Source organism: Marmota monax, unplaced genomic scaffold (assembly GCF_021218885.2).
Source record: "Marmota monax isolate L192 unplaced genomic scaffold, Marmota_monax_Labrador192_F-V1.1 WCK01_AAM20220418_F8-fsc00035, whole genome shotgun sequence".
In the NCBI taxonomy this organism is placed as follows: Eukaryota; Metazoa; Chordata; class Mammalia; order Rodentia; family Sciuridae; genus Marmota; species Marmota monax.
The window spans coordinates 14180092-14251714 of NW_026691961.1; the positions used below are offsets into that span (position 1 = coordinate 14180092).

At 49.4% G+C, this 71623-nt stretch overlaps 1 protein-coding gene across 2 annotated transcripts; it reads right to left on the reverse strand.

The window, feature by feature from the left end:
- Positions 1-1940: 1940 nt before the first annotated feature.
- On the reverse strand, positions 1941-57771 carry Usp7 (ubiquitin specific peptidase 7). 2 transcript variants are annotated; one of them, XM_046445281.2, is made up of 31 exons: positions 57619-57771; positions 32153-32257; positions 26645-26843; positions 24383-24521; positions 23603-23691; positions 22237-22345; positions 21258-21388; positions 20840-20894; positions 19816-19896; positions 19639-19729; positions 17069-17151; positions 15102-15211; positions 13686-13842; positions 12507-12651; positions 11858-11988; positions 11319-11453; positions 10759-10860; positions 10519-10624; positions 9225-9317; positions 9076-9143; positions 8376-8476; positions 7570-7723; positions 6779-6846; positions 6218-6326; positions 6047-6124; positions 5346-5446; positions 4450-4549; positions 3377-3496; positions 3169-3240; positions 2936-3026; positions 1941-2551 (listed from the first exon to the last, which is right to left on the reverse strand). In XM_046445281.2, the coding sequence occupies exons 1-31, from the start codon at positions 57710-57712 to the stop codon at positions 2445-2447; spliced, it is 3324 nt and encodes a 1107-aa protein (XP_046301237.1). In that variant the 5' UTR covers positions 57713-57771; the 3' UTR covers positions 1941-2444. The 2 variants fall into 2 exon arrangements, with proteins under 2 accessions (XP_046301237.1, XP_046301246.1); XM_046445290.2 differs by lacking the exon at positions 57619-57771 and adding an exon at positions 31284-31458.
- Between the last annotated feature and the right edge of the window lie 13852 nt (positions 57772-71623).

Here is a 71623-nt window from a genome sequence, read left to right on the forward strand (position 1 = left end):
CCATGCTCAAAGCCTCATCTCCACGTGCCAGACTCCTCTGATCCTTTTATGACACATTTATTGAATGTGTGATCAGCCCTAGACATGTGTGTCCCTCTCCTGGATGGCTGTGCTGATCCCCAAGACAGCTGGCTCAAAATTCTTCAAGGTTGGCAATTCCCGCCAAACACCTCCATCTCCAAGGTGGACGTGGGGACACTGCCTTAACGCTTAGGGGGAGCTCCTGCATGAGGAACTACTGCGGAAATGACCACACCTCCACGCACTTCTTAAAAATCATTTTTAGTTACAGACGGACACAGTACCTTCATTTTTACGTGGTGCTAAGGTATTTGAAATGGCAGGCGAGTGCTCTACCGCTGGGCCCAGCCCAGCCCAGCCCACCTCCATGCACTCTGCCACCCCAGCAGGCTGCTTCTGCAGGCAGGCCCCGTGGAAAGGGCCCCACGTGCCCAGAGCTTTCCAGGGTCATGCGCCAGCTTCAGCACGAGGCGGGTTGCCCTGCCATCCACGGAGGGACCTACACCCCACAGGGGGACAGGACCTGACAGCTTCAGAAGACTCGTGTGGGCCACCTGGAAGGCAGCTTGTCTCTACCCTTAAATTTTAAAACTTGCACTTCTGCCTCCCCAAAACCAGTTTAATAGACGCAAGCTCCCGATACCAGAACCGGGAAACCGCAAGCCTAAGGGTAGTACTCGGTGCGCGCGCGCCCACACACACACACACACACACACACACACACAGACAGTACCTCTGCGGGTTAGTTTCAGTTAACTGGGGGTCCTAGGACAAGGACAGGCCCGCTCGGGGACGCCTCTTCCGGAGAGAGGAAGCCAGGGAAGGACCGGGCTCTCCTGATGGGCCCCCAGGCTCGGATGGCGAGGCAGCCTGAGCAGGAGGGCAGCACTCACAGCAGAAACCGAGAAGAGATCCTCCAAGGCAACTGCCAAGAGACCAGGAAACTGATGCCACGGACACAGGGCGAAGGCCAGAGGCCAACCTTGCCAGCCCCTGCAGCCGGCGGACGCCACATCTCAGAGCCATTTCATTAAGTCTTTTATTTCTTAAACTTAACTGTGACCAGTCAGAGGCAAGTTTCCCCTCCCCACCCCAGCCCAGCCCCTGGAATCAGGAGGAAACCCATCTCCATGAAGCGTGTGCACAGCGAAAGGGCGTCCCCAGGCCAGCAGCGGGGAGAGCAGCAACCTTCCTCCACTTCCACGTCACTCACTGAATTTTTATAGAAAATTTTATTCAACATACAACATTTTCCAGCAAAAAGGCAATATACAGGAAGAGTTGGTGAACACTGCTGCTACAGAAACAAACAAAGATACTGGAAAAGGAGGAAAAGTAAGCGTGATCTGCCGATTCTATTTACTGCACTCAAACTAGACACGCAGCTGGCATTAGCTCCAAAAGAAAAGGAGACGAGGCGGGGGCCGAAATGAACCACACAGTGAGTATGACACCAGGGACATCCACCTGTAGACTCACCCAACAAAAAGTGACCTCTCCCCGTGGCAAATTGTACATGTCCATTCATTAAATATACAATTTCATTTTTCCTTTTTTATTTTACCCTTTGTACAAAGTCAGCAGCTTCCTAACCACCAGCAAGCGCGCCCTCTTGCTAAAGGCTCTCCTGTCGCTCTGGCCGCCCGTTTCCACGGGATTCTACTTGTGATCCTTTCACCTGCTCGTCCTGAGGAGCTGCGAGCTCACTAAGCTTGCTGAGAGGCAGCAGAGTGAAGCTTCATTGTATTTAACGTGTTCAATTTAATAAAAGACCCAAAACATCTGTCAGGATTGTATTCAGTGCACCCACCTGGCAAGTGGGCTGCAGAGCAGTGGCTGGCGGAGGTGAGATGAGCTTATTTAAAAGACCCCAGGCATCCGGAGGAGGGGAACCCGAGGAAGGGCCGACAATGCACACATGAAGGAAAGAGCGCTATTTATTAGGTTGTGAGTTTCTCTGTTTTGCCTTTACAGATGCACAAAAGGTCACTGAAAGTATAACTGAAGGAGTTAAGTCAGAGGAGCCTGCACAGACTGCCTGGCTGCAGGCTGTGGACAGGCCCCAGGCGGGCAGCCAGGCAGCCTGTGCCACCCAAACACAGCCTAGAGACCTTTTGCCAGTGACACGCCTCCTAGGAACCTCTTCTCCCCATCACGCTGACAGTTCCTTGCATTCTGGTTACCATAAAATAACTCTCATTGGCATCCAAGCTTTATAAAAACACCTTCATTTTGCTCAAAAAGGGCAGTCAATAGATACAGAGAAGCCAAACTGAACAGCCTCAACAAAATAAAATTAACATCAGCAGCAAATCCTCTTGCTGGAGACTTCGGCTAGAGTACACGTGTACCAAAGTTCTACGGCTGTTAAAAAGGGGCACACACCCACGCGCTGTCCCGCCTTGAACACACTGGTAAGGAAGTCAGTTATGGATTTTAATGGCCTTTTCAAGGTAAGTGTAGCGACTCCTCTTTGGGGCTTTGTTGAAGTGGTCGAGCCCTAGCCAAGGCCGAGGGTGAGACATGTTACCTGGTGGGGAGAGAGAACACGTGAGACCCCAGAGCCCCTGACTGGCCAACGTGGACCTCCTACCCACACGAGCCATCACCCCCACAGCTGCATGTGGGTGTCTCAGCGAAGCCGGGACCTTGAGGGCTTCACTTCCGCAAGGCAGCCCTGGGAACTACGGGTCAGGGCAACCAGCACCTGTCCCTCAGTCCTCAGCCAGCACTCAGCCGACGGGAAGGTCGGCTGTGATCCTTAAGAGAGTCCAGGGGGTACCGGTTGTCACTCCGTTTCACAAGGGGCCCCGACGTGGAGAGCGAAGAGCCGGCTGTCCACCTCCCCGCCCGTGCCCACTGCCTCTCAGGAGCGCCCCCCCTTGATGAATCCCTCCAGGGAGAGGGCTCTTACCAGGCTGTGGCTCAAAGTCTTTCAAATTCACTTCATACTCGTCTTCGTTAATGTACTGGTGTCGGCCCATCATTACAATTGCAAATTTAAACTAGAAGACAAAAATCAAGACTCCTCCATTATTTCTGCTCACTGGCAAAGTTCCTATCTCTGGCATTACTGATTAAGCAGCGCCACTGGTCGCGGGGCTGGAGTGGGCGGTCCCTGCGCTCTCGCCAGGGCCTGGAGCGCACCTTTTCAAACTCCTTTTCCTGGACGTCCAGCAGGCTCTGGATCCGCTTCATGACTTCTCGGAAGCGCTCGCCCTGGGAAGGCAAAGGACGGAGTGCTTCATGCTCACTCCCACCGCCTCGGTGCCGCGCTGCGCTCACTGAGGCAGGAGCCCAGGTGAACGACACCTGTTCAGAAGCTTCCAGTTCTGACCTTCCCTCAAACTCTTACCTGGTGTATCCTCAGCAAAAACGGAATTCCAAATGTCCCAAACACCTCTTTGTGGAAATGGGCCACTGTGATCAGCATCTCGTTTTCCTTATCTATGTCTACCTGGTCCAAAGGTATCTCCTGGGGACACATTTCAAACACAAAGAGTGTCCTAAGTGCAGTCGCTGCCGGCAGGTGTTGCACTTAAATTCTAATGTGGCACTCCACCGGGCAGGCTAGAGCGCGCTCCAGAGGGCCCCAAGGCCAGCGCGTCAGAGGTTGGCACTCCCGGGAGGTGACAGGACCTCTCAGTGTAGGGCCCACGTGGGAGGGCTCGTGTGTGCCTGTGGAGGGGACTGCAGAACCCTGGTCTCTTCCTTTCATTCCTCCACCTTGAGCTCCCTGCCAGATCCCAAAGCAACAGGGACCAGTTCATGATGGGTGGAAGCCTCCAAGACTGTGAGCCACGATACACTTTTAAGATGAGCGTTCCAGGTATTTTGTTAGAATGATGGAAAACTAAGTAGCGGAACCACATTTTTGCCAAAATACCACGATAAACCTTGCTAGAATGAGAGTGCCGAGTATTGTGGTTACCACAGGAAAACATTCAGCTTTCAATTCATGGCAACCCAACACTTTCCGCCTACATGCACTTGGGGTCCATATTAAACTTGGAGTCTAAGCATAAATTCTGTAGGCTTCCACCCAGAGTCCACGCGCAGATGGAGGCAGCATGGTGGACCCAAGGGAGAACACAAGGGCCGGTGTTTAATGGGGACAGCAGTTCTGCTGGGGAAGATGGAAAAGTTCTGGAGCTAGACGGTGACGAAGGCTTCACGACAGTAAATATACTCGACTACACACTTAAAAATGATGGAAATGGCGAACTCTGTGTTGTGAATATTTTCTCATAATGAATCACTTCTGTAGTCTGGAAGAACCAAATTATCTCAGAAAGCACTTCAACTATTGGTACATGAACCAAACTAAGGTCCCCTGTATGACTCACAGTGAGTATCACACGGGCACCCGCCCTGCCACACACCGTCCGAGGATCCATATGCACTCTGCTGCCAAAAGGGGACAGTTACCTCTATTCGAAATGTTCGACTCGTTGCAGGAGATAAACATTCTAATAATTCATCTTCTTGATGCACACCAATAATTTTGTAGCTTACAATTTCTAGCAGCCTAAATGAAGAAAAAATGGGGCAAATAAATATATATGCACACACATGTATTCATGTTTTCAAACAAACAAAAACAAATCTGGCTGCTACCACAAATTGAATCCATGAAGCTACTGGAACATGCCTATCTTCTTCCTCTAGATTTATTTACTTATTTGTAAAATAAAGGAACCGTACACATCAGAAGCAGGGCCTGGGAAGGGTTGAGGAGGTGGTTCCGAGTCCAGGCAATAAGCCTCTGGAGCTAGCCCAATGGCCACACTTGGGCCCAGAGACACAGGCTCATGAAGCCAACCTTCCCCACAAGGAGCTCTGGGCGGGGAGGACCAGATACTTTCTCACTCACTCTTCAGAGAGAGTGAGAACTTACAAAAGAAAGCATTGTGGAACTAAAGAGCTCTGAAGGTCAGTTGTCCTTCAAGCTGACCATAGGCAAAGTGGTAGGAGCAGGCCCGACTCTCAGAGAACACTGATGGCCAGACTCGGCATCAGCCGACAATCGGAACACAGATATGAGGTTGGGTCTCAAATACAATCAGGCGTCACCTTTTCCAGGGTCAGCTGATCATTCAACTCAAACCAGACCTTTCCTGTGGTGGCCTTTCCACCTGAGCTTACCTTTAATTACAGTCATTAACATCAGAAAACAAAGAGCGGGAAATAGTTTAATAAAATTATTCCAAACCTCCACACAGCACCAGCTTCAGGAGGACGTGGCAGTGAGTTTTAAGGGGTTCAACGTGCACTGTTTGGGCTGGGAGCAGCCCTGCCCGGCTCCAACCTGGGGAAACACTCACCTAAGCCTCCCTGATGCTTTCTCACCCAGCTCCACGGCTTTCTTACATTCTTCTAACAGGTCCCGGACACAGCCATGCTTGTCTGGATATAGTGTTATTTCCTACACGACCACAAGATGACACAGTCGCATTAGAGAAAACAGACTTTTGCTGCAGCAAATGAGAAGAGGAACCCTGGCCGACTGGCTCAAGCACTCCGTGGGCCACCACTGTTCCCCTTAAACCCAGGGCCCCTGCTTGTGAAACCACGCACTGTGGGACCATCTGCCCATACCCGGGACCAAGCCAGTACTGACAGGAGGTTAGGAAATGCCACCTAGATGCAGACAGCTTGCCATTTCCAGCACCACAGGAAGTGGCCCTGAGAAGGGCCCCAGGAGAGTGGGACATGGTTCAGAGGGAAAAGCCAGGCCAACACCGTGGCTCTGGCCACATCAGTTCTCCAAGGGCCAGCAATGGGGTCTCCCTCCCCAACCCTGGGGGGAGCTGAAGAGACGAGCCGGCAGAGACAAAGTGTCCAGAAAAGGCCCCGGGTGCGGCAGGCTCAGGGCTGAGAGACCTGTGTGGGCAGCGTGCAGGCTGCCTGAGTGGGGAGGACCGCGACCGCACCGAGGGCCTCTCACACAGGCTGGCACTGAGGGAGGGTGTTCCTTTAGGGACAAACAGACAATAGGCAAATGCCAATAAAAACCAAAACTCACCTCTTCCCTAAACTGGCTGTTTAACCATATACACTTAAAACTTCGTCTGTTCTCAAAGTCTGTGATTTTCATCTTAAGCTATGAAGAAAGAGACATGCATTTTAGATAGGCTTCCACAAAAGCCCACACCTTCTCCTCATCACCCAGAGGGACACTAATTTGGACTCATACCTGCTGATAGTAAAGTTTCTTAGGTTGTCTAGGCTTGAAGAATTGTAGAAGATCTCTTAAAGTACCTTCATAATTATGTCTAAGAGGATTGCCTGGGCCATCCCTATAACTACACAAGAAAACAGCACATAAATAAATGGTTTATTGGCCTAAAACACAGATCCTGAGTGAACACAGAAGCAAGCCCCTGGCCCCACACCTAGACATGAGGTCCGGAGCTGCCTCAAGGTTCAACTCAACACTCCCGTTTCCCAGACCTAAGTCCCTCTAGCTGTCACACTCAAATGTTGTCCTCAAAGGTGACAGCAATCAAAGCCTGACCACATGACCCCTGACGCAGCTGGACCAGTAGTGTACATGACACACTCTGGCTTTCAACGAAGCCGTCAACTGCTTTGTAATGTGGGTGTAACAGGAGTTGTGACAAGTGCAGACCTCAAGGGAGGTGAGAAATGGCATGTCAGGCAGAGTGGCCAACTACTAGCATGTCAGCTCCAAGATGCTTCGATGAGCTTTGGAAAGCACCAAAGAGAAATCCCCGCGTCGACGGGCATGGCTTACCCTTGAGACTTGAAAAACTGAAGCAGCATGGGGTCCGTGTTGAGCCTCTGTGCGACCGTCTTTGCAACCTGGAGACGGAGAGAGGCAGGCTTGTGTCTAGGGCACAGCTCCTGAGCCTCGTATCTTGTGGGGTTAACTAAAGCAATGTGATGTGGTATCCACACTCCATGGCACAGGATGTGACAATTCGAGGCACACACACAATGGCCTGGGCGGAATCAGCACAAGGGCCTCTCCATCTCAGGCGCTGGTCATGTCTCTGTCACTGGATCCTGCGACTCCCATCCCATGGTTCTTACCTTTTTTTTGGGGGGGGGGGTGCCAGGGATGGAACTCAGCCCCCCACCCCTTTTTAAGAGACAGGGTTTTCTCACTGAGTTGCTTGGTGCCTCGCTTTTGCTGAGGCTGGCTTTGAATCTGAGATACTCGTGCCTCAGCCTCCAAAGCCACTGAGATTACAGAGTGTACACCACCGTGCCTGGCTCACAGTTCTCACTGTTAATGGTAAGGCTTACGTTTACTTTCCCACGATTAAACACCTGCCAAGTCATATTAAGGCAAAGGGGCTACTGCAACTTCTCTCTCAAAACAAAATTATGCCAGAGAAGCTTTCCTGGGATAGACACGCAGACACGGTGGAGGACAGGGAAGCACAGGCCAGCTCCCAAGAGCATCGGCCTATGCCTAACATCAACGTGCCCAGACCACAGCCAGACAGCCTCCTCAACAGACTTTTGAAAAATAAACAGGCCTTTCGGGGTAGCACCTGGTGAAGAACAGCTTTCTGATACCTGAAAATAGTTCATTCTGTTGGACAAGGTGACCACGAAGCCAGGGTCGTTGGGGATCGTCTTGTCACAGAAGATGACGTCGACGCGGTGGTAGAGGTCTCTGAAGTATTCTTTAGCGGTGGGCAATTCACTGTTATCATTCTCAGGGTCATCCCTGGGGAAAGCAATGTTCAGAGTGAATGGAGGCCCACGCAGTGCCCCTGTTGAGGGGCCTCATCTGATGGGCAGCGGCGATGCCCACAGACCCTCTCTGTGCAGGGTCCTAGGAGTGCACCCGACTACATGTCACCAGTGCCACAGAAAAGGTGGCAGCCCGAGCAGGGTGCGGCTCAGGTTGCTCTGCACTCTTAGGTTCACAGCAGAACCACACTCACAGCGCTGTTCGAGAGCACAGCCCCACCCGACCAGGACTCGGCGGGGAGGCTTCTGTCTGATGGGAAGCTGTTCCTGACTTCAAGTACTGCAAACCAGACTGAGTCTGAGGCAGATGGGTCTGAATGAGTTACCTGAGCAGATACGGCCAAGGAATTCTGACTTCCAGTGCTGAGGGAAGAACAACTCTTCCCACCTGCTAACAGCTATCGACTCTCCACGCACATTTTTAGGAAACAAAAGAGCTTTAAATGATGGCAATGTTCACTGCCCCTAACTCCAAAACGCAGAGGTGGCTAGCTACTGCCAACACTCAGATACTTGCAACGACTCATGGCTCAGGTCCAAGTGCAAATGTGCCCTGGTTCTGGGACAAACCAGACTGCCGCTCCTGATGTTGGTGCAAAGGGATGGAACCATCAGGTGGTACGTACTTCTGAAACACTATGATATCACCATCCATTAGTTCATCAAGGGCTTTATCAAGAGACACGTCATAGTCCTGAATTCTCTCTGTTAAATTCGGTTTAACTTCCTATAGTAAAAGATATAAAAGTTTCATTACAAAATTTGTCTGCACATAATGTAAGTATTTTCTCTACACCCATTTCTGTTCACCACTTTTTTGTTTTTGTTTTTTTAAAGACATGGATTCTACTCATGTTGCCCAGGCTGGCCACAAACTTTTGGGTTTAGGTCATCCTCCTGCCTGTCTCCTAAGGAGCCAGAATGACTGTAGGCATGCACCACCACACCCAGCGCACCCACACTAAGTTGAAATGTCAATGGAAGCTGGGCACGGGTGGTGCCTGCCTGTAATCCCAGAAACTCTGGAATCATCCTGCCTCAGCCTCCCATTTTGAGACCAACCTAAGCAATCCAGCAAGACCCTGTTTCAAAATAAAACATAAAAAATGGGGATGTGGTTCAGTGACTCAGGGATCCTGGGGGTCAATTCCCAGAACAACAAAAAAATGTTAATGGGAAAAACAAACCTACAGGTACCTAATAATCACTGATCCTATAAGTTAAAACTCACAAATCTAAACAACAAACCAGGGGCTGGCAAAACACCCACCCTCCCACCTCCAACAACGACTGTTACACTGACTATGAAAAACAAGTCATCCAAACCTCATAGAGGATAAGGCTAGTATCTTGGACAAATCCTGCTCTGTCACACATAACTGGAAGCAAGTCACCTAGGATAGAGGAAAAGCTTTAATTCACAGTTGAGACACATTGAGCAAATCCATGCAGAGGGCAGGTGCAGCAGGACTTACGTATTTTACAGGATATGGGTGTGTAGATATGCCCACAGTAATTCAAGCTCCGTGTTTTAGGATCATACATCTTCAAAAATAACATTACGTCATCTATAAGTTGATGAACGGGTTTGTTAGAATCTTAACACTCATCACAATGTTAACAACAAGAAAACATGGGGCTGGGGATGTGGCTCAAGCGGTAGCGCGCTCGCCTGGCATGCGTGCGGCCCGGGTTCGATCCTCAGCACCACATACAGACAAAGATGTTGTGTCAGCCAAGAACTGAAAAAATAAATGTTAAAAAATTCTCTCTCTCTCCCTCTCTCTTTAAAAAAAAAAATACAACAACAAGAAAACAAAACAGGAGGGGAGGGGGGATAGTAGAGGATAGGAAAGGTAGCAAAATACAACAGTTACTAATAGGGCATTATGTAAAAATGTGGATGTGTAACCGATGTGATTCTGCAATCTGTATTTGGGGTAAAAATGGGAGTTCATAACCCACTTGAATCTAATGTATGAAATATGATATGTCAAGAGCTTTGTAATGTTTTGAACAACCAAAAAAAAAAAAGACAATAAAAAAAAGAAAACAAAGCAGCTGAGCTTAGGAGGTTGGTGACTGAAATGATAGCTTAATGTCACGAGGCTGCTGATCCTATGACAGCAGAGGGAGGCTCCAGATTTCAAACTCTGAACTACTACCCCAGGCAGTAAAGATGGTTCCAAGGATGGTAAACTTGAAATCCCAAGTTGGACGGATGGGGATGCAGCTCAGAGGCAGACCATGTGCCTCACACGTGACAGGCCCCAAGTTCAATCCCCAGCAACAACAAAAACAAAAAAGAGATCCTGGCACTAACTTGCTGGGAGTATGTTAGCTGGGTCTCTGCCAGAAGTGGATCCTCACAGCAATAAAAACCTGTAACTTTACTGTGAGGGTCAGTGTGCTCTTAGAGCTGAACGGAACACACCCACCTGTCTAGGTGCACACTCTGTGGTTGTTTCTACATGACAACAGGCCAGGTGGCCCAGAGAATGAAATTTTACTACCTGGCCCTGACAGACACCTGTGACCCCTGCCCGATGTGATCAGGCCAGAGATGTGCACGACTCAGGGGCCGGAGCAGGCATAGGGCAGGCCACCTCAGCATGGCTGCCCAAAGCCTTGAACACGGACTCAGTGAGCAGCTGTGGCACTGATCAGCAGGTCTCTCTGCAAGGGGAGGCTCGGCCCTCTGTGTTCAGCACGATCCAGGACCCCAACTCTCATGCGCTATGTGCAGCCGGGCACTGCATGGGCACTTACGATCTTTATCAAACTTGGGCAAGGTTGCTCCACTGGCAGCCAACTCAGGATCCACTGTTTCCAGGAATATTGTCCAAGGGTTTTCGTTATCACTCAGTTCAATCATCTATTTCCAAAAGAGATGCTGGTTTTAGAAGATGTTAATTGCTTAGACGACAGAGTGAAAACTACACGGTGCGCACCGCCCGCAGAGGGGATGCCTCCTGCAGTGCACAGACACCCAGCACCAACGATATTTACTGTTTTGTTGCCGTCTGCTTCATTATCTAACATTGCTGGTCGCTTTGTTCCATTACTCCTCGCTTGCATGGGCCACAATCGAATTTGATCTTGTGGAAATCCCTAGGGGAGAAAAATAAAAATAAATCAAAAGAACAACCATCACACACTTTTCAATTCTATACCAATTTAACGCTTCTGTGTTGGGGGGGGGGGGCTGATTATAACCCTTCCCCTGTCTGAGCTGGACAGCTACACCTCCTTCCTCGGGCTCTCTAGCACTCCAGGGCAGAGGGCCCATGGGTCCAAAGTGCTGCTGCAGCTGGGGAGGAACGCCCACCCGCTCTGCCCGACGGCCAATCCTCTGCAAGACCCGTTCAGGGTAGAAACATGCTCTGAAATGCTGTGGAATTCCCTGCACTGGAGCCAAGAGCTCAGCATCTCCTTCCCTGGCTCCAACAGAAGCAGTGCCCAGGATGCTCCCCTCACTTCCACAGGCAGCCAATCTATGCTAAGGGGTGGAGAAGGAGCGTGGGCAGAGCAGGAAGTGCCAATGGGGGCGGGGGAAGGGGGCCACGCACCATGGTTTGGGAGAGGCTCTGAACAAACTCTGCCAGGGAGGAGTTCTTCAGAACCTTGAACACAGTGTACTTCACTTTTTCTTCATCGTACATGTCGTTTCCTTGGTGGCCGCAGAACTGGTCCTCTGCAACTATCTGAAAACACACACACAGAACAGAGGTCACAGCTGACAGATAGCAGACGAGTCCGGCGAGGCACATTCACACCACACGGGCTGAAGGCCAGGCTCATCCTCTGAAGGGACTTCTTCAGGAGACCAGAGGGATGAGCACAAGAGAACAGCAGAGCCTCTAGTTAATGGGTTGCTGTGGTGCCTCCCTGAGCGCCTGCAGTGGGCCCTGCAGCCCTGCCTCCTCCCTGGGAGGTCCTGTCTGACACACACACACTGGCACTGCTGTATGTGGCCTCCCTCCGGCTCACACCTAAGCCCTTACTCCTACACTGGGTGGACATCCAATCCCTCAGTGCTGACCCCCACCTGTGTCCAAGTCCCCCAAGGCCAGCTGTCTGTGGCAGGGCTCAGGGGGCAGAGGCTGACCTGCACTTGCATGTAGAGATGGGCCTCCTGCCGCTCCTTCCGCTTCTGAGCCTCGATCCTCTTCTCTTCCTGTAATCGTTCCACCAACTGCTGAGGAATGTCATGGTCTGTGACAGCTTGTAAAACTTCACCTGCAGGACAAATGCATCCTCTTTCACCTTGGTGCCACGGCCACTAGTAAAATGATCTATTAAAGTGATATCACCGCTGGGCATGGTGGTTCACAACCGTAACACCAGCAACTCAGGAGTCTGAGGCAAGAGGGCTGCAAGTTCAATACCAGCCTCATCAACTTAGGCCCTAAGCAACTTTGCAAGATCCTGTCTTAAAATAAAAAGGGGCCTGGGGATGTGGCTCAGAGGTTAAGCACCCCTGGCTTCAACATAAATAAATTTTTTAAAAGTAAAACTGTTTGGCACCACAGTCCACTTTACAATCTGCAAGCCCATCCACTTGCTTTTGGATGGTCTGAGGAAGGCAGAGTAAGTAGAAAACAGGTTTGGACGGGCAACATAGCTCGGTCCACTGTATGTTGTTGACTTTTAATTGCATTCTGTTGGTGTAAAATACCAAGGCAGTGGGGGTACCCATGGCACGACTATGTGGGTTCATCGTGGCTAAGAGCAGGACAAAGCCCAGCTGCACTCACTCAGCTTCGACTCCCTGATATAGACCAGCATGTACGCGTTCGTGCAGTGTCGGACAGAGAGGTCATCATCGTGACCTCCATAGTTGTGCTCGATGGCTTCCTCTTTAGTGCACCTCGACACCACGTCGTCATCAAATTTACACCACTGGAAGGAAAGCAGCCAGACGTCAGCAGTGACAAGGCGCCAGGACCGGCCCTCGGCACAAGAGGCCCCACTGGGTCAGCGCAGGCGTGGCCTCCCCGAGGCTGCCACACAGAGCAGCAGCAGCGCTGCCATCTGCCTCTTTAATACCCCGTGGGAAGTGCTGCCATTTCACCAGCTCCACTTCCTACTCAGGTTCAATGACAGGTGCTAACAAATCTGGAGAATTAGACATACCTAATTCAGCTAGTTGACACTTGGTGCTATGTTTGTACAGTTCAATGGGATATTTTATATTATCCCACGACACACTGCAACAAATTGATGACTTAAAAACAAGAAAAAAGCCAGGTGTGAGGGTGCACACCTGTTATCCCAGAGGCTACAGAGGCTGAGGCACAAGGACTGAGAATTCAAAGCCAGCCTCAGCAACTTAGCAAGACTATCTCTAAGTAAAATACAAAAAAGGGCTGGGGGTGTGACTCAGTGGTTGAGTGCCCCGGGGTTCAATCCCGGTACAAAAGAAAAGAAAAAAGCCAGCACAGCTGTATATGATAGTCATCTTCCAATCTCTTGCCTCCAATAGAGCCACTTCAAAGTCAAAGGGACAGGAAAGGCACTCCACCCCTGATCCCTTGCTTCTGGCCCTGTGGTCTTGGAGCTCTGATTCTGAAACCCTCATTTGCCAAATGCTAACAGACCTTCTGCCCTCCTGAGTGTTATGAAGAGGGTGAGATGGAGGACAAGGGGCCCCCAAATACACAGGCAACCTGTGAACAGAACTAAGTAAGTGCGTCTTGGCTGTAAAGCCCTCTGCAAAGCCCAGTGTCTGTTACTAACAGAGGAGCACCACTTGTGACCTACCACTCTACCTCTGAAGTACTGGCAAAGCAAGGGACAGGAACACGGCACTTCACAACCAGAAAACTGGACAAAGGCAGGGCAGGGACCCTCGACGGACACGGCAAGGAGCAGAGTGGAAGGGAGCACGGCAGAGCTGGGTTTGCAGGGTCCTGTCGCCTGGGCCCCACACTTACTTTGCCATCCCCTTTGGGGTTCAGATAAACCACATAATGTCCACCATGATTATCTCCACTGTGAACCAGGACAGCATGAAGAATATAATTTGCAGGGTCTTTAGGATCATTTTTTTGCAAAAACTCATCAAGTGGTAATTGTTCCGGAAACTCAAATCTATTAAGAAAAATTTTTTAAAGAAATTAAACATTCGTTTATACATTTGAAGGGAAGGCACTTTTGAAGTACTTCTGAGATAGCTTCCACTAATTAGAAAATCTGTTCATTGTTCTGTCAATGTAAAGTTGTGGCTAGATTTGAGAAAAATGCCTAAAAAGCACTAGAATTTGAACTAGTTCAAATCCAAGGGCTCACCATAACATTCAGTGTAGGGATAGTCTACACTGAACTTTCTAGGGTGTGGACAACCCTTCGGCATCAATCAGCAAGGCCAAGACGCAGACCACAGAGGTTACTGCCACCTGAGAGATGGGCCAAGGCTGTGGCTGGGAGCGAAGACGGGAACAGACTCCTCACGGCTGCCTTCTGCAGAAGCCCTTGGCTCTTGCTGGCTTCACAGCATTAGATTCAGGTGGTCAAATCTTGTCACCAGTGGTGACAGACAAAGTGCAGAAGAGCTGCAGGGAACCCAGGGGCTCCAACCCTTGGCTCTCACCCCCACCGCTGGGGAGCGGCAGCCCTGTGTTGGCAAGTGCCGAGTTCCTAATGATGCCGAAAATGTGTGAAATCCCATAATTTTTAAAACACTAGACACGAATCTAATAAAAGTAAGGTGAGGATGGATTAAACCCCAATGTCTACAGCCCGACAGGCAGCCCTCATCATGAGGCCACAGCAGGGCGAGCAAGTCGGAGGCAAAGCCTGGCAGGGCAAAGGGTCTGCTCATGGTGCCCTCAAGCCTGAAAGGTGACTGACCATCCGCCAGCCTGTACACAGGTTGGTGCTCAGACCAACCAGGGTAAGAACATAGTATCCTAAAGCAAACCCAGGGGCGTGCATGAGCACTCTCGCATCTGAGATCTTAATCTGAAAACCCCCTACTTTAGCATTCTTGAAAATTCTAGTACATTCTAGAAGTTAACCACTGAGATCACAAAATATCGCAAAACATACGAATCTGAGGTAACATTGATATTATGGAAAAAATCCAATTTATTAGAAAAGCTGGTGAAGTCAAACTCTATCAAACAGAAATAATTCATAGACTGTCCTCATAGACTTCAACTTGCCCAACAGGGAACTGGGGTTAGGGGAGGTGTCCAGTTGGGAACCAGCAGCCCACAGCTTCTCCTACTGAGATCACCCTGACCCTTACAGCTCTCCGGGGACCTGAGGGAGGGGAGGAGAGGAGCAGAAGAGCCCTGGATGAGCTGCACACAGACCACAGCACCTCCACGCTGCGCCCTTGGCATTACCTGTCATTGATCTTGATGTTTTGGTCCGTCTGAGGGTCATACATGAATCTCATCAGCTGTAGGTGTAACACTGGTGGCAATGTCAGGAATTTCACACCTTTTTCTGCTTCCTGAACATTGAGAAGAAACACAAACTTAGTTCATCTCTTTTTCTTTTCAGTACCAGGACACTCAACCCCTGAGCCACACCTCCTGGTCCCTGATCTTCTTTATTTTGATAGAGGTCTCTCTCACTACGTTGCTGAGGCTGGCCTCAAGCTGTGATCCTCCTGTCTGAGCCTCCCAAGTCACCAAGATCATAGGTGTGTGCCACCGCACCTGCTCACCTCTCGTCTTTCATGAAGCAGTGAAAGTTAATACAATTTCAGCACAACTGAATGTGTCTGGGGACTCTGGATGGGCAAAGGCAGGAAAGTTACAGTGTCTCTGCCATTTAAATCACACCACACCAGCATCTGTGTGGGAGACTAAGTAAAGGGGAGGGGTTAAGTCAATGACATCATTTGCAGCCATATTTAACTGGCTTAAACTCGTCAGGAAAATCAAAGAAAAAACACTCCTTGGCAAATTACAAAGTTGGTGATTACAGTTGTGTCCGACTGGGCATGTAGTGGAAGCCGAGACGAGAACAAGCACAGATGAGCATGGCTGCCACCACCAGCAAACAGCCTGTGCGCCCCGGATCCCCTCACCAGGTCCTGTCAGAGCTCAGTCAGAGCCTACTGCTCAGTCCCACTAACCAGTACCCCTCTCCCCGGTGCCAGCCTCTGTGCTACTGGACACTTGCATGCACCCCCGTATTCTAGGTAGGGTCTCCTCTAAAGGGACATGTGACCTCTATGCTCTTGGCCTCCATCGGCCAGCTATCTGTCCCTCATCAAAATAAGGCCTCGAGAACCTCAGCCACCGTGAGCACTTATGTGCCTGATTCATGGGTGTACTTCCAATAAAGGCCAGAGACTTGGAAGAACTGGGGGAGCTCCACAAAACATACCTATTTGGCAACTTTCTTTAGTATGCCTGAGAATGCTTAGGAAGACATGGTTACCTCTGCAAAGAAAAACCCAAATACCCAGGAACCAGGGCCACACTACAGGACGACACTGAAGACAAAAACATCCTCTCCACCACTAGACAGGCCAAGCCTAGGACGCACTGCTCACCTAGACCCCAAACCCCCAAGAACCCAGAGAGCAATTCTTGTGAGTGAACAGAAATGTTTCCTAGCACACTTGAATGAGAAAGCTCTAATTAAGACCTGTAAAGAGACCTGATCTAACCCATGCCCTGATTCCTCTGACCTAGCAGAATAGTGGGCACACTGCCTACTAGAGAACAGGTACACTGGCACCATGAGCCGTGCATTGACAGCTTAGTCAGCACAGGCCAATCTGCAAAGCTGTAATAAGAAATTGCTTGAGTCAATGAGTCCAGGTTAGGAGGCTGCAAAATCAGAACCTGGGCCATCGGGTTGCTGGATCGAGTAGACCAGCAACCACTGCCCAGGTCACCTCGTTAGACCATAGAATGCAAGAGGCTCAGTGCTCTGCTAGATGCGCAGAGTGTCCCATGCTAGGGAATGCACTCCTGACCCTAGAAGTTGTAGCCCTCAAAACTAACTACACTTAAAAAAAAAAGTGTGAATAACTAAAAGGAGTCAAGTAACTAACTAAAGAAGCTTTATGCGTGACCACGAAAAACCGAAGAAAACCTCTAGCAACGAACACAATAGACAAGAGAAAACTTTTTCCAACCCCACGGCAATCCTCCAACCTGCAGGGCAGCTGAGCTCAGCTTGGACACTGCTGCGCTTGAGATCCCTGCTACTGCCCACCCCGACCCTAACCCTTCAACTCTGGCCTTTAAGCCCAGCACCGCACAGCAAGGCACAGGCAGACTCTTCACTGGTAACTGAGCAGAGGACACAAGGAAGGCTGCAACAGGACACAAGTGGACACCCACGTTACCTGCAGGCCGTGCTCCCCGGCATCGTATTTATTGTCACCGTCTAGTTGTTCTACTGCCACATAATCCACAAATGACTCAAATACTTTAAAGAGAGAGAGAAATAGGTCAACCCATGTGATCACTGAGACTATCTGTAACAGAACCAACCCAGCGCAGATTATAAACATGAGTGCATCTAGAACAATCTGGAAACCAACTGTAGTAACGAGCACCCTCTGCTACATCTGTGCTGAGCTTGCCACAATGCCAGCTTCGCTGGCTCAAAGGACACTGAGGGACTCCTCCAGAGTGGCTCAAGTGGCAGCATTGCAGGGTCAAGGCCTATTAAAGGTATAGTTGAGGTTGCACAGGGTGGAGGGGAGGGACAAAAATTGGGCGAGAGGCAGCACATCTAAAGGTGGTCAGTGGCTTGGAGACGCAGAAACCTAGGGCTCAGCTGGACCTGCAAAAGGTGGGGTCAGCCTGCTGGCCCAACACTCACCTGTTACAGGGGCTCACAGACAGAAAAGGCAACAGGACCAGGCAAGAGGACGTCAAGAAAAGTGACGACAGACACAATGGGTGTCACTAAAACCAAGAAGTTTTGTTGAAGAAATGGCAATAAGAGTGACAGGCCAGCAGCATGCTGGGGGAGGGCTTCTGCTCTGGTCTGAGGTCCACAGAGCTGGACCACAATGGCACCAGCAGTTCACACCTGCGGAGGACAGGCAGTGCTTCCCTCGGTGGAGGGACAGGAATCAGATCCCAGGACATCCAGCTCACTGTGGATGTCCCCCAGACTGCTGCGCAGAAGAGGAGGGAAGCTAGACAGAGGTCTGCATCCACTGGGCCCTGAGGACAGGCAAGAGAACAGGAGGAGCCAAGGCGGTGGAATCTGAGGCAGAGCACTGCAGAGATGGGCTGGGAGAACCATCGTCGAATCGGGTGAGGACATTATCAGGGGCCCCAGGGAAGACAAAGATCAGGGAGGACAGGCCTCTGAACTCATGATGAAGAAGTGCTCCCACCAGCTACAGTGGGGAACCTCCTGACCGTGGAGACTCAGCAGAAGATTCACAGATCAACCCTCAACAGCACCTGCGATGCTCCCACCTAATAAGGCTGGAAAACGGGGCTGGAGAGAAGGAGACCATTTACAAACGACCTCACTGTCCTCAGCATGCCCGTCACCCAGGAAGCGAAGCCCAAGTTTGCAGAAGCTGCAGCCGCAGTCCAGCTGAGAGCCAAAACCATCCTAGAGAAGGACAGCCAGAAACCAGGCGACAACAGCAGGTGAGGACCTCAGGACAGTTACATACTGCAGCCCCTACCTTAAGGGAAGCACAGAGGCAAGCACAGGTGGTGTGAAGAAGAGACTTGGAATATTCCTATAAAAGGATCCAAATAAAACCTCTTGGATATGAAAATAATAACAGGATGAGATCAATAGCAGAAGGAAGACTGGGGAGGTGGAGGACAAAGCAATGGAGCTGACCCATGGAGTGAGCTGGGCAACAGGAGGGTGGGGAGCACAGAACCTGTGACTAGCGGCCAAGATGCTTTCCAAATTTGATGAAAACTATAAACCCACAGATCCAAGACATTTAGTGAACACCAAGCTGCAGAACATGGAGAAACTACACCAGAGCTCAGTGTGATTCATACCCAGGCAGCTTAAAACCTACGATAAAGGGAAAACCAAAAGCACTGGGCTTTTTTGAGGGACACTCTGACAGAGGGACAAAGGGTGACATAAGCCCTCCTCGAAATGATGCACACAAGAAGACAGCAGAACACTGGAAGAAGGATGGTAGCCCAGCAGTCTGAGCCAGGGAGAGGAAGGCTCGGGACACCTGTAGGAGGAATGCCTGACAGGGAGCCAGAGTGCCCCACCAGAAGGGAAAGCCTCCGAAGCTGTGAATGAAGATCTAGTCAAAAGGACAGGAGTCAAAACAGAATAGGAACTGGGAAGCCACATGAAAATAGATAAAGTACCCCAAACAAGTCTCTTACCCCCCAAAAAACAAGTCTCCCCCCCCAAATCATTAAAAGGCATTTGAAAAAGACACCAATACAGACCTTCAAGGAAATACGAACCACATATGACCCCACAGATCCAAGAAGAAATCCCATACCTGCTGAGAAGGCAGGCAGGGGAAGTGTCTGTCCTGTACCTAGCACCTCAACCGGAGAAACAGATTCCGGAAAAGAGTTTGTGGTACAACCCTAAAATGTAACACTATAAACAATGAAAATGATCAAGCTATCACTATTTACAACATGACTATCTCATAAATATAATGTTGGACCAAAGAAATCAGAAAAGGTGACATTGTGCTACATGATTCCCTTTAAATCATCATCTAGAACATGCAAAGTTATCCTGAGCTATTGGAAGCCCAGATGTTGAGGGTACTGGAGAGGGGAGCTGGGGACTGGGCTGGTCTGGGGCAGAGTTCAGGGGGTGCGGGGGGGGGGGGTGCTATCCACCCATCGCACTGCACACTTAAAAAAACAAGGTGTGTAAACGAGACATTAAACCAAAATAGAAATAGTCAAAAGCACATGTCTTTTTGCACAGGACACTTACTGTTTTTCTTCCCTTTTATACTTAGCTGGATGTCATAATAATCCTCTCTTCTGTCAGACCGATAGTCCACCTCTTTGCACTGGATATACGACTGCAGTAAGCAAAAGGGGGCCTCGTTAACAGCCAAATCTGCACTGAAATTTTTAAAAACCATTCTTTAAGCTAAAGATCACATACCACCATTTTGCCTCGGAATAATTTTGGAATGGTGCCTTCCACACACGTGCCTTTCATCTTATTCTCCACATTATCAAGCAACTGAAAGAGAAGAGGTGAGCTTTTAAAATGGTGTTCTTACTTCAGTAAGATACAGTAATTTAATACTCGGAAATGTCAACGGTCAAGGAAATTCTAGACTATTACGACCTTTGGCATGCAATTATCAAAAACATACAAAATCTTCCTTCTTGGTTGGATTTTTACAAAAATATCTACATGCAACAGTTGAGGTTAACCTTTTATACAGCCTTTGGAATGAATTAGTAATCTGTAGTGCCTTTAAAAGCATTTTTAATATTCATTTTACCTCTGTGGAAAAGCATGTAAATTGATCACTAAACTTAACTCGTAATGGTCCACACCAAGAGATTAATGAGTTGAGCCTGTCAACAGGATTGACTGGTTTGTCCATGGATATTTAATGAACTGGATTCAATCCAGCTAGTGCTGCAAAAAAGAAAACACACCTTGCCCAGCCAATCACCTTGAACATCCATGTTGTGTGTGTGTGTGTGTGTGTGTATCTTTTATCACAACTGGAAGGATAAGGATTTGCTACTGCCTAATGAGGTTGGGGAGAAATGACAGTGCGTGGAGGTCTGCACCACTGAGAATGGGGTGCTCCAGGGTCTGGATGGCAGAGCAGCACCCAAGTCACCAAGCGGCAGCGGTTGAGGACCACTAACACCACCCCAGCATTCAGTCCGGCTCTCTGCTCGTGTGTGTACACCAGTCAGCCAAGTCAAAAGCCTGCGACTGTTTATACTCTAACTTCCCCTAACACCTTACCTCCAAAGAGCTAATCAAACAGCTCTCTCCAGCATTTAAAACTAGACAGATGCTTCCTTCTCGTTCTAGCCTGGGTTTGTCCTGAACAAAGATGGGTGTTGTCTGAATGCGGGCTGAGGTTGTACTGGGTCAACTGCTCCTGACAGTGCTTCACAGTTAATGTAGGACTGTACAATTAGTGCTGGACACTTACCACTCGACAGAGCTCTTGAACATCGTGTTGCATGAAGCTATCTAAAGTTTCCCACCTTTCAAAGACAAAACAGACATCTATATTTGAAATGAGCAAATTAAACAGCAACTTAGATTTTAAAACTCAACTGAATAATCAGCCGTTATTCTCCAGTTAATGTTTTATGAAGATTATTTTGCAGGTTCTATAATTCAAAGACAGGAACATCTACACATGTTTCAGCTTGGGCTTGGAAGCTGTGCTGCCAGGGAAGGTAGGTTACAAACAAGTGTACAGACATTTGAAAGCTACAGATGTTGAAGATGAGACAAAAATACAAAGATTAAAAGCACCAGCCTCCCTGGCTTAGCCCCCCCCCCCCCCCGCCTCACTCGCCCCTCACCAAGCAAGCAGACCCGGGGCAGGCTCTGGTACATACCCAAATGACTTTGTTAGCTTTTTTGTTCCTACGGGCTTATCACTGTGCTGTAATTCATAGAATACTCTTTGTAAAGCTAAAGGGACGCTTTTTGAGGAATCGTCACCCTCCGTTGGCATCATGTACACAGCCTGAAAGAATTGGTTCAGAATCAGAATTCTATTTCATGTAAAAGTATCAATTCTAATATCACAATGGGTGACTGCTAGGGTTTTTATCTATCCCCAAACAGGTGAGAGAGTCTGGAGTCATGAATGTCTTTAAGAGACAATCTAGGAAAACACAAGGTAAAAAAAAAAAAAGGTTTGTTAATTACTTATGGCAGACCACACAATAAGACCCACATTCACTCCATATTTCTTAAAGTGATGTTTTAAATTTACCATTACTCATGAATAAAAGATTTGAAAAACTTCAATAACACTGGAATTACCCCACTTAGCTCTCTCCCAACAGAACCCCCGCCCAGCAGCATGTGGAAGGCGCGTGCAGACAACGAGGAGGCTCATCAAACAGCCAACAACAGTGTCCGCTCGCAGCCGGACGGCTTCAGAGTTCCCAAGTCCTCAAAATTCACCTACCATGCATTAGATCCCGAGTGTGGACTCTTACAATGTTTACAAAAATAAGATGCATCCCTAAAAAGTGAATATCAGACTAGAGCCAATAATCAACTCAATTTTGAAACAAAAACTTCAATTGTTGCCACTAATGAATGGCTTTCCTGTTTAATTTTTATATTTGTTATTTCCAGCACAATTAAAGTTATAAAATTATGCTGCCAACCACCCAAGTTAGCTTAAGACAGCCGGTATCTAGGCACAAGGGAATGACAAGCCCCGGCCCAGCCAGGGCTCCCTGTGGAGAGTGCAGGGGCACGCAGCACGGTGAGGGACAGGAACGTCTGCTGGGGACTCTGACCCTTGACACACCTGACAGAGTAGGTGAAAGGTGGGAGAGAGAAATACTATTAATTTACCTTTCGTAGTTGATTTGTGAAAAATAAAGTCTGCAGAAGGCTGTTCATGTAACAAGTCGCTCCCTGATTCTTTAAACCGACATAGCCCGTGTGCTTCTTTGAGTCCCACCTGAAAGACCAGGCAAGCTTGAGGGTGGCTGCGTGGAGGTGGCTGCGCTCTGCGACGCGCGTGCGGCGGCTGGCTGGGTGTTGGGTGACAGGCCCCGGCTGCGTGCCACGGCCTCTTCTCTACCACCTGACGGAACAGGGTCCACACCTCTCCTCACCAGGCCCAGGGCACGAAGGACACTCTGGCCTCAGTCCTTACACAGCCCCCCTTCAAAGGCCACCAGTTCATTTCTGTGACTGTGTCAATTCGATCCCAGATTTCATATAGCACTGGTCACATCTGCTGACAGTTCATACACGGCTGTGTGTGTGCACCTGTGTCACTGGGGACTGTACCCAGGACACATGCTAGGCAGGTACACTGCCACTAAGCCATCTTCTGGCCCTTTAGAAATTTCTAGACAGGGTCTTGCTAAGTTGCCAAGGACGGCCTGAAACTCAAGAGCCTCTGAGCCCAAGGCAATGCTGTTATTGATCAAGATCAGTACTCAAAGATACTGAAAACACCCCACACACTCCTTTCAATGTGCCTGCCGCGCAGAGCAGTTGTATCCTGCACACCTTATACGTATCACATACAGACTCGGCAAGATGGGAACGGCCCCAACCCACCTTTCCTGTAATGGATCATGTAGGAAGGAAACAGACAGGGATTTACACAGAGCTGCTCCCCTCATTTTATTATTTTGGTGGCTGGCTAGGAAAGGTAGATTCTGAGGTGTCTCACTCCACCCCGATGTCTGACAGGGAGCCAGAGAATGCCACCTGAGAGCAGAGCAAGCCTCTCCCCTCCACCCCGATTCCCTCTGCACACACAGAAATCGCCAGGGAGCAGGACGGCTGTGGGACAGCAACGGCCCCAGCTGGAGCTTCCCACTCCCCACCACTTGAACTGTCAGCAGTGCCTGCTTCTCTCTGCCTTGCTCAAGGACCTCACGGCCAGTTATCATGTCCCTGCCACCCTCGAAATAAAAGGCACAGCTCCTCGACAGTGGGTGTTTACATGCAGCCTTGGACTCCTCTACTAGATCCGTCTGCAAAGGTCTTCCAGATCTAAAAACATGGCTGTCTTGCTGACCACAATTACATTCCTAGTGCCCAGCAGTGAATGATGGGAAGGAACTGCCCAGTGAATCTGCCAGGTGGTAAACGAGGCATCTCTGTCGTGTGCCGAGGTGCAGAGGGGAGAACAACACATGCTATTGCTTCCTTCAGTTCAGCACAAAGGTATTTTTAACAGCACCCATTCAAAACTTACGCAACTCCATGGGGAGCATCCGCCTGCACAAAGACTTCAAAAGTGACTTTGTCATCATCTATAAATCCTTTCTCAGGATCAGTCACTTCCTATAAAAGATAAATGAGAATATCCAACTTTCATAAGAACACACAAATCGTCACTTCATTCCAAAAGGACAATATTCCTTGTGTCCTGTACTTAACAGATTAAATATTACTTTTTTAACACCCCAATTTTGCTTCCAGTTTAAAAGTGCTTTGAGTTGGTTTTAAACAGTGGTCTGTGAACAAAACCTGCAACAGCTTGGCCCTTCAGGAGCCATCCCAGAGGTACTAGGTCTCAGTGGCACAGCATGGACGGAGCCACAGTGTCCACCCACTACAGCAGGACTTCAGAGGTTCTGGACTCAGGCTAGAGAGTAACATTCAGCAGTAATGAGTTACTTAGAAGCAAGAACATTCTAAAAAACATTACACTGGTCACCACCTCTACCAAAATGAACTAACTTGAAAAATCTAACAACTCTATACTAGCTTGACCCAAGACAGGCCCACAGAGCAACATGTCTGATGAAGGGACTTCTGCCCATCAGAAGGAGCCTCCAGGTGTGCTCAGAAGTGGAGACCTGAATGCAGATGGTGTGCCAGCAGCTAAGGCCAGATTTCACAGATACCTGCCCAACCCACAAAGCAAAAATTTCACTCGAAGATGCTATAGGAGGAAGTAAGAATTAATTAAAGCACTAGTGGAATAAGCAATAATGCTCAGAGAGTTCAGACTAAATACTCTGTTACTTACACTCCAGGCCATAAAATTGGAAAATCCCCAATCGTTTTCCTTGTGGAAGAACAAATGGCTAATGCGGCGACTGAAGGACTTTTCGTCATCTCTGTAATTGATGATCTTCAGCACTGCCTGGGCGTGGCAAGACCATGACCTGTTCAGAGAGACAACCTGCGCCTCAGCTGACGTCTATCATACTTAGACACTAACCCAGCACAGGGAATGCCTTCTCTCGTTTGGGTGGGGAAAGGCTCATTTACCTCTTAAAAGTGGGGAGGGCTTAAGGGTGTCCTTGTGGAGTCTGAAATGACTTAACTCATTTATTTTTTAGTTCCTAAAATACTTGAAGCCAGTATTTTTAAACTGCTTCTACAAAATACAAGTTTCTGAACTTTACACAGTGGTCTTGGATTTTGTTAAAGCCTGTGACTGGTCTGGGGCACAGCTCAGCAGTAGAGCACTGCTGCATGCCAGGCCCCGGGTTCCTTCAACTGACAAGATTAAAGAAACAAACAACAACAACAAAAAAGATAATGACCTCTTAGTAGAGAATGATTATATACAAAGAATAAAAATACACTGCACTGGAGTGGCTCAGTGAGGCTCAGTTCATATGAGTTCATGGGTTCAGTTCCCAGAAGTGAAAAATTGGGGGAAAAGAAAAGAGCGTATGCCCACGTGTACATCTGGACCCATCGACAGGAGGCATCCCCAGCACCACTCCTGCGCGCTGCCTCCCCGCCCGCTGTCCGACACACCTTCCCAGGTGCCAGGAAGGGCTGGTGCTCCGGCTGCCTGCTGGGCTGCACAGGGAGCTGCACCGGCTCCCAGTTGTACAGGCCTGCCCAGACAGCCAGGAACTCTGCGAGCAGGGACAGGGGTCACAGTGATGGCCCACACATGGACTGAGGTGTGGAGCAGACCACAAAGGGGCTCAGGATCCAACGTTTAGAAAACAAAACGGTTCACCACCTTACAGCCACTAAAGAAAGGGCTCACCACTGAGTGGGGCTTTCTCTGTGAAAACTGCCACTGATCTCTGAAATACGGACTTTTAAAAAATTTTATACTGGGGATTGAACGCAGGGGTACTTACCCACTGAGCCACATTCCCAATTCTTTAATTAAGATAGGTATCACTACTAAGTTACCTAGGGTCTTGCTGAGCTGCTTAGGTCCTTGCTAAGTTGCTGAGGCTGGCTTTGAACTTGCAAGCCTCATGCCTCAGCCTCCCCGGATACTGGGATTACAGGCATGCGCCACTGCACCCAGCTATGATACGCTTTTTAAAGCAAATGGAAGGACAGTGCTGTTCAGATGGGTATTTCTGCTTCCTCAGGTTGCTTATAAGATATGGAGAGCTTAGTTCTTGAAACTACCATATAGGCCAAAAACTACAGACAAGAACAAGTCCAGCCCAAATCTCATAGGATCATATCATCATGCCGAAGAGAAGAAAAGCTTTAACCTATACACAGGCTCTGGCTGGGATCAAATACCTGGCTTGCGCCTGCTAGGTAAGCACTCTAAGGAGCTGTGCTCCTGGGGACATGCATGTACAGCACAGCGAGAGTCAGTGCTCCCTGGGCCCAGGTCTGGGGGTGGAGCAAGACTCAGGCAGATGAGGGCCGAGGAAGCAGCTTCCAGAAGACCAACCCGCACTCCCTTCAACAGACTGTCAGCAGCCTTTTGCTAAAAGTTTAACAGTTGACAGTTATTGATACCAAGGGGAGATTCGTAAACTTCTGAGATCAAATTAATGGGTAGGCAGTTGAGAATACTCATAAAAATGTGAAGCCTCTTATCTTCATTTTCATGTAAACAGGACCACAAGATTCCTCTCAACCTAAGGCATTCTATAACATAACTACTTAAGGTTTTAATGTGTACTTTCTGAATAATCCACAGGATTAGCCTATCTATCTCTCAGCGAAGGGGACGCGTGGTCCTGAATGCAAGCTGCTCTCAGGCAGCTGCAGCAAGCACAGGGCGAAGCTGGGTGTCAGCTAGTCTGGATGGCCCCGATTCCACGGGCTGCAGATTTTAAACACACAAACCTCAGTTTTTATTTGCAAGTAAAAAATATACTTTTCTAGTTTGGAAAATACGTACCAGTGATTTTTAAAGAGAGAAGTGTTTATTCTAATTTAAAAGCAAAGGGCTGTGTGGAAGCAGCAAGGAAATTGGAAATGGAAATCGAGGAAGGTTGATTGAATTTGGCTTCCAATAATGTAATAACTATTTGTGGATTTGTAGTTGCATCATTTAAACTCTTACGTGGAATCAGATTCAGCATTGCACTGGAGAAAGAATCCTACGCTTTTTTGGTGTGGTCTGTCTGGATAAAAGCGTGGCATCACCATAATCTTCCATGGCAGATTTCGCACAAAACACGGAGGGCTAAGGACCGACTCACTCAGTCTGCTGAAGCGCTCGACAGTGAACTGAAAGGTTGCCTCGGAGCGCCAACTGGTGTCTGCAAGAAAACACGCCATCAATCACGGAGCCCGTGCATTAACTGCAAGCACTAGCACGCACTTGGCACGGACTGCTCTATGCAATCTCCATCTATCGACTAAACCCGAGAGCATGGTTTCCATTTATCAGACAGCTAGGACTGAAAGGCGACGGCCTCTGTTGAGTGAATCCTTGCTACCTCAGAGGGCTAACCACACTCGCCTTGCCTCTTACTCAACAGTTCAGTGTGGCACAACGTGGTCTCCTACATCTTCATTCCCAAGCATCCCGGTCACTGAACGGGTGGAAAGACCTCGGAGGGAAAGGGCAAGACGACTACATAACTGGCCAAGGACAGGGCTTATGGAGAGATGTGGGCCTCAGGTGGAGGGTGGAACGTGGCTGGACACTGGCAAGTAAGGACCCGGGAGGGGTCGCCAGCGCCCTGCTGCGCAGCCCTGCTCGAGGCAAGACCCGTCCAGTCAGCCTGACACTGCTCCGTTACCTCACAGTGCCAGTGAAATGCTACCCTGGATTCCTATGGGAATAACTGATAGGATAAGAAAGTAGTGCTCTCTCTTCAACATGAATGGAGGCCATCATTAAATGTTAACAAGACTGACGACTCATTTAAGGACTTAAAATTCTGTTGAACAGTCCACCTTTTACTGATCATCTGCATGCCACTGCAGGCCACAGGCCCATTCGCTGAGAAGAGTCTGGCAGTGTCTTACTGTTGGCTTCTCACACTACTCTGCGACCGTCATCCCATGGCCACTGCCAAGTCTGTTACTGACCAACACTCAGGAAATAGAGTAACTGCTGCAAAAGGCCGAATGGCTACAGATGGCTCTGAATGCTTTCATTTTCTGTGCCTCTCGTTGTAGAGAGCAAACAGGTGGCCAATTGACAAGAACTGAGGGCCCACGCACCACCAAAAACAGGCAGGCCGGAAGGTTCTTCCTGGCTCAGAACCAAATGCAACACCCCTGACCCCCAGGGGCACAAGGCACAAATAAGACTGTGGGCTTGGTGGGAAAGCATGTTACTAAGGCCCCACTGTCACCTGACCACCTCAGACCTCTGAAGGCCATCGTGATAACCCCATGACCCATCAATCTTCAAACTGTACTCACGCACTGAGTTCTCAGGATCGGCCACGTCTCTGTTCACAGAAATTGCTCAAAGTTTGCAACTAACTGCATTTGTTCTTAAGAAAACATGTCCATCAGCCCTCACGAGAGAGTATTCTTTACCAAAGAAATAAAAGCCCAAAGTCTTGGTGACAGTTAGTTAGTACTTTTACCTTCTTCCCGGGTTCTGTGGTGCTCTGCGTGTCCCTGCTCCAGGGCTTAGAGCAGGGGTACACTTCAGAAGAGCAGATCAAAGAGGGGGTTTCATCTAAGAGATGAATGACTGATTCCAGCCTGTGCAAGTGGGGTGCTCCCCCGCCTCCTTTAGGAATAAGTCAGCGAAAAGGAAGAAGCTGGCGGGAGACGCTGATATCTTAAATCGCAGAAGCCAATAAAATCAGACTGTCAGCAGGCCTGCTCTACAGACCCCTGGACCAACTGCCCCGAGAACCTGGAAACCACCACAGGACTTCTGGCCTCTCTGCTGGAAGGCTGTGCTGTTCTTCTAACTCATCTATTTTGTATAATTCAGCCTTGTAGGATTATATTCAATGCACACAAAATTTACACATGGTATAAATGCTTTTAAAAATTCTCCCACCCACACATTGAATTCCTGAATCATTTTATAATATTAAATAAACAGAGGTGAAACTCAACATGATGCCAAGTCTACTAGATGCTGGGTGCTCCTCTGTGTCCCTCAGCCCAGCACTGCCAGGCAAAGGTGCTGAGACCACTTTATTATGTGACACGCTAGATTTAACCCTCACACTCAAGGCACACTTCTAGAATAGACGTACTTTCACAAAACAGGCCAATGAGGGAAGTTTAGCATGAAACCATGTGAATTAAAATTTTCAGAGCTGGGGATACATTTTAATGGCAGAGCACTTGCTTAGCTTAGGAGTGGTCCTGGGCTCAACCTCTAATGCTAAAAAGAAAGAAATGAAAAAGAAAAAAATCACCTCCCCAGCTCTAAACTCTGTGCTAATAGAATTAAATTTCTATTAAATGCCAAACAAAAGAACTATGAAAATGAGACACACAGTCTTAAAACTCATCTGTACTGAAACAGTCAGCCAATTATTCCACGAAGAATTATGAGATGACTGACAAACACCTCTGCCTAACCAAACGCACCCTACAGGGCATGGGAGCCAACATGCTCTTTTTGCAACTTCCTGAGACTTTAAAGTTAAAAGATGAACACACTGGGGACTACGAAGGACACCCCATACTCTGGGACTTAGTACTTCACTGGATGAGACTATAATCTGCAGGACACCAATGACAGGTGTCCCCACCCTGGGCTCCTTTTCCTGTTGACAGAATGACAGACACCTGCTAACAGCTGTCATCGCACAAGCCTGGCCAGACTCCTGAAGGACCCACTCCCCTCAGTCCTGCTGCCATCAGACAGTCCAAAGTCCCCACACTGTGCCCGTTTCCACACTGCTCTCATCTTCTCCCAGCAGAGGCTGCGGGCCCAGCCCGGGCTCCACTGTGGGAAGCAGCGCACAGAAGACGGGACACTGCAGAGACACCCGAGCCAGACAGCTTCCCCCAAGTGGGCTCCCACAGTAATTGGGTCCAACTTCAATTCTTCACTTTAATACACGTTTTTATAAGTCTAGCTGAGCACCAAAAAATTACTTTTGTTTGTGAACCAATGATTAATCTAGATTCCTCTAGTCCTAGCAGGCTGCATTGGCTCTCAAACACCTCCTGGTCATCTGAGGAAAACTGCTGCAAGGGGTGCTAAGGAGTGGAGCAGATAGGAGTAGAAGTCAATTCTGATCATTGCCAGGTGCTCTGTGAACAGGATTTAAGTGATCTTTTTCTTCCTCAACTCTACTTGTCCCCCAGCTACCTGGGCCATCAACAATCTCCCCAACCCCATAATGAGGACTGGATGCAGGGCTGTTTGCCCCTGACCTGCATCCCCAGCCCCAGCCATCCATCCATCCATCCATCCATCCTCCACTCTCCCTCTGGGGGGGTGGGGTAGTACTAGGGATCGAGCTCAGGGTTCCATGCATGCCGGGCAAGCACTTCTACCACAGAGAAACACGCCCAGCCCTTTAAAAAAATATGTTATTGTGAGACAGGTCTTGCTAGGTCGGCCTTGTGATCCTCCTGCGTGGCTGAGATAACAGGTGTGTAAAACCACACCTGGCTAGCTACTGAACTTCTTATATAAAAAAATGCCCCTTAACAAGAGGGATCCTCTGCAAATCACTGAAAAGGTGGCTGCAAAAAAAAATTTTTTTACAAATCCCTCTAGGGGCTGGGGATGTGGCTCAGCAGTAGGACATTTGCCTAGTAAGCACAAGGCCCCGTCTTAATCCCAAGCACCACAGAAGACAATAACCAAAACCCCTCTGGTCTAGTGTTTCCTAGAGTGTGGTTCCTAGTTTCACGTTTAAAGGCGTTTTGGGGAGAGAGTTTCTGGAGTCTAGAGAGTCTAGGGGATCACTAACAGAACACTCTTGTAAGGGCAGCGGTAGGGCACGGACACCTGAGTGGAGCTGCTGCAGAGACCCAAGTTCCTCTCCCAGGTTCTGAACACTCTCCACATCACACCTACACCCTGCAGAAGAGTGTTTCACAACACACATCGTGGCTAGAAAAATGTCGCCTCAACCAAGAGCTCTGCGCCTAGGGCCAGAGCCCTCTCCCTCCCACACCGTGGCCTTTGGTGGACAGATCTTTCACCCCTGGGCCTTGAGAAAGCAACTGAAGTTCCAAACCAAGAAGATACCACTGAAGACCACTCTCCTTGCCCCCAACAGGAGCTTTTCCCCTTTCAGGTCCTATAATTTACATTACTTACTATTACGAATTCAGCAAAATCTGCCTTGAAATTCAGGAGATTCTGCTACTCTAAGCACCGATCGCAGTGATCCTCCACGGGGGGCGCTAGGCCCAGAGATGTCGGGCAATGCCTAGACACTGTTGGTCATGGTGGCTGCAGGCGGGGAGATAGTGGCACCCTGCGGTGCACAGGACACCCTTCTACCTGTGGCCTCCCAAACCCTCCCCCTAAAGGGGGAAGTGCTGTCACAAACTGCACTGAGTCCTGATGGGGCGGGGCCAGTTATGGCTCCACAAGTGACCCAGACTGCTCCCAAATGCACACCTGGCACCTCTGACCTGGCCACCTTCCCAAACGCGCTCTGAATCACTCCTGGCATCTCTGGTGTCTGAGGTAAAACCACCAAAAGCCCAACAACCGAAGAGACCACACCCACACCGGCGCCCCTGTCTAGGTGGAAAGCGCACTCCACGGAACAAAGCAGCGGGTTCGGACCACGCCTCTTTACCTTCCTCAGATATTGCCTCAGCCAGCTGCCAGGGGGAAACCGCACTGTGAGAGAACTCTCAACTGCGGCTGCAGTTTCACATGGAGGCTGAACTTTTGGCAGGAGGTCTGAACGGCAGTCCTTCTGGTGGTGCAGCCCGTGCCTGATGGTTTCTTTCAACTGCCCCGTTACTCCCCTGGGAAGGACACAACCCTCATGAGGATTGATGGACACGCTTGTACAGAACATGGTTTCATATTACACTGCACGACTCCAGGGGCTGCATAAAGCACTGACTGGCTGCTTTCCTTCTCAGGATTTTGACCTCGCACATGTATAGGTCACACAATCTGATAAATTATAAGGATGAAGCAGTCCCGAAAGAAAAGGTGACTCCCTAGACACAACTGTCCATGCATGGACACATGCGTATGCCTTTCTGCGCGGGGCAGCAGGCGGCCCAGTGCCTGGCTCTGACCTCACACCTCACAGGAGTGGGGAGGGCCCTGCCACAAACCCTAACAGTCACACTCCAGTGAGGATGCGGGAGGCCAATCCCAGTGGCTGGAAATGCCCTGCTGCAGATGAAAAGGAGAGGAGAGGAGAGCAACTCGCCCTGAACACGGAGCGCTGGAGAACTGCAGGCACGGAGGCGCCCACGCACACGCCTCGGCAGCTGGGCCTCCTGCCTGGGCTGGGGAGACCCGACTCACCTTGAGGTTTCGTAGGCAATCTTGAAATTCAAAACAAATACAGGATTCTACATTTCCCTCAGATCTAACCTCCTGAAAACTAGCTCCTCTTAAGAAACTCACAAGTGCTCAAGGAAAAAACAAGGAGTCTGTTTGACAGTGTCCACCGCTGCAAGTAAGCAAGGCACGTGCACTTACCATCCTCCATGTCCTCCTCGGCATTGCTGTGCCCGTCACTCAGGGCCACATTCCCATTGATGACAGGGTTTTGAGTAATTCTTGGCGGGTCATCCGTATCTCCAGCTTTAACAAAAACAAAAAGTCCATGGGTTTTACCTTCACAGATTACATTAAACAAATACATTTACACTTTTGGTAACACCTAAAAACTAAGTCTTAATGTACCATAATTAAAATCCATTCAGATTTAAATGACAATTATAAGTAACATGAATTTTGTTTTCAAATGCTAAGTAAAATTTGAACATATGACACCCTGCAAAATAACCTGCTCCATTTACAATTATATTTATGCAATGACTTCGTATGCACAAAATGTGTATGTAAATTTATTTAACTCTTATTCTATAATGGCTAATTGGGTTCGATTTAAGAATCTGCGTGTAAGGTGGGAAGTCATGTGCAACAGGTTTCACACTAATAAAACTTCATCCTGCACACAGAAGCAGTGTGCAGCTCGGACTCTGAACCTGTGGACACATGCCAGTCCTGCGTCACCACACTGTCAGCCTCAAAGGGCCACTGGACAATCTCTGTATAATTATGTAGAGTCTGGAAAGTACTCAGGTGCTGACAAAGTGTATTTGTTACTCTAAATTCTGGCTAAAACCTGACTTTAAAAACAAATGAAATTTTAGTAATGATTGGCAGACACGGTGAGCACACTCTACAGTTACGGCACTCACTGTTGAACACTGGTCTCTTACTGACACAGGTCTGTGACTTAAAGCCAGAACAAACCACAACAAAGTTCAGGCCTTTAGGAAACTAGACTTCCCATTTTAATTCACGGGTTGTTCCAGAACAGCTCTCTGTAACGAATGCTGACCCCACGCTGCCCACGGTACACTTTCCCCAACAGGAGCGACAGTCAACACCAGCAGGAAGTGGACTCGCACACCAGCCAGGCTAGGCTGTGCCTTCGCCCGGGAACAGCAGGCAGGCAGGCAGGCAGGCAGGCAGGCAGGCGCTCCGCTTCAGCACCTCGGACAGTGCCCCGCCGGAGCCCCTCCAGCTCCCCTCAGGTTCTCAAATACCCCACTATGGAGTTACATCATGAAACCTCTCCATAATGATCTTAAGACTCTCAGAATACCAAGAAACAGGCATTTCTACCCACATTTACACAGATGTTTAACTATTTCCACCCCTGCCCATCTTCTAAGTTTTGTTAAATACTGTGCATAAATTTGAATGTGTTAAAAAGCTATTTCTAAAAACAAGACACACTTTTAAACTGGTCCTTGACCTCTATGCCTTGACAGAAATGCTGGGGGTGGGGGGGGAGGGGGAGATGACATTCCGGCTGATGGGGGGGGGGGGCCTTTAGGGAAAAAAGGCAGTCAAGTGGGCCAAAAGACAGGAGAGAGTTTTAGAGATTATCTTTGAACACACTGGCCAAAAACAGTGGGGGAGGCAGGGGGAAGGGGGAAGGGTTTTAGCTCAATGGCAGTGCTCGCCTAGAGTATGCACGGCCCGAGTTCTATTCCCAGAATCACACACACACAAAACAACATACTCCAGATGTCTCTTATCCCTATCTGTCTTCAAACTACACTGAATTACATAAAAATATTTATGGGGGAAATCCCTATGAATGGCCAATTAAATCAGATACAACACATTCCATCAATGGAATGTTTTACAGCAAGTTTGGTGGGGTTTTGTGTGTGTGTGTGTGTGTCTGTGTGTGACTGATTTTATTTTGAGACACTCTCACTAAGTTGCCTGGGATGGCTTTGAACTTGTGATCCTCCTGAGGCTCCATGATTTCAGGCATGTGCCACCATGCCCTGTGCAGCATTTTTTAAAAGATTTTTCATGTATCTATGTGGCAAATTCTCTTAAGTTTGGTTTAAAAAAATTAATATCCCAAGCAATCTGTATCACATGCAACCTTTGTTATAAAGGAGAGAGCTGTGTTGGAACAGAAAATCTCCCTTTACAAAATTCAAAACTGCTAATGGTCAAGTGCCTATAATCCCAATGACTTGGGAGGCTGAGACAGATCGCAAGTTTGAGGCCAGTCATGGCAACTTTGTGAGACTGTTTCAAAATAAAATAATAAGTGCTGGGGATGTAGCTCAGTGGTAGAGCATCCTGAGTTAAATTCCTAGTATTGCAAAGGGAAGTGTGTAAGGAGCTATAAACAAGAATCTCTTAACCAGAGACTCTTAGGAGGGTCTAGGGCACCAAAGCCCTCTCCACTGCACACTCACTGTAGTGGACACACCATAACTGTCAAAGAACTTCACCTGAAGTTCTTCAACCAAAAGCAACTACTTTAAGACATGGTTCACTGCACACATGTAGAAACAGACAGATCGATCACCAAAACAGAAGACCTAGAAAATGTGTGTCAGTGGTCTAAACTGAGGCAAGTTATGGAATTCTACATCAGCAATTGTGAAGTACGAACAAAGAACTTGGCTTCACGAGATCCAGAGAATCAGACGCAAATACAAATAAATCCAGATAACAGTGGAAGGCAGGCTCCGGTGACCTGTGGCTGAGTGCTTCCTACTAAAAGCTCAGCAATTATAAAACTGTGGTCCCAATTTGTGAGACCCACAGAGCCCCGTTCACCACACCTTACTGGGTGGGGTAGAAAACAGCAGCAAGACGAACTGCAGGGTGGGCTAGAGAAAGCCTGTCTTCCAAGCATGTCACAATTGTGGTCAGCAAAGTGGTCAAGACGGGGTCTGGCTGCAGCTGGTGCACAGAAGGCACATCCTGTGCAGCCCTCCAGTTGAGCCCCATGCTTCCAGCCAAGAGCTTGTCGTCTGCCCTTCCCACCCCTCCAGGCACAGAGTATGCAGAGGCTGGTGGCTGCACAACAGACAAAGGCCACTGGTTGGTCCACCAGGTTACTGAGAAACAGGACCTGGCCCAGGAAGCTCCCAACCAACTGCCAAAACAACTCAAGTCTGTCACCAGGGGACAGAATATCCAGTATTTTTTTTAAAAGTTCTGCAGGAGGATTAAAACTGTAATTAAGCACAGTGAATCCCTGAGCCAGGAACAAATAACGAAAGCACCTGATAGTTGCCAAAAAAATAAATAAATACATGAAAATTGTGCCAGGGGCTTCTAGAAATAGCCTCCATGACAAGGCTGTCCTCATTAACTGTCAAATACTAGGTGAAGAAGTGGCGTGTACACACACTTATCCCTACACGAAAGTGACTGCACTCCTGTGTTTCACATCCCACTTAGCTGGGATTCTGAAAGACATTAACACTGATCTGGCCAAACATGAACCAAAGCACTCAATTTTTTTTTTTGGGGGGGGGGAGTACTGGGGATTGAACTCAGGGGTACTCAACCACTGAGCCACATCCCACATCCCCTGCCCATTTTTCTATTTTATTTAGAGACAGGGTCTCACTGAGTTGCTTGGACCCTTGCTTTTGCTGAGGCTTGCCTCAAACTTGCAATCCTCCTGCCTCAGCCTCCCAAGCTGCTGGGATTACAGGCATGTGACACGCCCAGCTACAACACTCATTTCTTGACTAAGAGTAATGATATGTAAAAATATCTATCTGACAATAAAACAATTACCATTCCAAAATATGCATCATACTCAGAAATATAACAGAGGGCAATTTTCACCACTCTAAGTATCAGAGGCACAACTTTATGTGTTTATTAAAAGGCACAAATACCTATTTTTAGAAACATGGCGGGCTGCTTTGGCTATTATGCAGTCCGTCAGCGGCTCCTCCTCTTCCTGAGGATGCCCGCGCTTAAATTCCGCCTTCTCCCCAGGCTTCCATTTGTGATGTCATAACAGAACTACCATCCCAGCAAGGAACTCTTGCCAATTGCTATGGAAATTGGGTGGCATTAATTTAGCATCTGAATCTCACCCCCCTGGACAAGATCAACAAGTCAGAATCCCAACTTGTTGGCCTGGACATTTTCTGTCACTTCCCCAAAATACATAAAGCTCCTATAAAAGGCCCATCAAGCACCACCTGGAACCCCCAGCCTGTGAGACTCCACAGATCACCCAGGGGTGCCCTGCCTAGAGATCCAGGGATACCCCAGATCCACAGAAATCTCCGCTCAGACCCCCAGATTCTTCCAACAAGCAGTGACAACAACCTGCAGAGACCAGAACAGGTGGCGATTCACACTCCCCAGACTGGACAGGTCAATGGAGCCTTGAAAGTATCCCCTGCCCCTTGCCCTCAGTTCTTCTCCAGGTCAAAACCCCTCTGGGCTTCTTTCTGTCTGGCTCCCCTCTTCCCAGCTCCCCACCCCCACTGAACTCGGTGAAGAACATTATCTAATATAGGCTACAAAACTGATGAGAAAGCCAGTATCTTCCTGCCTGTAAAGTTCAAATCAATTCTACTTCCTGACTAGCAACCCCAAATACATTTCAAAAGAATAACTGAAAGATGCCAACGTGGGTTCTGAAACCTGCAATCACCTTCTGGCCCAAGCCTGTGGTTCCCAGCCATGTCTCCTGGCTCTGAGTGGAGCCTGTGGGCGGGGGAGGGGAGGTTCCTTCCACAGAGTGACTGCATAGAATCCCACCAGCCTGCCCGGGCGTTCTGTTCTGTTTCCTTCCCTTTCCTCTTTTGAAGCATCCTACCACAGTCTTGTCTTTAGAACCAGAAGCATCCCTACAACTCTGTCCATCCATTCAGACAAGGCAGTACAGTCCAGGGACAGAAAGGAGACCCTGGGGGAGAGCTTCCAGATCCTAAAGAAGCACTGGATTTGCAATGAACAACCCGGGTGCTGTAATCTGTTAACAGTGGGGAAGACGAGGCTCAAGACAGGGAACTCTATACCAACTCTGCGACTTTTCCGCAAATCTAAAAGTACTCTAAAATTAAGAGCTCATTTTAAAGGCAACCTGGAAGTCCTCAAGCCTGAGAAGCAAGGAAAATAAAAGATAAAACAAAATTTCAGCATCACACACTCCCAGTGCATGCCTTTTGAAACTCTTAAAGAATCAAAGACATAAGAGAGTCTGGGAGTTGGAACACAAAGTCTCCCCACAGACACGGACGCCAGTGTCTAGAAGAGAACAGAACCTGCTGTGGAGAGCGTGCGTCGTCCACCCTGGGCACGGCGGACAAGGTATACGGCAAAGGGCAAGGCAAACTTTCTTCCCTCCCTGGTGGGTTCGAGAGGCCACGATGGCACACCACAATACACAACACGAATGCCTCAACTGGCCTAGTGCAGTGGCACACACTGAATCCCAGCAACTCGGGAGGCTAGGGCAGGAGGATTGCCAACTTCAAGGGAGGGAGGCTCGGCAACTGAAGCAGACCTTGTCCCAAAATAAAAATTTAAAGGCTGGGGTTGTAGCTGAGCAATAGAGCTTCCTTGGTCTCAATCCTCAGAACCAAAAGAACAATAACAACTACTACTGCTTCTCCTCACAGCGTGGAGCTCAGTGGAAGAGTGCTGGCTGGGCTCCATCCCCAGCACCACAGAGAAACAAAAGCCAAACCCCTATTTCAGGTGGAGCCCTTTGCACACATTCTCAAGGTAACCAAGTGGGGCAACTTCTGACTGGTTCTAGGCCTACAGCCCCAGGCTAGTAGTCACGCTCCCCTCCCTTGAGGCTGCACCAGGTGCTTCTCCACGGCCCACATCCCCAGCCCTTTTCAAATCTTACCTTCAGACAGAGTCTGGCTAAGTTGAAGAGACTGGCCTTGAACTTGCAACCTTCCTTCCTCAGCCTCAAGTGCCTGGGATTACAGACTAACCATGCCAGGTCATGTATATGCTTCTTAAAAATGTTTATTGCCCAAACAGACTGTATACCTGAACATTGTGCTGAATGATATTAAACTCAAGTAATTACTTAATATTATTATCACAAGTGGTTTTCATAAAATAGAGAAATTGTGTATCCTTTTCCTAGTTTCTGCTATAATACCATCTCAAAAATCTATAGTACAAAATCATAACCAGGACGGCGATGATGCTGAGATACACCAAAAGCTATTCAGAACCCCCCATATTTACTTGTACTCATGTGTGCTTAGTTCTGTGCAATGTCAGTGCAGGTGTAGGTGTGTGGGTCAGCTGCCAGTCAAGATACCAAACAGGTCCAACACAAGGACACTAGGGCTGCTCTTTTACCCACACCCCCATCTCTAGCAACCAACCTCTCTTGAATTGAAGTGTCATAAGTGACCTGCAGCCTGCAACAATGTGCTCCCCTTCATGGCTAACAGGAGTCCACGGCAGGGGTGTGCCCCTGTTTGACCACTGAGCTCCTGGCACCGGGGCTATTTCCAGTCTGGGGATATTGCAAACAGACCTCCTGTGAACCTTTCTGTACAGGACCTGGATTCAGAGTAATTTTTGCTATTTGATTTTAAAAGGGTGAGGTCCTCCCTGTCCTAACATCAAGGAAGGAACCACTCCCACACGCATGCATGGTGAGCGTGCTCTGCTCAGGGAGGAAAAAGCACTTCGCTACTCACACTGCACACCTCAGCACAGCCCCGGCCAGGACAGCCACACACTGCACAGATACGCGTAATTTTTTTTTTAGTTGTTGATAGACCTTTATTGTATTTATTTTTATGCGGTGCCGAAAATCGAACCAAGTGCCTCACACATGCCAGGCAAGTGCACTGCCGCTGAGCCACAGTGCCAGCCCCAGATATGCAGAACTTTTAACAGCTCCAAAACACTGCCACAATTCCTTGACCCACCCCCTGCCAGAAGACTACTTCTGACTTTTCATAACCCCACCCTTCCTGCCACTCCAATGCCACAACGGTGCCCCATGGATCTGTCCTACAGCTAACTCCCTGAGCTCCCTACACCTTTATCACCAGGCTCCCTTTGGGCCCCAAGAGCCCAACCACAAGCAGGCTGAGGTGCCACACTCCCAGAGACTCCTGAGAACTGCGTTCTAGCCACTGTCAGGGAGTGGGGAGAAGAGGGCTCTGGGTCAACTGCAGTCCCTGTGGGATGCCCTGTGCAGAGGCCGGCTTCAGAATGCCCTCCCCGACACAGCCTAGAGGGGATGAGCAGCCAGGCGCCCTGTACACTCCTGGGGTTTCAGCCATGCAGGAGGATTTCAAATTAGAGACCAGCCCAGGTAGCTGAATGAGATCCTGTCACAAAATAAATTTTAATTTATTTGTAAATAAAATTTAGCGAGCGTGGCTGGGGCAGTGGCAGGCCCTGTGTTCAATAAAAAAAAAAAAAAATGTGATAAGGTCAGGAATCACAGCTTAGAATTATCTCTTCTCCCGCCTCAAATCTAAAAATGCAACCTTCATTCCAAACTCAGCGGCTTGACACTCACCTCCCAACAACAGTGGGTATAACACAAGGGCTGGCCAGACAGCACTGCGCCTCCGGATGACCATGCTGCCCGTGGCCAGGAGACCCACACGTGGCCCTTCCTTCCGTTCCTGACTACATCTGTGAAGTCCCTTAGAAGCAGCCAACTCAGGAATACGGTTCTAAGTGGGAATTTTCACCTATGCTTCAAAACTATTCATTAAAGATTATAACACAGTATCATTACATGACCAAAGAGGTCACGCACTCAACCCCAACAGGTGCCCATGCTCTGTTTGCCTGCAATTATAGGAACAGGGACACTCCTTGGACTAGTCCATTTCTTTTCCACGCACAGAAGCACGAGAAGCAAAGACAAGCATTTCCAGCCACAGGTGGACCAGGCTCTAGAGTCCAGCAGGACTGAGAAAGACAAGCCCTCATCTGAGGTGCTTACCAGAAAGTGGGCGCCTATTTCACGGGGTGTACCTGCAATGGAGGGGAAAGTGTGCAGTGTCAGGACCACGGGGTTCGGGGCCACAGTGGCCAGACGTGTACCTTGGTCAAGGGGAGGAGACATCTGGATGAAGCCCACAGGACGAATAGCGGCCAGGCACGGGGCAGAGACTCTGGAGAAACGGGTTCCAGGAGGAGCAAAGCACAGGAAGGGCAGGAAAGCCGGCCCTGGGAAAGGGGGGACATGGAAGGCAGGGCCACCGAGGGCCTCCGCGCCTCCACAGAAGCCCATGACTGCCACCCCACCCCGCCTGCCCAGACTGCCCTGGGCAGGCAGCAGGGTCTCCTGCAAAGCTCCTCTGCTCTTCTGCCAGGGCCCTGGAGAGCAGTGACTACCCTGCTCGTTCCCAGCCCACCACGTGTCATCTCTGTGTGGTTTAGAAATGGGCAACTCTGCACCCTATGAATTCTTCAGGCCACCTTATTAACAGTCAAAGTGGCTTAATCGGCTCAACAATCCAAAGCATTACTAACAACTGTGAACCCGGTTATTTGGTTTCCATGATTCTCACGAAGCTGGTAAGAAACCAGCCTCTATGTGACAGTCCCATACTGCTGAACTACACTTCCTTTGAGGGCCCCTGCAGGCCAAGGCCAGTGCCCACCCAGCTTCAAAGGTGAAAAGCCTGAAGACTTGAAGGAGACCCATTTGATTGAACCTTGACAGCTGCTCTATGTTCTGGAATAGTCCTGATTTAAATTAGGTACAAGAAAATAAAGCCCACAGAAGGCCACATATAATCTGGGGTTTTCGGTGTGGCTTTATTATGTAAAAGATCATCTGCTCCCCAGAGATCCTCCTCACCACCAGCCATGCCCAGCCAAGCTCTGTGGTTCTGAGGCTGTGACGGGCATGAGGAGGACAAACCTGTGACCTCTGCACTTGCTCACACACTGTCTCTGCCACAGAAGAAACACAACGTGGGGCTGGGCAAAAGAAGCACCAGCTTGTATGGCAGAGACGGCCTCAGAGAAGCAGCAGGACAACAGGTGTGCGCCAACTGTACGAGAAATACCTCTGGAATAGACACCCCTGCATGGACTGGGATGACATCCGCAGTGTCAGTGCTCCTCCACCACCGTGAGGTCTCCATGTTGTCTGGATGTTCTCAGTAAGTACCTGTCACCCTTATGAAAGCAAAAGCACACACACACACACACACACACACACACAGACCGAGTCAGGCCAGGAAAGCATACCCAGACCTCAGCGTGGCCTGGAAGACGTGTTTACACCATGGCAAATGGCAGCATCTTCTCTCCCATGCCTGTTTCCCTTAAGAAATATTCAAAAACATGGGCCAGTCTGGGGTTGCGGGGTGAGCTCAGAGCTAGATAGGCTGTGATCATTAAAACTTTCAAAACCTGGGTGGCACACACCTGTAATCCTAATGGCCTGGGAGACTGAGGCAGGAGGATCACAAGTTTGAGGCCAGCCTCGGCAACTTGGTAAGATCCTAAGAAACATAGCAAGATACCATGTTTCAAAATAAAAAGAGCTGGGGATGTGGCTCAATAGTTGAGTGCCCCTGGATTCAGTCCCTCCCTGGTACCCAAAAAAAAAAAAAAAAAAACCCCACAACCAATTCCAAATAGGTTCTTTCATTTGAATAAAACCAAACAGGAACCTAAAACAGATATTCTTTTTTTATACTAGCCCTACCCTTACCCACCTGAGACACAGACCAACCACAAAGCATGACTTACTCTCCTTCAGAAAGGATCTACGCATACTCCCTGGAATCAAAGACTGAAAAATAGTTTTCCAGGGAATAGCAAAGAAAATCTAGCTTTATCATTTAAAGGAAAAAAAAAAAAAAAAGCACAGCATGTTGGGGGGGGGTGCAGTTCCATCCATGAACCAGTGAAGGCTCCCAACACGGGTGCGTGCTAGCCAAGCAGCACAGGACACAGCCACCCCAGAGAACAGCCCTGCAGAAGAGACTGCTCAGGAAGGCAGGACGGCTTGCCCTGGCAGGCACTGCTCCCAGTGAGTCCACACACACTCCATCCACTCCAGAGCTACACCTGCAAACACAAATCTAGCCCAAAATCTGGGGCTAGGGGTGGTAGCACACACTTATAATCCCAGCCACTGAGGTGGCCGGGGCAGAAGGAGCAGGGTGAAAGCAGCCTCAGCAACTCACATCTGGACTGGAGAGGCAGCTCAGTGGCAAAGCAGCCCGAGGTTCCATCCCCAGCAATCCCTGGGTCAATCGCGGTATTGCAGAACAACAACGAAAAGCTCGAATTTCTAACTACAGAGAAGGTGGTCTCGACACTTTCACGGACGTTGAAAGAAACAGTAGGTGAAGGCAGCTGGGAAAAAGAAGCACAAATTGAGGTGTTCCATTCCCTGAGCTTGCGATTCACCATGAAGCATAAGGATCGAGATAGCCCTGGCTGGCAGGAGGGGACACCATGGCTCCACGAAACCAAGTCCAGAGCAGCCCCCATCAAATGGTTGGATTTTGACAACATGCAAAAGCAATTCAATAGGAAAGGAAAAGTCTCCTTAACCAATGGATAACCCTATGTCTAGGGACAACACACGAGCCTTGCCTTTGCAGCAATCAACTCATTATGAAATGTCAACTGTCAGACTTTTAGAAGGAAAGTTTCTGTGGAGGGGGCCAGGCATTCTTAGATATGATACCAAACACAAGAACACAAAAAGAAAACTTTGATAAAGTTTACTTCGTTAAAACTAAGGTTTTTACCACTCAATTTTTTTAATGTGACAATTAGAATAAATATTACTTTTTACCATCTTAAAAAAAAAAAAGCCCTAAGACTTTTGCTCCACAAAGACACTATTAAGAGAATAAACAGATATGCAATAGGCTGGTAGAAAATATTTGCAAATCACACACCAGACAAACAACTTCATCTCAAATACTACATAAAAAACTCTCAAAATTCAATTGCAGGAAACCCATCTCAAAAAAACCAGTAACAGCCTCGCACCCCCGCTTACACAAGAAGACGGTGATGGCAAGCATGCAGAGGGGTACTCACCTTCAGTGCACCCCAAACCCCACAGACCCTGCCACTGACTGCCATGCAGCCACTGGCCACTGTGCCCGCCGGCCAGCAACAGACCCTCCTGAGCCTGCACTGTGCTGCCCAAGCCAACTGGATGTCAGCCCCTCCCTATGACACTAAGTGGTGACAAACTGTCAGGATGGGGTGCAGTCCCACCCATCTTCTTTTTTAGAATGTGTGTCCCATGGTGTCATCTCTGCACCAAACACAGACGCTGACCACATAACCAGCTCCCGTGGCTGTGCACAGTAAAATCCAGCCTATGAGAGCCTCCCGCCACCCCTCAAGGGTTCTGCTGCTCTAGGAAACCCTCAGCTGACAGGGAACACCCATCCACTTGTACCACCCAGTCATTTTTGCAGCTTACTATCAAAGTATGGCCTAACTACAAGAAAGTTCAGATCCTTCTGAAAAACACTAAATGAAATCTATTACAGAAGATGCAATCATGAGAACGTCCACATCTTTCTGACCCACTATAAATCACTGTGAGGTTCGGCATAACATGAATCCAGGAACCACCAGGAACCACCGACACCCGGTGCCTGGGGGTGCTAGGGGCTGAACTAGTAGAAGCCAGACGCCTAAGGCCTAATGCGTCATGGCTCCATCCACTTGAAATGCCCAGCACAGGCAAAGCCAGACTCACAGGTCAGGGGCTGCCGAGGACTGGAAGAGATGGCGAGTGTCTGCTGGTGAGTTCAGGGCGTTTTTGCAATGATGAAAATGTCCTAAAATTGTGTTGACAGCTACACAATTGCCGAAATAATATAACCCACCAAGAGATGGGCACAATGGCACATGCCTATCATTCCAGCAGCAACTAAGGAGGGTAAGGCAGGAGGATTGCTAGCCTCAGCAACTTAGTGAGACCCAGTTCCAAAATAAAAAGGGATAGGGATGTAGCTCAGTGGTAATGTGTCCCTGGGTTCAATCCCCAGTACCTCCCTCCTCCCCAAATACATAAAACCTAAAACCTACCAATGGGTAAATTCTGAAGTGAATCACAGTACAATTCAGTTATTTTAAAAATAATGGTGATTGCTACTGTGTTTTAAGAAAAAGGCACAGCACGTGTGAGGCCCGCCCTGAGTTTGATCTCCAGCACAGACAGAAAAGAACAGATCCAAATCGAACTCTCTATAACTGTTACCAGAGTAGGCGAAGTTAAGATTAACAATGTTTAATTTAACAAAAGGAATTTAATCTATGACTGAAGCTGAAATATAAAAGTGTGGTGTGTCCCATTTATTATGGAAGAGGAAGAACTACTCTTTAAGGCAAAGAAAGTGACCTAGGCCAGGTCCCTGCACCCCTGGCATCAAGCCTAACAGGGAAGCAATGGGAAGAATGACAGTGCTGTGACACATACCCCAAAACCAGGCAGGAGGTGCCCATGCCCATCTGCAGAGCCCACTGCCGGCACCCTCGGCAGGCCTTCCTGCTCCCCACGCAGCCTCCCCTTCCGCCTTCCAGAACCCCGTCTGTGCGCTCCTCTGGTGCTCCCCGCGCTCTGCTCTGCGTTATTCTCATGACCTATCTGCGCTCCGTGCCTCAGGGGGATTACCAGGTGACCAGGTATGCACTCTGCTGAGTGGGTCTGGGTCTGCAATAATCTTCCTAGTTTATTACAGACAAAAATGCTTGATTTTCTGTATTGTAGTCAATCCTGAGGAGGACAGAGTCCCTGAAAAGAGCTGAGGCCACACCAGCCCATGCCTGCGTCCACATGATGGTCCCAAAGACCTGAGTGCCGATGGAGATGCCCTGCAGCTGCGCTGGCTCAGCAGGCTCCATGTGAGTGGCTCGCTCATTTGAAAAGTGGCTCGTGTAACAAGAACTAATATCTTCCATTTTATTTGACTTAAAAGGCCACGTGTAGTTAGTGAGCACATGAAATATGGCTAGAGACTAAGAAACTACTTAATCCTAGCTACTATAGATTTAATCAGCCACATGGGGCTAGTGGCCATAATACTGGACAGTGAAGAACTAGAGCCCTCAGCCCCTCATAGTCTTGGTTTCTACATCTGAAGTGCAGGGGCCACAACACAGTTCTGCTCTAAAAAACACAACTCTATAATCCAGTACGCTTTGACAGACACTCTAAAGTGTTATCTCAACAAAAATAAAAGCCCTTTTGAAAAATACATTATAGGGCCTGCTGGGCAGGGAGGCACAGACCTGTAATCTCAGTGACTCAGGAGGCTGAGGGCAGGAGGATTACAAGTTCTAGGCCAGCCGCAGCAACTTAGCAAGACCCTGTCTCAAAATAAAAAGGGCTGAGTATGTAGCTCAGTGGTAAAGTACTCTAATCCTAGCACCCCTGGGCTCAACTCCCAGTACTGCAAAAGGAAAGAAAAAAGACCTAGCTTTGTCAAAACAGAATTCTTCCTCTCCACATCCCAAGGTCACTCACAACCCAATTTGAGAATAAACCTGACCACGTCTAACTCCCATCAGCAAATTTTACCTTTAGCTTTCAGCATTACGTTTCCCCCGATACTGGGGTGCTTACAGGAACGAGAGACCTAAATAATCGCCGTGGCCCTGCCTGCCATTACCTGGGCACTTCCGAAAGTGTCCAGCCTTGATTTGGAAGCCATGTTACTGGGTGTCATGCATCCCAAAGTTTGACAATCACCTCAAGAGTCACTTGCTTTCCTCCTGACTAGGACACACAGAGTCATCTTCCCCACTGAGCCACATCCCCAGCCCTATTTTATTTAGAGAAAGGGTCTCACTGAGTTGCTTAATGCCTCGCCGTTGCTGAGGCTGGCTTTGAACTTGCAATCTTCCTGCTTCAGCCTCCTGAGCCTCTGGGATTACAGGTGTGCGCCACCCGAGCCAGCTTAGTCTCTCTCTCTCTCTCTCTCTCTTTTTTTTTTTTGAGAGAGAGAAGTTTTTAATATTTATTTTTTAGTTTTTGGCAGACACAACATCTTTGTTTGTATGTGGTGCTGAGGATCGAACCCTGGCAGCACGCATGCCAGGCGAGCGCGCTACCGCTTAAGCCACATCCCCAGCCCCGGCTTAGTCTCTTTATCCCATCTCCTCCAGGCAGTGGACAGAGCATCAACACAATAGATGCACATGTTCTCTGGACATGCTGAAGCCACAATTTGTGTGGCCCACCTTTTATTTTTGCAGCAAAATCTCACACCTTCAACCTACTAAAATCACCCATCTGAGGCAATGTCCAGAAAAGAACCTGTGCTGTGCTGAAGAGCATGGGAGCCATTCAGAAAACAGCAAGGTGGCACAAGCCTGTGATTCCAGCAACCTGGGAGGCTGAGGCAGGAGGCCTCCAAGTTCAAGGACACCCCTGGCAAATTAGTGAGATCCCGTCTCAAAGTAAAATTTTAAAAAATGGGCTAGGATCATTATAGCTCAGAGAGACCACTCCTAGGTTCAATCCCAGTAATGTAAAGAGAAAAAAAGAGTCACATTGATTTAATCTTTCTTGAATCAATGATTTACAGGAGACTAAGTTCAAACCAAGAAAGGGTTTCTGGGCTGGAGATGTAGCTGAGTGGTAGAGCACCTGTCTACCATACGTTCAGCACTGGGTTCCTTCCCTAGCAATGCAAGGGGTGGTGGTGGGGATTTCTGTATTTAAACTAGTCTTGCCATAGTCTGACTGCTACAGTTACTTTATAACTAAATAGTCTGCCCAAAGTTGTCTATCACAACTTTAAACACTGTCAGGTAAAGAAGCTGAAAAGGGAATTATTTAATATATGCCACAATAGTAAATACCACATGGCTAGCTAGAAGTTAATGGTGCAAGGAGACTAGCCTTTGAAGCCACCTAATTTCTTTCAACCTCTGCCCAGTTAAGGAATCCTGAGGCTCTGGTACCTCTGACCCACTTTTCCTCCCACCTTGTAAAAGCTGCCCTCTTAAAAGACTCAGGTGATGGGGAGGACACCTACACAGCTGGGCAGGGCTTAAAAACAGGATATGGGCAGGGAGTGGGGCTCTGGGACACAGCCAGGCCCCCGAGATCTGTGCAGGCTTGGAGAAGGCCTGGCAGCTCAGACACCAGTCTGCTCATGGGAAAGTGCAGACGGCTGTGGGGAGGAAGAGCGGGGGTGGGGGGTGGGGGGTGGGGGGGGGAAGAGGCCCGGTCTTTGGATTAAAATGCCTCAGTGACCAACTCTGAATGTCTAGAGACTTGGGTACTGAAATGCAGTACACCTGTTCCCCAGCTGCCACACCCAGGCCTATTCCCATCAAACTCGTCCACACGCTCAGAGCTACACAGTCCAGGAGAGTCTGCTTTATAAAACTCAGAATCTCTTTAAAATGTTACTGAACACTTGACTCACAATTGAAGTGATCTACCAATGGGTAATGTTTTGCCTGGTGCCCTCCTATGTCACCAAATTCCACCTGCTGTACTCCACGGGAGGCCTCAGCCTATTCTGGCAGAGAGCTACTTTCCCTACTCAAAGCATGTGGTGAACCACACAAGACAGTTCAGCCCAGGAAGTCCAACCGTAGCCTGCCTCGCAGTGAGCAGGTGTTTAAGGAACTGCTACTTTCATGGCCAATGGTGTCTCCAGACAGAGATGGATGGCAAATGGCTGTGAAGCCAGCCAGCCAGGGCTCCAGTCCCAGGCTCTGCCACCTACCCGGCCAAGCCCAGTAGGTCCTCAGACTTGCTCAGCATTCTGTTCAGTTCTGCTCCACAACGGGGACCATGCTGCATCCACCCTGGATCTGTGGGTGCAGCCCTGTCACGTGGCCTGGCACTGTGAACCCTTGGAGAGTGTCAGCCTCGCCACACAGCAAGCCTCTGCAGCCTTCTGAAGGTCGAGGCAGCCACGTCCATCCAGCGTTCACATGCTCCTTGTGACCCACCACCTTCAAGCCTGCTGGTGTCCTCTGGCTGCTCTACCCAATTACCACAGACTTGGTGGCCACACACACACTTGCTCAGTTCTGGAGGTCAGAAGTCTGAAATGGGTCTCACTGGGCTAAAAGCAAGGTGTTGGCAGAGCCCTGTTCCTTGTGGAGGCCTCGGGGGCCATCTTGGCCTCCCTTCCCCAGCTTCCAGGGACCACCCACATCCCTCACTCACCCTTACACCTTCAAAGCCAGCAGAGGCTGGTCATCTTCTCACCCAGGTAACTGACACTGATTCCTGCCCCTCCCCTTCTTCTGCAGAGACCCTGGGGGCCCTGATGATTATACTGGTCGTCTAGATAATGCATCATGATCTTGTATGGGGGTCTGCAAAGGAATTCTGTCACACAACAGAGCATGTTCAAAGGTCCCAGGATCAAGGTGCAGTCATCTCTGAGAAGGTGAGACCACCACTGCCTATTCCAGACCCTAAATCTCAGAGACTGGCAAGATCCCACACCTTTCCCATCTCTGAACACACCACCCTCTTCCACCTCAGCTGCGTCACCTCTGGGAAGCCTCCCCAGACCATCCCTTCCAAGCAGGCCAGTCCTCTTTCCTCGTCACCACAACTGTCCCTGTCAACCACTCCACCACAGTCCCTCACTGGAGCTCTCCCTCACACCTCCTTTCCTCGAAGGTGGTCACATGTGTGGGAGGGACGAAAACCCTGCATCCAGCACTGCACCTGCCAGTCAGCAGGAGTTTGATGGATGAACACCTGGCCAGGCTCTGTGGGCGCCAGGGCGCAGGCAGGACGGCACAGAAATGAAGGCCAATGCAGGCATGGGCTGGAGGGGGCAGAAAGGGGCCCTCGCAGTGCTACTTGACACAGTGGTTGCACAGATACCCCTCAGTGCCCGAACAGAAGTTAGGGGAGGCTTTAGAAATTTTGAGAAGTTTGACCTCCCTGGCCATATCCAAGCATACATCTGGGGGCCTGAGGAGGAAGCTGGTATGTCTCGTCACAAGAGGTAACTGCAGTCAGTCATGTGCAGCAGGCCCATGGCACGGCCTGCGAGATTCCAGGATTTGATAACTATAACCCAACATAAATAAAATCCACCACAACCCATTTCTTCTTTTTTTCTTTCTTGGTAGTGGGGATTGAACCCAGGGGCACTTTATAGGACTGAGTCACACCCGGACAGTTTTTATTTGGGGACAGGTTCTTCCTTATTTGCTCAGGCTGACCTCAAACTTTCAATTCTCCTGCCTCAATCTCCACCATGCACCACCATACCCAGTTCAGAAATCTATTTATTCCAATAGAAGATAATTTAGCTATAAGTTCACCCGATAGTCATTAAGCTGTCTACAGAGATGAAGCATTGCAAAAACACTATCAACTAAACCACAGCCAGTCAGGTGTGGTGACACATGCCTATAATCCCAGGGACTTGGTAGACTGAGACAGGAGGATCACAAGTTTGAGGCCAGCCTCAGCAACTTAACAAGGACCCTAAGCAAGTTAGTGAGGCCCTTTCTCAAAATATATATGTATATAGCTGGGGATATAGCTAAATGCCCCTGGGTTTAATCCTCACTAGCAAAAAAAAAAACCAAATTAAAGCACAGTGGATCATGCCTATAATCCCAGCAACTGAGGCTGAGACAGGAGGCTCACAGGTTTGAGGCCAGCCTCAGCAACTTAGTGAAATCCTGCCTCAAAAGATAAAAAAGGATTTGGGATATGAGTGGTAAAAGCAATCCTGGGTTCAATCCCCAGTACCAAAAAGATAAATAAAAACTAAAGATGCATGCACACATGGCATTCAATGCATGCATGAAGGCTTCAAAGTATGTAATTTCTATGCCATGCAAAGTTCTGCTCGGTCACCCTGGAATGACAGTTACATGTCTATGATCTATTCTTTATATTAACCCATCATGTCCCAAGTTTAATTCTATAAACATAATAATTACTTCAAAGTTATGGCAAATGGTGCATTTGTTACTCAATTTAAGTTCTACCTGTTGCACATCTGGAACAATGGGAGAAAATGGGTTAATCACCTATACATACTTTCTGCACATGCACAGTTTCTTCAATTCTTTTTCTCCAAAGTATTTTTGTTCTAAACATAATTGCTGAAATGTTCAGCAATTTACATCTGTAGAATTCATTAATAAACTGAGGCTTTCCACATTTTCAGTTCAGTTGTTGTCTGCACTGTAGTAAAGAAAAAACTTGATCCTTCATAAGAAACTTGAAAAGCCTTGCTCTACAGGGTTGTCATAAGAACCATCTGTGTACAAGTTCCTAATGCTTTTTACTCATTCTGCTTTTCCAGGACACACTGCATCTTCCCAGCATGAACTGTGACCTTAACACCACCAGGATCATCTAAGCCAAGAATCCAAGCAGGTTGTTTAGGCCGGCACTAGCCAATAAAGCTCTGTTGATGTGTTCTCGCTGTGCTGTCCAATGGGGTGGCCATACTACTGCTGAGCATTCAAAATATGGGTAGTCAAATGAATGTTCAAATACCAAACCTAAGACCTGTAATCCCAGATGCTCTCGAGGCAGGAGGATCACAAGTTTGAGGCCAGTCTCAGCAACTTAGACACAGCAAACCTATCTCCAAAAGGGAGGGGGCTTGAGATGTGGCTCATGCTACAGAGCCCCCGGGTTCAATCCATAGTACCAAAACAATAAATGTCAAATTACAATGTGGCTTGTGGCTACTGCAGTTGCATGGTGTGGAGTTAGACCCTTAAGAACCTTCTTACCCCCATACGTCACCCCCTTTGTCCCCAGTATAACAAGTGGTGCTGTGGACAAATGTAGGTTGAAATAGGAAAAGAGTCTCAGTGTGTGCTCCTCAATACCAGCAGCAGAACCTGGCAAGGACAGGCAGACACTGCATCAGGAGCAGCAGCCCCTGGACCACCCCTGGCTCCAGAAGAGTGCATCAGGCTATTCAGAGGCTGGGGCTCCAAGGAGGCTCCTTCTGAGGGCTTTCCCAAGTCCAGCACTCCAGCCCTGCTGCTCACCTTTAGTCCTTACAAGCACAAGACATGACAATAGGGCTGAGAATCATTTAGGGACCATTCTAAGTGTCTTAGACTGTAAAACAGCGGTTAAGTATCTGAGAATGTTTTTAATTACTTCACACAGTTTGCTTGACTGAACAGCTTCTCCTGAAACTGATAAAAACTAGCACCTGGAAGCAACACTTGAGTATTAACTACCTACTCTATCTAAAGGGAGGCGGGACTGTGTAGCCTAGCCACATGCAAGTTAAAGGGTGTTAACATGCGCTTGTTTAAAATGGCAACTGCATAGCCCATTAAGAGCTCTGAAATAATTTACTTACTAAGTCACACTCCCTAAGTCACACTGTTCTGGTGCTTCAAGGTCAATGGCCCACAGGCTGCTTCTAGGAGCTGGGGTGGCAAGGTTTGCTCATTCTGAACACTCAGAGAAGTACCACCACTAGTACCACCAACATCCCCTCATCTCTTTCTGAAAATACTGTGAATGGAGTGGCAGCAGAGGCAGCCAGGTGAAACCAGATCACCATTCAGATCCGGGGCTGCTCCCTGAGATGTGATCCACCCCACAGTCCAGCTCACCCTCCAAAGGCACATCCCACCCTCCAGACCAGGTGCCAGTCTGACTGCTTCCTGCAAGAGCCAGAGCCTCCCTGGCAGAATATCCTGAGGACTGATAGGTAACACAGGACCTGCCCTCCCAGCAGCCATATCAGGAACCCTGTTCGACAGCATGCCAGCAAAACCTAGCGACCAGGGTTCTGAATATTCTGCGGCAAGCAGGAAAATCACAAGGCACTGTCCTGATTTCACAGGACAGCCTTCTCAGCTTTGAGTCTCGATGACCCAAAAAGAATGAAGGGCCACCATTCTGAAGCTGGAACACCACATTCGCTCCAGGTTCCAAGTATTTAGGAAGATAGAGTCCCTGTCAATCAAATACTGTGCTCTCCTTAACAGGACCCTGAAAATGTTACCACTAACAGCTCTGGCTCCACATGGTGGTCTTCTCCACTAAGGCTGGGCGTGAAGGCCAAATTCATTCACAGCAACAGGCACCGTGAGGTGAGGGCTCAGCTCCGACAGACAGCTGACCAGTCACTCTCTGGCCTTACCTGTTCCCCACTCCATGGGTTGGACAAGGTGGATGTCCACATTGCTTCTCAGAGTGAGTTCTCCCAGATGCCCCTCCTCCTTTCCCATTTTGGGCCCTTGCTACTCACTCCAGAGTGTCCATCATTAAGTTCTGGAAGTACCCTTACTCTAGCCCAGGTTGGTGTATTTCCCTATGAAAAAAACTTTCTAGCCAGGCACAGTGGCACACATCTGTAATCCCACTGACTTGGGAGGCTGAGGCAGGAGGACTGCAAGTTTGAGACCAGCTTAAAAAGGGTTGGGGACATGGCTCTGTGGTTAAGCACCCCTGGGTTAAATCCCCAGTATCAAAAAGAAACTTTCTGATTACTGTTTCCAATTCCCAAATAAAAAGCTTATATTTCTAATCCTCAGAAAGTAAACCTGCTTCTCTTCAAGAACTTCAATACACCTGACTTGTCATTAGCAAAGGCATACATTAAACTTACTAGAAAGATGGCAGAGCTGACTTTCCAGCCTCCACAGAACACTTAAATCCCTCCTTCCTGCAACTTCTTAAATCCACAATTAGTTCAGAACAAGTGCTGTAGGAAGCAGCTGACGTCTACAGTTTGACTGTCATGGTACTTGCCAAGAAATACCTTGTTATAACCTTGTTCCCCAGAGTAGAGTTTCTTGGTGTTAGAAATCAGCAGAAATACCTAGGCTACATATTATTCATCCCCAAAACTGGAAACAATAACAAAAATAATCTATAAAAATGCTCAGAAGAGCTGAGCATGGTGGCGCACACCTGCAACCCTCATCATCCCCACTACTCAGGAGGCTTAGGCCTGGGCAAGCAACTTAGCAATATGAATCAAAAAGGAAAGGGCTGGGGATGGAGCTCAGCGGCAGAGCGCCCCGGGTTGGATCCCCCATACCACAGAAAACATATCTAAAGAAACCTTCTGTAATTTACCAAGTTCTCTCAAAGTTCTTTTATAGTAGTAGAAAGGCTCGTCCTTCCAAAAGGATAAAAAAAAAAAAAAAAAAAATTCCACTTGCTATTCAAAGCCACTCACATTAGAAGTACTAAACCTGAATGGGCAGCTGTCGCAGCGATACAGGTTTATGGCTTCAATGTGGGGCTCACAAGGCCACCGGGCCAGCCTGCCGTCTCCTGCACTCCTGGTCAGCCTCAGAGGGCACTGGATGTGTTTCCTGAAGCAGCACCTCCCACAGTAAGTGTAACAAAGAAGGAACTAAGAAGACAGGCACACAAATGGTAGCACCAAGGGCAGGGTGGCAAGGGGAGGGGCTAAGGGCTCACCAGGCATGTGGCTGTGGTGACACTGCACCCAAATGGGGTCTGTGCCACTTCCCTAGGGTGTCTACTGTCTGCTGCAGAAGGAAGGCCACAGCCAGACCACACAGTGCCACTGTGTGCGCCCCACTGTGCCACTTCCCACAGGTGGCCGGAGAGCAGCCCACTTCCACAGCTGTGAAGGGTTCAGGCAGGACTGAGGCAAAGGCTGGTAACAGGATATAGGAATGGAGGCTCCCGATCTTTCTTCCCTGATACAACCCGCTTCAATCCATCGTCAGGGTCTAACACTAGCACAGGAATAAACCACAAGGCCCCCAGTCCCGAGGCACCCACATGCACCACATCTACTCAGTTAATTTTTCTCAAAATATTTTACCTTTAAATTTGAATCCTAATTAAGGCACATCAAACGCAAGATTCATGCCCAACACTGATTTAGATGGAGGCAGACTCTGTTTTCTTCCCAACACACCAGGATACCATTAAAGTAGTGCTTTGTTTTGAGAGAGGAACTAGAGGTTGAACCCAGGGGTGCTCTACCACTCAGCTACATTCCCAGTCCCTTTTGAAATTTTTTATTGAGACAGGGTCTAAGTTGCTCAGGCTGGCCTGGAACTTGAGGTTCTCCTGCTTCAGCCACCCCAGTAGTTAGGATTACAGGCACAAAGAACACTTTTGCATACCACCAATAATCAGCCTGCCCCACCTGTGGTGTCTCCCCCACATCAGTTGTAATGCAAAACCCGAGTAAAAGCCTTTAGCTGCAAAGCAACACCACTTATTGAACATCTGTGCTCCAAACTTTGTGCCTGGCACATTTCACATGCTTAGGGACTTTGGTCTCACCACCATCTAGGCAGGTAGGTATGAATGACCTCCTTTTCAAAGATGCAGAAACTGCAACATCAAGATCTGAAGCAACACACATGAGGTCATACAGCAACTGAACAGCAAAACCCAGATTCCAACCCAGACCTGGCTGGAGGTGTGGCTCAGGGAAGAGCACCTGTCTAGCTGGTGAGAAGGTCCCATCCCTGTCACCATAACTGCTTTGCTATGAACAAGCTTACTGGTATCCTTTACTTGATTACAGAGGAGAAAATAACAATCAGAAAATCAGCACCTGAAAGAATCGAGAGAGTTGAAGCCTGCAGGAAATAACTCTGGGACATCAAAACTCACTCACTCTAATGAGAGTGAGATGTTTTCAGGACTAGCCTAATAATTCCTCTGTACTGGGTTCTCAGATGATGTTTCACTGTTTCTTCAGCAAGAATTCTTTCACCAGCTGAAGTCAACTTTAGGAAGGTCATTATCTCTATGGCACTGCATTCATCTTGCTCTAGCACTATTTGAAAGTAATGCTGCCTCTCAGATACAGAACAGCACAAGCCTAGTCCATCTGGGTGGTGTACCCAAGAACTCACTTTCTGCTCCCAGTCATGCTTCAGCAGAAGGCGAAACTTCACCTCCCCACACAAGTGCAGAAGAAACCCCCCACCACCCTGACAAAAACACCAAAGTGAGCAACCTGCTCTGATGGCAGCAAGACAAGTGTCAGCAAAAGTCAGGCACTATCCCACTGGTTCCCGCTCACCCAGGCCACCACACCAGGGAACGGAGATTTAATGACTCTGTTGGTCTACACAGTGGGCATAAGGCCTGGAAAAACTTCCTGTGGCCTCAGCAGGGCACACACATAGTGGATCATCACCTCTCCAAGGACAGCACAGCAGTCCTATTCAGATTACTCCTTGGGCCCTTAGGCTGTATGACCCTCAAAGTTAGTAAACAAACTGCTAAGCAAATTCATCCCTGGCCAGAGCTCACACCACCTCCCCAGCCCAGGTGCCTGACAACCTGAACCATCCAAGTGGCTGCTTCAGGCCTTACAGGTAGCATGTGGTCCTAGCCCCATAAGATTGCCCCTCAACTCCCCCCCCCAAAAAAAAAAACCTTCTTCCTTGTAACTTTACTAACTGCTCAGCACAGGACATTTTAAAAATAACTCATCCAGAGCACTGTTGCTCTCCATCGGATATCCAAGGAGCATGCAGAGTTCAACCAGAAGCAAATGCAACCCAACAAAGGGAGGCAGGCGGAAAGCAAACTGACCCTGACCTATTGATAGGGTGGGGGGACGACAACCAACCAACCAACCCAGTATCCCAGCCTCCTTCGAAACCACCCAGACTTAGAGGGACAGCAGGAGGCTCCTCACTTAAGCCTTCCCTGCCGCAAGCTGGTCAGAGCCCTGATGGTCTCCAGCTGCTAGCTCTACAGGAAGAGATACCCAACAGGTGCAAGCCACTGGCTCAAATGGGATCCTATTCACAGCCTGGCACATGAAGCCTGGTTACTGGAGCTTGTAGTCACTAAATTCCACACTTCTGACATTTTAATAAACACTTTTTCACCTCTCCTGATCTTAAATTACAATGTTAAGTAGAGTCCCATCTGTGGAGAGGAAAGGCTGATGTGAATTACCTATGACATGGGCACCTTTTAAGCCACACACCTGTGAGTGCTCACAAGGGACCACTTTTCCCATACAAATATGGCCCTACAAGATGAGGGTCCTTCTGGATAATGAACTTTGGGTAGTAGCCTACTCAGAAGAAACCAGTTCCTAAAGTTGAAGGGGTGAGCAAAATTCAGACCTGAAATCTTTGTGCTCCAATTTGAGATTCTGGTAAATGTGCACATCTTAGGAGTTACCTTTCCAATACAAACTGACACGAAAATCAAGCATCCTGATGAAAGAAAGCAGTCTTGAAAGCACAAACACTCGGGGGAGACTAAAGGAGATCCTTCCACCACCTCCAGCACTCTAGCCTTTCTAGCAGAGCCTCTGAAAGCGTGGACATGGACATTTTCCCAGAGACATGCTGCCCAGTGATGCCCATGTTCATTCTCTCTCACTGGTGTCCAAGACACTTTAGGAGTTGGTAAGAGGACGGGAAACTGACATGCTCAGCTATTGGCTTTTTTTTTTTTTTAATCGGACGCAACTGGCAAAGGAAACTGAAAAGCAAACCTTTCTGTTCCGTTTTAGTTGTGTTGCAAAGTCTATCACCAAAGAATACAAAAAATTCTCTCCACAAGGTATTCCTCCAGTCGTTTGGTTAATCGAACATGCCAGACACTCTGCCAGGTGAAAGAGATAGCATGGTCTCTGGCATGGACTCAGCTCTCCTGTCCCCCACTACTGCCATTGATAAGTACCACTGGTGAGTGCCTTCTGCAGGCATCTCAGCCACTGTGTCCTCTGCAGCACAGCCAGCCAGCTTCTCAGTGGACATCCAGTTACCAGCAGCGAGTTATTTGCGGGAAAACAGCAGTCACAGTTAAGAGTTGCCACCCCCCAACTGGTGAGCAGAGAGGGTCACAGGGCAAAAACCGCTCCACCTCCACTTCCCTAAACCTCTATTCAAGACTCAAGACCTCTCGCTGAAGGCAAAACTAGAACCCAGGCTTCATGCCCTGACCATCCAGATGCCACCCTCACCCTCCTGGAGACCCCCGCCACTCTGCTGCCGCCGGGGAGGTAAGGAAACAGGACTGCCCCCTCTGCCCTTTCAAGTACTGAGTCATGAGAAATAAAAGGTGCCATCCAGTGACCACCGAGTCGCAGACCCTCCCCTTCCTGTGCCTCTCCCTGCGCCCCAGGACCAACCCCTTCCACATCTCCAAGTGCCTGCGCCTTGGGGACTCCTGCCACATGGACAGACACCGAGTTTCCTCCGGAGTCAGGTCTGATTCTGACGTAGGCGGCGCGGGTGGCGGGGCTTTCACGCCGGTTCAGCACACACCTGGCCGGATGTCGAGGGCACCACCTCCGGCCAGGTGCCAGCCTCCCGAGCCACGGGCCCCGGAGGCCCTCCGCGGGCCGCGACCATCTGCGCGCCCGGCAGGTGCCTTCCCCGTCAGGCGTGGCGCCGGGCAGAGCCGCCGCAGCCTCCGGGGCCCCTCGGAGCAGGTGCGGCGGGCCCCGCGCTCCGGGCTCCGGCCGGCGGCCGTCCCAGGCCCGGACGGGGACAGCGGGCCCGAGCGAGCGGCCGCGGGAGCCCGGCGACCCCGCGCCCGACCCCGCGCCCGACCCCGTGCCGCGGGCGCTTTGTGCCGGGTCCCGCCGCCCCGCCCGGGCCGCATGACGGTGCAGCGCGCCGGGCCGGGGCCGCCGGCCGGGCCTGCTTAAAGATGGCGAGCCGCGCGTGGCTCCCGCGGCCGCCGGCCACAATGGGCGCGCCGGCCCGCCCGCCGGCCCGGGCCTCACCTTCCATCTCCATGTCCTCGGGCTCGCTCAGCTGCTGCTCGCCCGCTTTCTGCTGCTGCTGCTGTTGCTGCTGCTGCTGCTGCTGGTGGTTCATGTCGGCCGCGGCCTGGGGCTGCGCGCCCGGCGGGCGGGCGGCGGCGAGCCGGGGCGGCGGCGGCGGCGGCGGCGGCGGGGCGGCCTCCTCCTCCTCCTCCCGCGCGTCGTCGGCGGCGGCGGCCCCGGGGCGGCCCGCGGCGGGCGGCGGCAGGGAGACGCGCACGTACTTGCTCGCGATTCGCCCAATCTCGGCGCCGAGGCGGGCGGGCGGCCGGCGGGCCGGGCCGGGCGGCCGGGTCGCTCGCTGCGGCCGCCGCCGCCGCCGCCGCCGCCGGGCCCGCCTCCCGCCGCCGGGGCCGAGTCCGGGGCCGGGGTGCCGCGGGCCGGCCGGGGGCGGAGGGCGGCCGGGCGGGGGCCGCGGAGTCAGCCCCGCCTCGGGCCGGGCGCGGCGAGCAGGCGGCGGGGGCCGCGGCGGGCCTGCGGGGCCGGGGGCCGGCGGGGGCGGCGGCGGCGCGGGCGGGCGGCGGGCCGGCCGCGCTCGGGGCGCTGCGGCCTCGGCGTCCTCGGCGGCGGCGGGCGGCGGCGGGCTCCGGCGGCGGACGCGGCCCGGCGCTCGTCTCCGCTGGCTCTCAAAATGGCGGCGGCGTGAAATGTCACATCCGCATGGGGGGCGAGAGCGAGCCGAGAGCCGACAGCGGGCGGGAGCCGGAGGGCGGAGCGGCGCGGGAGGCGGAGCGGGAGGCGGAGCGGGCCCGGCCGGCCCGCCCGCGCCGCGCCCCTCGGCGGGGCTGCCCCGGGCCCCCGCCCGCGCGGCCGGGACGGGGGCTGCGCCGGGGCCGCGGCCGGGCCTCCCCGCCCGCCCGCCCGCGCCGCGGGGGGCGCGCGTGCAGCTCCCGCCGACGCAGGCCGGACCTCGGCGCCCGCGCAGCCGGCCCCGTCTCCCGCGGGCCCCCAGGGGCGGCCACCCGCTCTGCCCCTCCGCGCTCACCGAGGCGCTGTGGGGAGGACAAAGGAGGGAGCCGGACGCCCCGCGGTCTCCGGGGAGGGCAGGAGAGGGCCCCGGCCGCCGTCCCCCAGACCCCGGCGTCCGCCACCCTTTGCTGTGTGGAGCCAGGGAGGGAGCCAGGGTGCCCACCACGGACCAGATCCCAGTCCTTTAGTCCACCTCTCCAGACGGGGCCTCGCTCAGTCGCGAGGGCTGGCCTCGAACTTGCGAATCCCCCCGCCTCGGATGCCCGCGTCCCGCCAGGCTCTGCCCCCCACCCCCCGTTCATGCCTCGCCGTCCCTCCACACTCCCTCAAAGGAACGTTTGTCCACCGCGGGGACTGGGACCCAAGTGCTCGGGAAACTGGGTTAAGGGGACGAGTGATGCGAATGGGCTCCCGGGGCCCAAGCCCTTCATGCACCTGAGCTTCCCTCCAGGCCAGGTGAGCCGCAGGGTGCAGAGGCTGCATCCGTGGCCCTGCAGAGTGGGAGGTGAGGCGGGATCCAAGTTTAAGACCAACCTCAGCCATTCAGACCCTCAACAACTTAACAAGACCCTCAAAATAAAAAGAACGGGGCTGTAGCTCTGTGGTAAACTGGCCCTGGTTCAATCCCCCAGTTTAAAAAACAATAATAAAGCTATTTCACCGGGAATTACCCTCTCCCCTGGATCACCCCATCTGAAAAGGTGTTCATTCACACAAATGTAATAAACGTTATTATCACAGATGCAAAAGAGGCCTCTCTAGCACTCCCCAGACTTACAGGAGGGAAGGAAGGAGGGTTTTGGGGAGGAAAGGGTTGGTTCCCCCAGCCCACCTCATCCTCTTGCCAGTTCAGAGGGGAATAGCCAGGGTTAGAAAGGATGCCTTGGGGCTACAGCTCAGAGGTAGAGCTCTTGCCTAGCCGTGTGAGGCCCTGGGTTAGATCCTCATCACCACATCTAAATTCATGAATAAAGGTGCATCAACAACTTAAAAAAATGAAATAAAAAAAATTATTTAAAAAATTGCCTTCCTTGCCTGCTGGCACATGAAGGTAATCCCAGTGGCGCGGGAGGCTGACACAGGTTCCTGAATTAAAAACCAGCCTCAGCAACTAAGTGAGGTCCTAAGCAACTTAGGCCTGTCTCAAAAATAAAATAAAATAAAAATAAAAAGTGCTGGGGATGTGGTTCAGTGGTTAAGTGCCCCTGGGTTCAGTCCCCAGTACCCAAACAAATAAACAAGACAGGGGTTAGGTAATTTCCATTGAACATTCCTTATCCAAAATATTTGAGACCAGAAGTATTTTGGATTTTGGATTTCTTTTTGAATTTTGTATATATAAAGATACATCTTGTGGGTAGGTCTCAAATCTAATCATGAAATTCATATACATTTGTTTCATAAAAACCTGAAGGTGATTTTGTATAATATTTAGTGCACCTGTTTTGACTGCAACCATTCAGGTATGGAATTTCACTTGTGTCACGTGGGTACTCAAAAAGTTTGTCATTTTGGAGCATTTTAGACTTAGGATTTTCAATTAGAGATACTTAACCTGTACACCTGTGTAGAGTGAAACACTACTTGGTAATAAAAAAGAATGAGACACTACACTACTGAATGTGCTACATAACAATATAGATGGAACTTGGAATCATTATGCTCAAAGAAGATAGAAAAAAGATCCCATATTGTCTAACTCCAATTCTATGCAATGTCCAAAACAGGCAGATCAATTCATAGAGACAGAAATTAGATTAGTGGTTGCCAGGGGTTAGGGTATTGGTGTGTGGGAGTGCCTGTCATTTCTCTTTGGTAGGTACAGGGCCTCTTTTTGGAGTGCTGAAAATGAGACACTACACTATTCGATTCTGGGGATGGCTGCACTGTTCTTTGAATATACCAAAAGCCCTACAACTGTACATTTTAAATAGGTGAACTGTACGCTACATGAATTATTTCTCAATAAAACTATTCTTTAGATAAAAGACATGTTCCATCTGGGTGTGGTGGGGAACACCTATAATCCGAGGGGTTTGGGAGGCTGAGGCAGGAGGATCACAAATTCAAGGCTAAGCCTCAGCAACTTAGTGAGACCCTGTCTCAAAGAATTAAAAGGGCTAGGGATGTGACTCAGTGGTTAAGTACCCTGGGTTCAATTCCCAGAGTTCCAAGAGGGCCAGTACCTTTAACTGGGTTGCCCTCCTGTGATTAAGTCATAGTGCTTAGCAAAAGGGTCATACTTGACCCTTTAAGAGTCGATTGTCTCTGGCTTGTGGCAAGATGGGTGGGGCCACATGAAAGGACCTGAGAGTGGCCTCTTTGGGGGAAAAGCCAAGAGCCGGCAGGAGAACAGGGACCTCAGGACAACCCACACAAGGGCCTTCTTCCCCAGAGCTTCCAGGTGGGAGCTCAGCCTTGGCGGAGACCTGCCCCAACACTGAGAAGCCAGCTGAGCCCCCTTGGACGTGATCTAAGAACTCTAAGGTCATAAATGGGAGTTTTAAGTGGCTAAACTTGTGGTGATGGATTCTGCAGCAATAGCAACAAGGCACATGAACAACATCTGTCTCCCATCCTGGGAGCACTTTAGGGAGAGAAACTGACTCCTTCACAGCTCTGTCCTTAGCACCTGGCACGAAGTAGATGCTCAGTGAGGACTTTCACCTGTTTGCCAAGACAGGAGCTGCGGGGGATGCTATGGCGGGAGGCAGGTGCCTGCTGGCCTGGGAGGCCTCTCATAGGTCAGTGCTTCCCCATGTCTCCCTGCCTGGCCATACATACCCTGCAGATGGCAGGTGCTTGGTGGAAAGGTCATTCCCAGGCCACCACAGCTTCTAGAGAAGAGCACCAGCGCCCTTGGAGGCCTAGCAGAGAGGCCAAGACTCAATTACTCTAGGGGGCTCTGACAGCCTGTTCTTTTCTTCCCAGATGGAAGTAAGCCTGCATTAGATCTAAGGCCCATTTGCACACAGAATGGGTGTGTGTGTGTGTGTGTGTGTGTAAGAACTCTGCAGAAGTGAGTCGGCCAAAATGCCTGTTTCCTCTGAAGTTTGATGCCACGAAGCCTCCACAGGGCTTGGAGAGCCTCAGAGGGGAGGATGGCTAAGGACACATTCCTGATCACTGCCAATTTAAGAATTCATAACCTCTACCCTGCTTCAGAAACCTAAGGACGAGATGGAAAACCGGGGCGACAGGAACCACAGGAGAGGCTGGCATGTCATTAGGTGGAGGCAGTGAGGTGCAGGGAGGGGCCACCCTATCATTACTCTGTGAGCAAAACATATTTTGCTGCTCCTGAGGCCCACGCCATGACTTGGCAAAAACAGTGGGTCGGTTTTTGTTCTTGAGAACCAAAACATTTATGTACCTGCAGACTATGTCAGTCAGGGTCTGAAATAGTAACTGTCAGAGGAGAAATGGGATTAGCAGCCCATTTTTTTCTTTTTCCCAAGAGATGCCAATGTCTAAATGACCCATCCCTAGAAGGAAGACTTAATCCCACGGCTCAAGGTTAGTTTAGAGTCGGGTTCAGGAGATAAAGGACCTGGCCAAGGTCACTCAGGGAGCTGGGACAGGGATCTGGGAGAAGGGGCTTTAAGATTCAGAGCCAGGTGATCTGGACCCCAGACAGGCTTCCCAGCACTTGAGCTTGAATAGCAAACTTTTGGAACAAGGTTCTTATCAGGGAAATGGGAAGGACAGTTTGGAGGTAAAATGGTAAAAACTTCCAGCACCTCAGTACTCAGAGGTGATGATGATGATGATGATGATGATGATTGGTATTAGGATTGAACTGAGAGGCACTCAACCACTGAGCCACTCCGCAGCCCCATTTTGTATTTTATTTAGAGAGAGGGTCTCACTGAGTTGCTTAGGGCCTTGCTTTTGCTGAGGCTGGCTTTGAACTCCAGATCCTCCTGCCTCAGCCTCCTGAACCGCTGGAATTACAGGCATGCACCACGAGGGCCAGCTCAGAGGCCCCCCAGCCAGTTCTGGATGCCAGGATCTACCCTGCTTTCACTGTTTATGGGTTGAATGCCTACTATGTGTAGAGGACGGTACTGCTTCTAGGGTGAATACCCAAAATGGCCTTGGGTGGTGAATTTGAATGCAGCCCCATGACCCACCTTCTCCCAGCTGTGTTTCTGCGGAATCCCTGCTCCTGGTCAGGCAGGAGTGTGTGTGCAGAGAGGTGGAGGTCATGTTATTTTTTAAAAGAGCTCACAAAGATACTTCAGTCACATGACCAATTTGACTTAAATTTTCACAAAGTGACCAGGTGTCGTGGCACACACTGGTCATCTCAGCTGCTTGGGAGGCTGAGGCAGGAGGATCACTAGTTGTAGGCCAGACTCTGAGACTCTGCTTCAAAATTAAATAAAGGCTAGGAATGTAGCGCTGAGGTATAGCACCCCTGGGTTCAATCCCCAGTGCCACAGGGGAAAAGAAAACCGCCAATCAATGAGAGGGGTGAGGTCAGGGGCAGCCCACAAAACCTCCTTCCCTCCTTTAAAACAATCACTTTAGGGTAAGAACATGGAAGAAGGGAATATTCTCCATTATGTGAATTTGGAAAAACTCTTAATTGTTCAGTTAAATAACACTCTGAGCCAAGGACTCACTGCTAATTCAATTCTTAGGACAATTCTAGGCCACAGGTGCTAAGATTCCATTTTAAGAATGAAACACTGGGGCACAATCATGAGGTTGAGTAACTGGCTCAAGGTCAGACTCCCCGTAAGAGGAGCCCCAATTTGAGCCCAAGCAGCCTGTCTCCACACACAGCAAATGGAAACGACTCATTGGAGCCTCCTTTTAGGCCCTCCATGATTGGAAACATGGACTGGGAACCCCAGAAGTTTAGAACTGGGCTTTCAGGCACTGGGATGTAGCTCAGAGATAAAGCAGGGCACAGCATGCACCACACCCTGGGTTCCGTGCCCAGCATTGCAGGAAGGGGAAAAAACATGTTTACGGTTTCTTCATCCACCTTAATGGAAGACAGACCCAGGCCACCTTGTCTGTGCATGTTTTTCGGTAATAGGGATTGAGCCCAGGGATGCTTTTACCGCTGAGCTACATCCCCAGTTCTCTGAATTGCCCAGGCTGACCTTGAACTTGAAATCCTCCTGCTTTGACCTCTTAAATGCCTGTTACCACAGGCCTGTGCCGCTGTGCCTGGCTGGCAGGGCCCCGTGCAGGCTAGACAAGGCTCTGCCCTGAGCGACACCCCAGCCCTACCACTGAATTTTTATGCGGCCGACACCGCCCTAAAGATTGTCATGCCACAGACTCTCCTCCCACAGTTTTCTCAGCATAAATTGTGAAGCAATAAAATAGCTGCCCAGAGATCCAGGTAACAGGCTGTAAGCCGCTCATGCTTACCCCGCTGTGGACGGAGAACTTTCTTGGGGCAGGCACCGTTCCAAGGGCTTTCTATGAATTCGCTCATTTAATCCTCTCAACAACCCCGAGAAATGAAACTGTCATGCACCCATTTAAAGACGGAGGAAGCAGCCAGGCTTCCTGCAATCCCAGTGGATCAGGAGGCTGAGGCAGGAGGATGGAGACTACAAAGCCAGCCTCAGCAACTCAGCAGATTCTAAGCAACTCAGGAGACCTTGTCTCTAAATAAAATACAAAAAAGGGCTGGGGGATGTGGCTCGGTGGTTAAGTGCCCCTGGGTTCAATCCCAGCTACCAAATCATCATAATATTAGTAGTAGTAATAAATAATAATAACAATAATAAAGGGGAGGAAGCCAGGGCACAGGAAGGGACAGAGCTCAGACCTCTCAGACATCATCAACAGCAGGTAAGGCCTCCTCACCAAGCATGGAATTGCCTTAGGAGTGACCCAAAGAATTAAAAACCATTGCTGGAACAGAAGCCTGTAGGACTGGAGAGTGGCTCCGTGGTGGCGTGCATGTCTAGCACGCATGAAGCCCCGGGTTCCAGCAAGGGCCCTATTCACAGTCTCTAAAAGGTGGAACAGCTCTCGAATAACCATCAATTGATGAACAAATTCTAGAAGTACCACGAAATAATATTCAGTCATAAAAAAGGAACGGGGCACTGGCATGCGATGGAATATGAATAAACCCTGAAAGTCTCACCTGAAAGAAGGCCGACGTGAGAGACTAGTGTTCTGTGTTCGGTTTTTATGAACTATTCAAAAAAGATCAATCCACGAGAACAGAAAACAGATCAGTGTGGGGTCTCCTTTGGGGCTATGAGAATGTTCTGTGTATAGATCACGCTCATCACTACACAGCATAGCCAACGTCTAAGACCCCGTAACTGAAGGTGGGCAAGACCAAGTGCCTGCAGCACCCTATCCATAGCCATCACAAGGGCCACCCACCTGATGGCTAAATGTCACCAATGGTCAATTTTGTTGTATTTTCCTATTGAAAAAAAAGAGCAAGATAAGGACTTGAACCAGGGTTGGGACCTCTCCGCAGCCTCTGCCCTTGGTCACTATTTTGATGCTTCCCATTTCCGCAGAAAGCTTCGTCTCCTTATCCCCGTGTTACAGAACAGGAAACTGAGGCAGGGCTAGGAAATGGGGTTCCAACCTGGCTCTGCCCATCAGGTCAGTGAGGTTACCCCGCCTGCCTCCACCCACACACAGCTCCTGGCCTCCGCGGTGACTGCAGGGTCCCCAGCCCTCCCCACCACGGACACTTTAGGCTGGATAATTCCCTGTCAGGATCCATCGTGTGCCCTGTAGGGTGCCACCCTGTGTGCCAGCAGTACCCAGGGCTGTGAGAACCCAAACTGTCTCCCAAATGACCACTGTGCACTCAGTGACTCAACTTCCTTTTATGTCGCTCAGTCAACCGCTGACCTGAAAAGCAGAATTCTTTCAAAGATTTGAGAGTGAGGGTTGGGAAGACCCATGTAGTCCCCGCAGAGCTCAGGGCTGGGCGTGCCCTTAGTGGAAGAGGGCTCCATCCCCAGACCCGCACGCAGCAGGAACCCATCATGCGGAGGCCAAGCAGCCAGTCACCAAAAACACACGGCAGATCCCACTCATAGGAAACACCCAGCCTAGGTGGACCCACAGGGACGGGTGAGTGGTTGGTGGCAATTGTCTGGGACAACAGGGTAGCTGCTAATGCACGGAGGTTTAAGAGGTTGAGGGAGGAAGGAAATGTCCTAAAATTGACCGAAGTGATGGTTGGTGCAACCAACGGCCACGTAACTGCACACACGTAACACGGGTGGATTGTGTGCTAGGGAATTTTTTTTTTTTTAAAGTTTGAACTCCCCACCAGAGCTCTTTGTCACTGTTGTTTTTGTTTGGGTTTTGGTACTGCGGATTGAAGCCAGGGGCGCTTAACCACTGAGCCACATCCTCAGCCCTTTATTCTGTATCTCGAGACATTTTCTCACTAAATTGCTGCGGCTGGTCTCTATTTTGCAATCCCCCTGCCTCGGCCTCCTGAGTCACTGGGATCATGGCTACTCCAGCGACTGCACCTGGCCCCTTTTAACAGGGAGCCACTGCAGGCTGAATTCCCCCAAGCAGGACTGTTACTATTTCAAAACTCACGTTCCCTAAGGGAACCCTAAGGGAACCCTCGGCCGACTCTCACACACACACACACACACACACACACACACACACACACGGCCGAGGTCTTCCTTGGCCACTCTGTGCCAATGCTTTTCTTACATGTTCAGGGGCTAATCATTCAAAAACCAGCCGTGACAATGGAGGGCAGGTGTGCCAGCTACCACATCAGGTGGAGTGGCCCTAGTGATGGAGTGCTGCAGGCTCTTGGTCCTGCCCACCTTCAGTTACAGGATCTTGGACCAACTCCCCTGGGGAATGTCAGGAATTCACATTCGTTCTCTTGGGGGGGGGGGGAGTCAGACTTTACCCATATTTTTATTGCATATTGCATTGATGCAAATTTGCATTGAAAATGACAACCCTAGTCTGTGGGACTCCAAAGCTGGGCTCCTGTCCTGGCCTCCTGCATCTGCACCTCCCCCAGCCCTCCTGGGCCCGTCTCACCTCAGCTTGAATGGCACTGAGGGGACCCCCTGGGCTGGGAAAACATCAAACAACTACTCCAAAGGACTGGTAAGGCTTTCACAAGCATTTGCAGGTGGACAGCGGGAGAACACTTGGCTAGCATATGGGAGGCCCTGGGTTCCATCCCTGGCCCTGGGGGGAAAAAAATTATATACATGTATCATGCCTCCCTGACCACCTTACTCAGGAATAATGAACCTCACATGAGAAGGATCAGAGACTGGGGAGGCCAAATTTGACTGGCCTATTTCCTGTTTTATACAGCCTCCTAGCAAAGAATAGTGTTTTTTTTTTTTAAATGGAATTTTAATTTTGAGTGGGTTATACGTTCACACAGTATAAATTCAAATTATAAAACAATTTATAATGAAAAGAAGTTTCTTTTTAAATTTATTTTTAACTGATACATAAGCATAAAAATTGTACATATTATCACAAGTCTGTGATCCCAGCATCTCGGGAGGCTGAGGCAGGAGGATTGCAAGTCTGAGTCCAGCCTGGGCAACTCAGTGAGACACTGTCTCAAAAAAATTTTTTTTTTAATTTTTTTATTGTTGGTTGTTCAAAACATTACATAGTTCTTGATATATCATATTTCACACTTTGATTCAAGTGGGTTATGAACTCCCATTTTTACCCCGTATACAATTTGCAGAATCACGTGTCTCAAAAATTTTTAAAAAGTGGAGCTGGAGATATAGCTCGGTGGTAGAGCAACCCTGGATGTGATCCCTAGTACTGCCCCCCAAAATGTGCATATTAAACTAAAATGTGTTAGAGAGGTAATGTGATGTTTTGGTTTTTATTTTTGTTTTCATTATAAAAATGGAGCTGGAGACGGAACCCAGGGCCTCAGGGACATTAGACAAGTACCCTACTATGAACTATCTCCCCAAAGCTACTTTTTTTGTTTTTCAATGGTTTGGGGGGAAAAGGCAAAAGAATTCGATTTCCTAGCACATGAAAACTATACAAAATGATGCCAGGCACGGTGGTGCATGCCTCTGATCCCAGTGACTCAAGAGGCTGAAACAAGAGGGTTGCAAGTTTGAGGCCAGCCACAGCAACTTAGTGAGACCCTAAGCAATTAGTGAGATCCTTTCTCAAGATAAAAAGTGGAAAGGGCTGGGGATATGGCTCAGTGGTTAAGCACCCCTGGGTTCAATCACTGACATCAAAAAAAAAGGAAAAGAAAATTATACAAATTGACATTTCAGTATCCATTCATAAGTTTGTTGGAGTATCACCACTCCCTTTCACTGTCTTGTCTGGCTGTAGAGTAGCAGTCAAGTGATTGCCATAGACTGGAGAGTCACCCAAATCCAAAATATTTACTATCTGTGTCTGTCTAGAAAAGGTATACGGGCTCCTGGTATAAACAATAAAATAGTACATTCTGTGTAAATATCAGCTATTATCTCTTTTCCCCTTTTTAAGGGCCTTCCTAATATACAATTCCTAATATACAGCTCCCATATTTTTGAACTAGTGGATATTTATTTGAGAGAATGCATTTACTTTGGAGATTTTTTTAAAGTTAGGGCTGGGGTGAGGTAGGTCAGTGGTAAAACATGTGCTTACCATGCTTGAGGCCCTGGATTCAATTCCTAGCACAAAAAGAAAGGGGTGAAAAAATTCCCCATGACAGACAGAGGAGAGCTCCTCTTGTTTTGCTCTTGGAGGTGCGATGGGACCCAGGGCCTGGGCTCACCAGGCCAGGGCTCTGCCCCTGGGCCACATTCCCGCCTTTACCTCCATGCAACTGCCGTGGGAGCTGTTCAGGGGTTGGTTTTGCAGAACTGGAGATTGCACTCGGGGTCTTGGAAATGCTAAGCGAGTGCTCTGCCTCTGAGCTACACCTCTAGCAACCTTGGAGAGTTTTAAACTGGGAGTGATCTGATCAGATTTATACATTTAAAAATCTCTTTGCTAGGTGGAGGTTTGGCCTTAGAGGCAAGAAGATCAATTAACAGCCTTTGGCAACTATGAAAGATAACAGAGGCATGAAGGCAAGGAAAGTAAGAGCGACCTGCCTACCTAGGACTCTCTCCCCCCATCGCCAAGACACCTTTTCCTGGGTAATTCCTTCCAACTTTTTTTTCTTTGCTGTTCTGGGGAACCCAGACAGGCTTTACCACTGAGCTGCACCCCAAGCCCTTTTTATTTTTCGTATTGAGGCAGTGTCTCCTAAATTGCTTAAAGCCTTGCTAAATTGCTGAGTCCAGCCTGGAATTTGTGATCCTCCTGCCTCAGCCGCAGGAGTTGCAGGGATCATAGGCATGCACCACCACCACACCCAGCTCAGACCTGTTTTTCACCACAATGCTCGGGCCCAAAGTAGCCATTCTAGCCCAGCAATATGCAACCAGAATTATAATGTGAAAATTATAATCTGTAACTTAATTGTTTTTTTTTTTTTTTGCGGTCATTCTAAAATGTGAGAGGACAGTTCCAAAAGTGACTGTGCAGATCCACTCCTCAGGATCCTGCCAAGAGAATGGAAGGTCGCCTGCCCAGAAACTTGTCCATGAGATCTCACGGCGGCATTGTGTATGGCAGCCCGGGAGGGGAAGCAGCCCAAAGTCCATCAACCGACCGGTGGTAAAGAAAATGTGGCCTGTCCAATACTAAAACACTGTTCAAGCCATTAAAAGGAATGAAGTACTGAATTATGCTACAATATGAAACAAAGCTAGAAACAAAGATCAGATTTCCTTTGTAGGAAATGCACAGAATAGGAAAATACACTCACACACAGCTCAGACTAAGGGTGGCCGGGGGCGGGTGGGGAAATGGGAAATAACGGCTCATGGGCACAAGGCTTCTTTTGGGGGTGATGAAAAATGTTCTATAAGGGCCGGGGGTGTGGCTCAGTGGTAAAGCGCTTGCTTAGCTCGCCTAGCTGAGGACCTGGGTGCCCACCTGCCGTCCCAGTGATTCAGGAGGCTGAGACAGAAAGATTACAGGTTCGAGGCCAGCCTGGGCAACCTAGCCAGACCCTGTCTCAAAGAATACAGAGGGCTGGGGACATAGCTCCGTGCTAAAGCGCCCCTGGGTTCAATCCCGAGTACCAAACAAACAAACAAAAACATCACTTTATCATATATTGGACATTAACATGTTCCTATTGCCGCAGCCTTGGAGGGGGACTGTGAGGATTAACCGAGGGCCAGGAGTTCAGCACCGGGGGAGGGTCCTGGATATGGTACTAGATACAATGTAGCCGTTTCAATGGTGGGCGCCTCTGCAGCCCAGTCTTGCTGACTCCCAGGCCAAGGTTTCCCAGGGCTCCAGGTTCGGAAATAAACAGGACTGTGGGACTAGCCAAGCACAGCCACAGTGGGCCTCAGAAACCGAGCCTGGTATCTGACCTGGTCTGCACGGACGCAGAGGAGGGCCTCAGGGTCCCCAAGCACTGCAGGGCTGCAGACCGCAAGCCCACACCCCCTCTGCCCCGTGGGGCAACATCTCCCATGGCCCTCCCCAGAGTGTGTCTCCTCCAAGCCGTCCCTCCACGCAGCACCCAGTGCCACCCTGATCCTCTGAGGGCCTGGCTGGACCACACCTCCCGGTAGGCCTTTCCGCCCACCTCTGACCTCAGGGCCCTTCCCGAGGGGCCCTGGGCCTCTACCCTGGGCCTCTTCCATTAACCTCAGTGACTCCCAGCATTGATTGGGTCACCTTGCCAATCTCCCCTGCTGTCCCTTATATTTATTTCTCCTTCACTGGTTTGGTTGCATTTGGAAGCTATTTGCATAGAAGTCTGATTAAAGCATTGATGAGTTTACATGTTGTGTCTGCTGTACTTCTAAATCAGAGTCTTGTTTTGTTTTTTTTTTTAATAAAAAGATCAATGATCCAAAGTACAAATGGGGGATTTGGGAACAGAGGTAGGAAGATCTCTGCCGCCTCCAGTTAATTCCTCCTGTCTTAAACACCTCCCACAAAAGGTCCCCAAAGCCATCAGGCAGTCATCCACACCTCAGTCCCATAAATCTGAGTTTCTCCAATGAGGCAGGGTCCCATCTGTGCATTCACTCCCTACCCCAGCACCCAACTCAAAAAATGAGTTCAACATTTTAAAAGTTGATTTCAGCAGGGCGTGATGTGATGGCTCAGGCCTATAATCCCAGCAACTCTAGAGGCTGTGGCAGAAGGATTGCGAGTTCAAGACCAGCCTCAGCAGATTAGCAAGGCCCTAAGGATTTAGTGAGACTCCATCTCAAAATAAATTTTTTTTTTTTAAATCTGGGGATACGGCTCAGTGGTTAAGTGACCCTGAGTTCAATCCTTGGTACAAAAAAGTGGATTCCAAAGAAAGTCTGTCCTCACATTATTGGAATGTAGCCTCCACGTCTAGGAATTGCCCCAAAGTTTGAATTCACAAGGATCGATGTTGCCTAAAGGAAGAAACGGATTGGCTGGTAGGTTTCTGGGTGGCGCCAGGAAGTCTTGTGAACTTTGGTGACCTGAAATGTCAGCCTTCAGCACCTTTGGGAATCAAATGAAATCCTAGGAGGGAAACTGTGAAAATTTTCACGGAGCTAAAACAAATGCCCAGTATTTTACAGTTACCTTAGGTCATTTCAATGGGTGTGATGCCAGGCAACTGCCCCGACCTTGGAAAAGACTTGGGATACAGCGACCACCAAGGGCACATAAGGGATGGTCAGCTCCTCCTGGCCCCTCGGCTTTGGCAGTGTCAATCTCAACCTTTGGCAGTGTCAATGCTGAGAGGTCCCTTAACTATTCTTTTTTTTTTTTTTTTTTTTTTTTTTTTTTTTTAAAGAGAGAGTGAGAGAGAGAGGGAGAGAAAGAGAGAATTTTAATATTTATTTTTTAGTATTTGGCGGACACAACATCTTTGTTTGTATGTGGTGCTGAGGATCGAACCCGGGCCGCACGCATGCCAGGCGAGCGCGCTACTGCTTGAGCCACATCCCCA

Coding starts and splice junctions, on each gene's coding strand:
- Usp7 (XM_046445281.2), bottom strand. CDS start 57,712: ATGAACCACCAGCAGCAGCAGCAGCAGCAACAGCAGCAGCAGCAGAAA. Junction 22,346..23,602: donor GATGCTCCCCATGGAGTTGC/GTAAGTTTTGAA, acceptor CTGGTCTTTCAG/GTGGGACTCAAAGAAGCACA. Junction 17,152..19,638: donor TATAAAAGGGAAGAAAAACA/GTAAGTGTCCTG, acceptor CTCTCTTTAAAG/TATTTGAGTCATTTGTGGAT.